Source organism: Thalia democratica, chromosome 5 (assembly GCF_965202585.1).
Source record: "Thalia democratica chromosome 5, ktThaDemo2.hap1.1, whole genome shotgun sequence".
NCBI lineage: Eukaryota > Metazoa > Chordata > Thaliacea > Salpida > Salpidae > Thalia > Thalia democratica.
Genome location: NC_139169.1, coordinates 81117291 through 81173169, shown reverse-complemented (window position 1 = coordinate 81173169; position 55879 = coordinate 81117291). Strand labels below are relative to the sequence as shown.

Sequence of the window (55879 nt, the reverse complement as noted above, 5' to 3'; positions counted from 1 at the left end):
TTTATTATTTGATTTTTTTTTCCAAAAATTAGATGCAATAGACAAATTATTTTTTCTTATATCCTACTTTTATCAAATTATTTGAATTTTTAAACTTAAAAATAAAGTTTGATTATTATAATTTTTTAAGATTCATTATAAATTATTTTATTAAGACATAGATTTCACTTAAAAGTAATTTGAATATAATTTATTATTTTTGTTTACAAACTTGAAACTACTATTTGCTTAGATTATATCTATTTAAAATTTTTAATGTGACAAATTTATTGAGTCTTTTTTTATTATAATTAGGTAGTTTATCTAAAAAAAATATTATACTTGAAAGTTTTAGTGTACAACTCAAGGTTTTTAAAACTAGTTTTGTAAATTAAGCAGAGTTGAAACAAGGTCAGGAAAAGTCAAAAAACTCAGGAAAAGCAGAAAAAAAAGATAAATAACAAGAATAGTAAGGTTTTTTTTTAAACAGTCAGGAAGTTTGACTAAATATTAAAAAATACCAGATTTTGTCAGTTTAAATTCACTGAATTCCTTATATTCAAAAACAAGTCTTTGAATGGTAAAAAATTAATTTAAATTCTTCAAAGTAAGATTAAAATTGAAAAAATTTCCAAGAATTTTACAAAATTACTTAATGCCTTCACCTGGTAAAATTAAATGAATATCCTTTATAAAACTGCAAAATGTTTCTATTAAAATTTTTTTAAACTATTCTACTAGAACAAACAGTTTTTGTAAGCAGTTTGATAATCTGTAGCATTTTTTAGTAAAACAATGATAATACACATAAGTTTGTTTATCTAGCATATGTTAGAATTGAATTGTTTTTTGTTTAAGTAAATAAATAATTTCATTCTAATTAAACACTAGGTTTAGTGTTTTGGGTAATAAGTTTATGTTTATAATTTACCTCATTATAATTTTTTCAAAATTGTTTAAATTTTTAAAATAAATTATAAAAGAGGTGAAATTCATGGTTAAGTTTAATTATTTATAGTTTATTGTAGAATAGTTGTTTTTTAATATTTTTTACATAAATAAGGGTAAAATATTTACTACTAATTTTATAAATATTGATAAACTGAAATATAAAATTGAAGGCTTTATTAATTCCAAGTGTTTGAATATGTATTATATTATTTGTTTAAATTGATAATTTGATTTAGAAAAGTCAGGAAAATTGTAATAAAAAGTCAGGAAATTGTTTAAAGAGTGGATAATAACTATAGGGTTGCTATTTTACCTTGAAATTAAAAATTCTGTACTTTGACAATTAAGGCAATTAAAACCTTAGCAAAGCTGAAATTAGATATAATTTAAAAAAAACCTACATTTTTTAACAGTAAACCTAAAAAACCTGAAATTCTTAACAAGTTTACATAGTTCGGTAATAAAATTTAACTTGATTCAAAAATATTTCATATAAATAAGTTTTTTTTTATCAACAAAAAAAACTTTTTTTCATAAAACGCATTTCAATAAACTTAAGTATTTTTCAATGGCTTATGCTATCAGGGTTGCCACTTTACCTGGAAATCTGTTTTTACCTGGAAACCTGATACTTAACAACTAAGGCAAAAAAAACCTGGAATTTGAGATATTTTTAACCAAAGACTTAGAAAAACATTTAGTTTTTAACAATTTCAGCATGTTAAGTAGTACAATTTTAACTTGACACAAAAAAACTATCATATAAATAAGATTTCAATTAAAATTTTTTAGTTATAATACACTTTTTAATTAACTTTATAGTACATATACAATGTTTTTTTATTATTTAACACAGTTTTTAATATTAGACATAACTTTAAACTGAAAATAAACCAAAATACATGTAATTTTAAAAGCCTTGTAGAGATTTGAAAAACCAGGAAAAATTTATAAACATGAGTGGCAACCTTGTACTATTCCAAACAGTTTATTACAATAAATTTAACTTTAAACTAAAGCTAGACTCTAAAATGTGTATTTTTGAAGATTTTTTGAAATCATGTAAAAAATTTAAATAAAAATCAGGTGGCTATTCTCTGGGTTGCCACATAGTCAGGAAAATTCAGGAAATCAGGAAAAACTAAGAAAAATGACAAAAGTCATGAAAATTCAGGTCAAAATGGGGGGTTTTTGAAAAAATTCAGGAAAAATTCAGGAAAAAAATTTATAAAAACCTCAGATATTGTCAGTTCAAATTTATTTATTTCCTTTTATTTCAAAGCCTTCGATTAGTGAAAAATTAATTAAAAATTCTTTAAAGTCAGACTAAAATTGCAAAATGTTCCTTAAATTTTACAAAATTACTTAATTTTCAATGCCTTTTTTAGTAAAATTATAGTAAAAAGTCAGAAAAATCTTGAAAAAAGTCAGGAAAACTTTAGTAAAATGTCAGGAATAAGTCAGGAAAAGTCAGGAAAAATTTCTCAGCTTGACTTGTGGCAACCATGCTATTCTGTAGTAGTTAAGGTAAGTCTCTAATGGTTTTTTTTTTCTTGGATTTACAAATAGTTATTAAGTTACACACTAAACACATTACTTTAGCAGTTACATTTTCGTAGGTAACAACCGTTGATATTATTTTAGATGAAATTCCAGACCAAGAAGATTTACCAACTTTAGATTTTCCACCACCTAAAAAGATGAGGTACCAGAAATCTTGGGAATCTGTTTATGAGTTAAAAGGTTTTTTTATCTCTAACAATTTGTAGTATTTAAGAATACACATTTGAGTATTTCAATTTTGAATTCAACAACAATTTTTTTTTAATACTGAGCTTTTTTATTAAATATTATAAAGGAAAGTTCTCATGTTTTTATTGAATTTAATTAATTTTTCCATTGTAATTTTTGAAAAAAAAATAATTTTTAAATAGTTTTTAAAGTATTTTTTGTAATTTTATTTCAATAATACACAAAAAATTTTATCATCTAAAGTCAAAAATTCCAATTCACTTTTTACCTAAAAATTAACATTTTGTTTTAATAATTTAATAATTAACAATACTTTAGCATGACATTTTTTTTACTTTAGTACTAACCTTTGACTACTTTATTTAAATAAATATACTTAAAATACATTTTATAATAACAACACACAAATTAAACTGTTAATTTTATTATAAAATTAAAACCAAAATTTGTTAGTATAAAACAAAGTTCGCTTCATAGACAAAAATTGAATTTCTAATTTTATTATTTAAGTAAAATGGTTCATAGAGGCCATAAGGCGGTGAGATGGGCAAATTATTTATTTACAACAATTTTTTGGTTTTACACCTTACAAATTATCATGATTTTTGTTTGTTAAACAAAAAAAAAATTTTAATTTTTGTCATAAAATACATTTATTTGAATATTAAAAACATTTTTCTGACAAATGGTTTGTGGTAATATCAAGAATTCTTTATAAAATTTTTTAGTATATTGCTTTCAATTACAAAAAGAAAATTTTTATTTACTATTTTATAAATGCTAAGAAGATTAGCTTTGACTGATTTAATTACTAGACAGATCTACTTAGTTTTTTTATTTCAAAAAAGAATTATTTCACTGCATTGATTAAATTTATATATAAATTTTTGATAAAAGTTGTGATATAAATAACAATTTTATTATAAGCAAATTTATTATCCCATTTGTAAGCTTAGATTTATAAGATAGATTTAACTAAAGCTTTTATTAATTGAGAATAAATAAATTAAAAAAAAATTGTTATTTATTGATCTTGTAGTGAAACAAAACTTTAAAAAGCATTTTCATTTTTCTTTTTTCATTTTTGTATTCTAGTTATGTATTTATTAAATATGTACTACTAACGTGTTTTTAATTTTAAATTCAGATATTAATAGTAAGTTAATTTTTGTTTATTTCAGCTATTCTCTGTGTATTCTTGCTAACTTTTATAAACTAGTTTTAATATCTTACAATGATCTATCTTTATTAATAGACTTAATTTGATTTTATTCAATTGTTTAAGAAAAGTATAAATTTAAGCACAAACTGGTCTTATAATTTAAGAAAAATATTTTTTTTTTTTTAACTTAGTAAATATATTTTTAGGTACAGACGGAGCTGCTTCCATGACAGGAGTTAAGAATGGAGTAGGACAAATTCTGAAAAAAGATAATCCCAGGCTTATAACAATATCCTGTACAAATCTTGCTTTGCAAAATGCATGTTTAAATGCAACCAAAGCTACAATACCTAATGAAGTAAGTATTAAAAATATTTTATATAAATTATTAATTCAATTGTTGAATGAGAATTTTAGTAAGCTGCATTTATTCAAGTTACAAAGTTGTTTTTTTATATTTATTTATGATATTTTATTATATTTTAATATGTTGTATTAAAAAAAACCATTGTTGTTGAATAAAAGTGTGTATACTTTTAAATTAAATAAGGTTGAGGAGCTTATTAAGAAAACGTTCAACTACTTCAAGTTATCTAACACAAGAAGAAGTGACTTTGAAAATTTAGGTGTGTGTATGACGGGTGAAATTCCGTTAAAATTTAAAGCCTTAAGCAAAACTAGATGGATATCACACTTTCCATGCATTGAAAGAATTTTATTGAATTGGGAAGTACTCAAAGCTTTTTTTAATGAAGTAGGTATTAAACTATTACTATAAACTTCAAGACGCTTTAATAATTAGAAAAATTATTAGTATAAAACTTAAAACAATCCTGTTTTAAATTATTTAGCATTTTTACAATTATATTTTTACAAATATCTATAAATTTAAAATTCAATCTGCCCTGAAACTTAGTAATCATATGTTTACTAAGGTAACATTTTATTAAATCAAATATATAATCAGAAGATATATAATAAATGTTTAAAAGCACAAATTAATTAACATAGATTTAATAAGAATATATATCTTTTTAAACAAAACTTTCTTTGTTAATGAGCCTTGTTTTATAAGTATTAGTGTTTATTAACTATAATGATGTTTGTTATCGAAATTTTTATTCTTACCTATAACATTTGTTTGTATATTAGCCAGAAAGAAGAAGAAACGATTTACATGCTGAAAGTATTCGAAAAATGCTAAATAGCAATAGATTAAATTTTGTTTTTAAATTTATGGGCAAAATTTTAGAGAAAGTTAGTTTCTAAGACCTATTATCTGCTTAATAATGAATTAACACCCTAAGCACTATAACATAACTAATTTCAATCATTCTAATTTGATTTTAAATGTTTATTTTTAATTACTTATTTTGTAGTCATGCCAAGTTTAGCTGTAAGTATTAAATGTAAAGCAAGACTAAATTTTTACAGTGTAATAATTAATTATTTTTATTCATCAGGTAAATTCTGTTAATATTCTTCTACAAAAAAGTAAAGTAGAACCTTTTAAGTTTGGATTAGCAATAACAAAACTTATACAGCATCTAAAAGACCTCATTTACCAACCAAATTCAAGTAAGCTTAATTTAGATCACAAGGCAACTAAGAATAATTTTTAATTTTAGGCTATTAATAATAAAGTTTCGTTTGATTTTATATCTACAACATTTTGGCGTAAATAAACATTATTTTTTAATTAGTAACGCAAACAAACGTACAATAACGTTCTTATAACAAAACATTACTAACATTTTGTTAAAGGTTTAGTAGATTCAAATTTAGATTGGATTTTATACAGAGTAAACGATATAAGTAATTATTATCAATATTTTATTTTTTTATAAAATTAATTGTTAAATTATTATTTTACTATATAAATTAAGTTGTAGTTACTAAAATTTACATTTTTTTTGTAGCTAACCTTTTGGAAGAACCTATCTTTCATGTAGAAGTAAACGAAGTTTATGCAAATTTATCCATTAGTAAGAAGGCAGAGGTTAACTAATTAAAATTCACGTTGTTTAGTCAATTGGGTTTATTAACAACTAAACTTAATTGATTTTTTTTAAATAGGATTTGTTTAATGAGAATAATTTCTGAAGTTGTTTTTACTTTACTTGAAAATATTTTAAGTCAAAATACAAGTTATTATAATAACTGTGTTTTTTTTTTACATAATCGTTTTTTTTTTTCAGTAAATTCTCATACTTTACTTAAGTAATTTACTTAATGTTGTGTATTACACGTGAAAAAATTTCTGTTAATGACACGCTACGGTTCTAATCTGTAACTAATTTTCCTATAATTCCAACATTTTTATAATTAATTGTTTTAATACAGGTAAAAAATATTTTTCAAAGTTTTGTTGTAGTGTTTATAATTGAATTGGAAAAAAGAATGCTGCAAAATCTTGAATTTATGGCTCAGTATGAAGTTGTAAACGATGTTAGTTGGTATTAAATATATCTTCAAAAAATGAAATAACTTATTTAAATATCATTAAAACTTATAATTTTTTAAAGGCCTTAAATAGACGGATGCCGGATATTGAGAAGTTTTTAGAACATCCAAAAATTAAAAAGTTGTTTGAAGGAAACCACAGAGATACTATCTCACTTCAATACAAAAGTTTGCATGGACGTCATCAAACAAGTATCGGTTAGCTAAAGGAAAATAACAATAGTAACCTACTACTTAAATATAAATTAAAATTTTCATTGTTAATGTTAAACAAGTTTTGTAATTTAGTAAACATTGTAAATCTACCGAAAACTAAGTTCTGATAAAATAAAAACATGATTTATTATTGTAAGAGTACACTTACAATTGATTATGTACATAAAAAGTTATCAGTTTATTCTTAACAGATAAATCAACAAACGTTAACTTTTGGAGCAGTGTTCGCGTTGAATACCAAGAACTTAAGGAGTTAATGATGAAACTACAAACGATACCTTTTAGTAACGCGCAAATCGAGCGAGACTTTTCCTTAATGAATATCTCGAAAAACAATAGACCATCTAATATGGGCCATATTTTGTTAAACTCCTTAATGATTATTAGGTAAGTAAAAATTTAATGTATTTGGATTTATGTCATTTTATTTTAACCTATTTATTTCATAGAAATGAAATTTTAATGTGTAATTTAAACTGTAAAGTTTTTAATCATTATTTAGATTATTTAATTTTAGTTAAAGTTGGGTATGCAACTCGATGACCGAGAGGTTTTTTTGTGTACCCGGATCCTTGAAACAAGAAATTTTTGAATTTTGTTTTGTTATTATTCAACAAACCTTATCATTTTGATTTTTACTTTTAAAAAACATATTTTATTATAGGAGACATAAAGGCCCTATTAATAACTTGTTTTTTTAATGTAATCCAATTAAATTAATATTTTGTATTACAACGATTTGTTTTATATAATTTTTTTTCTTTTATTTTAAATATAAGGGAAGAATAAATGCATAATAAGAATTAAAACATTTTTTTGCTAAATTTATCGGTATATTATCAGTAAAATTCAATAATATATATCACTAGTAAAAGTTACTAGAACTTTTTTAACAAATTTTAGTTTAGGTAGTTTTTTAAATTTTTTATTCTAATTAAAACTATTTGTACAAGGTTAAAAAGCTTGGCGTTTGCTTATTATTTAAATATTATATAGGTTGTTGTCTTTTTAGATCAAGTTAAGTATAGTGTTAATCTGTTTGTTGAATATTTTTATCATAAATATAATATTGGTAAAGTACAAAATTATAACTCAATGTATGGTTTATAAATTACTCTTTTTCATTCAAAGGTTCAATTCAAACATTAGTAATAAAAAATTCCTACAATTACTTTTTACATTCTTAAGCCAATTATTACCCAAAATTATAATAAATTCTATTTTTCTCAGATCAACCTGCAAAAGAATGGAGTTATGCTGTGACAAATTTCCACTTTCAGATACATTGATAGAAGAAGTTGATAAGTCTAGTTTGTACAAACCAAGAAGCCAAGATGTCAATGAAATCTTGACAAACGAAGAGTACAGCAAATTTAAACCTTCAAATTTGACAATGTTTGCAGCAAACAATGTAATATAAAATTTCAACAAAATTTTTGCGTGTTAAAAAGCAGTTAAGTTAAAAAAAAAAAATGCTTTTCATTTAAAGTAAATTCACTATTTTAAAAACACTTTTACTTGAGTGACTGTTAAAGCATTCTACTGTTTAAATTTGTTGTGACTGTATTTTATTCAAAAATTGCAAATTTGTTTATTTACAAAGTTTTGTACATTAATTGCTAAAATTTCTTAGACTATTTGTACTTTTTTACATATTTTGTAGTAAAATAATAAGTTCAATAATAATCCAACCGTTAATCGCGCTAATTTTTTATCATATGAGTATTATGCTAAATTTTTTTTGCCTAACAAACTTTAAAATTTCTCATTTTCTTAGTTTTTATTAAGTATTTTTTAATACTTAAAATTGTTATTTTAAATTTCCGTATTAACTTTTGTATTTTTTAAAATTTTAATATAAAATTTTAGGTTTTTAAACAAAACATTTTTACTTCAATTCAGCTTTTTTTTAAACAATTTTCTTTATTTACCAATATAGATTTTTTTTTAATTGCCATAACTGCTAGTTATTGCAATACAAATTAGTTTAAGTCATAGTGCTGTAAACTGCCCTTATGTTATGCACTTGTTCTTTTATTAATAAACACATAAAATTAATCCAAGCTCTTTATATATATATCAAAAAAGTATGTAGAGTATATAGCTTGTATTAGTATAATATTTTGTAGTGTCGAAGGTTTGTATAATTTTTTAATTACAATATATCCTAGTTTTTATTTTTTCACAAACTTTGAAACTTGAATTAAATGAATAAACCTAGAAGTACATAAGCAACTTACAAAAATAAATTACTTTTTAGTTAACTATACTTACAAATTAAACATTGAAAATGGTTTAAAACTTAAAGATAAATGAAATAAGTAATACTAGTAACCTTTTAGATTTTTTTTCTCTTAAATAAAGTTTTATTTTATGAAACAAATTAAAGTAGTTTAACATGAATTCCTTTAAATGTACAATTTCAGTCTTTGCTTTATATCATAGTCATTATTATCTAATAAAATATCTTTTCACTAAGTTAACATTTTTAGCTGCGAATATTCTTACTGCAAAAGCTTTAGTATAATTAGATTGTTATAAAACTTATAGCAGAATATATTTTTAATTTAGTTTAAAAAAGTAAATTAAGCTTATATCTTTAACAAACCAGTTAAACTGACCTTATTTTTTTTCATTTAATAAAAATTTAAGGTATATAAACAAATAAATTTTTGATAAAAATTTTCATAAGAAAAAAAAATGTTAAAATAAGTAAGTAAATTGTAAATTAAACACTTATGTAGTTTTTCACTTTAATAAAATTTTTGCAGGAACAAAAAAAAATTTTGACTTTAAGAAATATAAGACAAGACGTGAAAGTTAGTTAAAACTTAAAAAATTAACATGCATTATTAAAGTTTTAAAATTAAGTGAATTACTCAAGCGTACGATTTTGGCTTATAAATTTCTTTTTTCTTCTAGCTCTCTCACTTTTGCGCTAAAACTTTGCGTCTATTTGTAAAGTTCTTAAATGAAGAGAATAACTCGAGCGCGCTCCAGCGTACCACTCACTTTTCACTTTACTTTCTTTTATTTCTCCAAATTTCTCTCAATTTACTATAGAGCTTTAAAGCGCGTGTTTACAATTAAAACAGCTGTATTTAACTGCCATCTTGATTATACCATGTCTGGTCTACAGCATAAACAAAACCAAACGCTTTATTAAATGATAGGTATTTAAAATAAAAAACTATTAAAAAATTTAAATTTATAATTATTACATATAACAACAACATTATTATTTCAACCATTATTTTTAATACATAGTAAGTTACAACTTCTCAAACTATAAATCACGGCCTGGACAAGACGCTAAAAGGTATCTAAGTGACATACGACTCGATAACCGAAATATTTGTTGTACACCACGTCTAACGACCAAGTTTTTTGAGCTTTTTTATCGTTTAATAAACAATTTATACAACAGTGATTGTACTTTCAAAATCTTAAAAAATTTAAACTAAAAAAAGAACTAAAAAGTTTAATTTAGCTAACAACTAATAACTAAACTGAAACTAATCTATAAAACATAATTAAAGTTTTTTTTGTAAAAAATTAAACAAACAACTAATAGTTAACAAGGAATTTAAAATAGAAATACATGTTACAAAATCTTTTTAACTACAAGTTCTAACTGAAAAGCCTTCCTAATATCAGTATCTTAGAAAAAATCCCAGAATAAAATATTTTCTATACGTATTTGACACATAAAAAAAAATTTAAAACTGTAGATTAACTAAATTTTAAACTGAAGCCAAGGATCTGTTAAGTTTAAATTTATTGTTTTTTTAATAATAAAACGATTAAAAGTTCTAAACGACTAAAAGTACTTTTTTAAGTACATAGGTTTGTATTTTGCTAGTAAAATAAAATCTCAAAAAAAAAAACAAATAGTTAATTAGTGTTAGTTTTATTGTCACTTTTAAATCTATATATTAAGATATAAAGTCAAATTTTTCAAACCGGGTGAAATGGGCCCTTAGAGGCAATTTCGGCGACTAGGTGGCAAAAAAAATTAAAATAGTTATAGGACAAGATGTGAATGTTTATTTAACCACTAAAGAAGCTTTATTTTTCTACTGTCAAGTGACCAACTGTGAAAATATTAAACAAAAAAACTAACAAAAAAATGTTGAGTTTTGGTTTTAAAACACTGAATTTTAATGAAATGAAATAAATATTTTAACAAAATTTTCATCAGTTCTATCATTTATGTAATTTCTAATGTGGTCCGGTAATTTAAAACTAGATACTTAAACTGCAAACAAAATTGTGCTGTTATTTCAGCATATGCATACCAAACTATTTTTACATTTGTTAGTTCAAATGCCTTAAAATGTTAATAAAAGAATACTATGAAGTAGATTATACAAATTTAACGTAATCTTTAAAGTAATTTCTAAAATCTTAGTTGTGTTTTGTTACTTATTTTTATATACAAAAAAAACCTACCTGTACATAGATGCGTGTTTTGTGCACAAAAAAACAATTTAAAAAACTTGTGCACTTAAAATATATTTGTTGAGTAAAAATATAGTTTTCAATATGTATTTATTTATAAGATATAGCCTTTAATTTTTCAAATTAATATTTAAATAATAATAATAGAACTTGTTAAAAACTAAATGCAAACGATTTTCATTTTCCTTTTTTTTGTAAAGGTTCATACTTTTTGTACCAATAAATTTAAATTTATTCGGTATAATTTTTGATTATTCTTTATAACACTTTTATTTATAAGAATATTTACCTTTTTTTAATCACACCTGTTTCGTTTGATGCAAACAGTTTTATTAATGTTTAAAAGATAAAAAAATATCAGAAACTTGAAATAAATTAAAAAATTTTAGTTAAAACGAAATCGACTTGTATTAAAAACTTAAGGTTACTATACTTTTTGTCTCTTTTACTTTGACAGCTTAAAAATTAATTTTTCGAGTTTAAAAAATGAAATTAGTAAAGCAATTGAACAGTACATCAAGTTAACATTTGTTTTTTCTTTCAGTTTTCTAATAAATTCAAATTGCTATATTTTTTTGTAAAAAAACAACTAAAAACATACTATTTCTTATTATTAATTTATAAAAATAAACAATAAGAGCGTATGAACGTTTACTACTACGCTGTTTAAAATTATATATCAAAATCTGTAAAATATTATTCAATAGTTTATTACTAGTTTTTAGTAAAAGTAGCAAAATAAATATAAGTAGCAAATAAAAAGTAGTAAAATAATAGTTGTAAATTTAAATTTCAATATTTTAAAATTATTAAACAGCAACAGTTTTCATTTTAAAACATTCTGCCACATTTTTACACATTCTAATTTAAGTATTACAAATTTATTTAAAAGCAATGCTCTACTTTCACATTCAACAAAGAACATTTTTGAAAAAAGTCATTGAAAAATTTATTTTTAATACAAATTGTAAATTTAAGGAATCAATTGTAGTTTTTAACATGTAAGATTTCTTAATTCTTTCTCTACTAAATAACTTTGAACTCAATCGTATGTAATAAAATACTTTAAAAAAATACAATTTTGCACATTAACATATTTTCCGGATATAACACGTTATCTTTTTAATACCATAATTCTTGATTCTTAGTGTTTTAATCTTCATTTTATTCCGTTAAAACTTGTTATCATCGACAATTTATGACTCACTGATAACTTTTCCCATAGCATAATTAGTCAGCTACTTCATAAAAAATTTCCCCTATAATAAAAATAGTGTGTCTCTAGGGAAGTATTCTGCTAGTTTTGCAGAATTGCTGCATTGCAAACCGAAGAAGGGTTTAAATATTTACACGATTTTAAAAATAAAGTTTGTATAAGTGAACAATGAATTGTATTCCAATATAGATTTGTAAATTGTTGGTTGTAAAGTATATTGATGTTAACTGGTTAAAGCGAATATTTTTAATGTTATTTTTTGTAGTTCTGTTAAAAGTAATTTTTTTATTTAGCTTGTTTTTCATTATTAAGAAGAACAAAACTGTTTGTAATGTTTGTAAACAACTATTTGTATTTCAACTTGTAAAATTGATAGTTTTTACATATATTGTTCCTACGTATTTACGCAAACTTTTATAAAATAAGCTTAATTAATTTAAAATGTTTTCTTAATCTATCTGAGTGAGCAAGAATAAAAATAAATTTCACTATAGAAAGTAGTAAGCTCATTTTTCATTGATATTGTTTTTTAAACTATTATATTAACAGTATTTTTTGTTATTAATATTTTGTAAATATTTATATATCATGACAGACTGCACATTTTTACCTATTACAGTTTTTGTTGTCTTTTTAGTGCTTTGATTTTAGAATTACTTAAAAAAAATTTCTGCAGTTTTTATTTCCAGTTTCCCAGAAAAATGTGTTTTTTTAACTTTCTTCCACTAACTTAATTCTTCCTTATCTTAATTGGGATTCAGTTTAAGTATAACTGCATTATAGTGTTATGTTTGACTTTTACTAAAACAAATGAATATTGCAAATTGCAGCTTCTTGAAAAATTTTAGAGTTTTAGATCTGATCAGAACTTTTAATATGTTTAAAATCTGCATCATTTTTTATAATACAAAATATTAAATATAAAAACATTAATTTATTTTATAAAATTACAAAAAAAAACGTTCTATAAAGTTTAAAGAATATCTGTAAATAAAATAATTGAATTGATTTATTGTAGAACATGTTCCATTAAATTTATAGTTTTTTTTAACTTATGAATAGCATTAGGTATTTCAAAATAAAACTAAAATTTAAAAACTTTTTGTTTAAACAAGCTTAAATTACATTGAATACTTTTATACTTGTATTTAGTACGTTAGAGTTAGACTACAAAAAAAATATACATCAATTATATATTTTGAGGTCTTGGGTATAATATTGGTTTTACAAATTAAAAAAACATATATAAAAGTAAACCACTTAATAAATTTTCGAAACAGAAACTTTAATCATTTTGAGTATAAAATACAAATGTAAAATAATTTAAAATAAGCTTAAATGTGCTTATCAATAACTTTGGTTATTATAGCGTTTTTATTTTTCGGTAAAAACTTTTTTTTACTGTATTTATTTAAATAAGAAAAATATTTGAAGTTTTAATAATAAACTTAATGTCTTGTACATTATTCTCTTATGTTTAAACTAAAATACTTTTGTATACCAAAAACACTTTAAACACTTTTTATGATGTTGTCATAATGTTAATAAATAATAAACAGCTGAACTAAGTTGTTTTATAAACTTGATTGTTTTGTAAACTTCAAACATTTATGTTTACACTACAAAATTGACTTGAAGTGCTCAAAGTAGTTGTGTAACATTGTTCTTACAATTATAAATAAACATTAACTTAGTTTTTAAACTGATTAGTCAACTTTTACTTAATACGTTTTAGCTTTGTTGCTAAGGCCAAACCGTAGTTAAATCTTTCAATACACCATGAATAAGCGAAAAACTTTTTGAAGTAATCTATCATAAAAACAAAGCTAGATTTCTAATGCGTAAAGTTTATACACTAACTTTAGTTTAAACTTGAATTCGTGTTAGAAATGTTCTAGTAGAATTATTTACAAAAAAATATCTTAGGTACTTATTTCAATTAAATAAAAAAATATAACACTATATTTATCTTTGGCTAAAATTATTAAGTATAGTAAAGCATACAGGTTTATCAAGAAATGTTATATAAAACTTTTCAATTGGTTGATATATTAACAGTATTCGAAAAAAATGTGCAAAAAAATAGCTTCTAGCTATGTAGTTTATGTACAATTATTAGATTTTTTTTTAGTTATTAAGTCATGTTAAAAAGTATTCTTGCGTTTTTTGTAAACATTTTGTGCAATGTGGTCTTAATGAATGACTTTGTATATTAGACAGTTGGTAGTAGTCAAGAATGTTAAACTACATAAGAAGTATTAACAAAAAGTTTAGGTAAATAACTTAGATTTAATTTAAAACTCGAATAAAATTAAAATTAAGAGTAGCCAATAAAAGATAAACTTAAAAGCTTAATTTGAAGAAGTTTAATAAACCTAGTTAGATTTATTCAGTTGTTTGTGAAAGAAAATGCAAAATATGCTCCAATGATAAATATAGCTTACTTTGTTGCAAATAAGCAGAATATAATTGCTGATACAAATTTTGTGCGAAATAGCGTTGCTACGGTAACGCTTTTTATCGGGTTTATAAACAAAAACTCCCCCAGGCTATCTTGAAAAGCTGTTTTATCTGTTTTGATTCAAAATATTACTTTTCAGCTGAAATTATGCATAAAGTTTTTACAAGTTGCAAAAAACAAGACGTTTTTGTATTAATCTTCTTACAGTTAAATAGTCTTTGTTTTATGGATAAGAAGATATAACATTAATACTTTGTATTATACTTGTTCTTTGTTTAAGTTTTAATTGCTTCCTTGATAAAACGGTTTTAAAAATAAAACCAAAATGTATTTTATGAATGCATTTGGTTTAAACGGAGTATAATGAAACTAGTTTAACAAGTGTTTTATGAATAAAATTCCAGTGTTTAGCTTTTGTTATCCAATACAGTTTTATACTTAATCCATTAAGGTAATAAGTATATTAGAAAACCAACTCATGAAATTTTTACTAAAAAAATGTATTTTCACCAAATCATAGTTATTACAGTGTGCAGATACTACTTTTGTATTAATTTTTTTGTAAATTTTAAATCTGAAAGTCGATAAGATTTTTATGTATTCTGTATTTGTTTGTCTACTAGTATTTTTTTGTTTAAAATTTAGTTTACAAAAAAAGTTCTTTAAATTATCTGAATACGTCAGTAAACATTCTTCTTTTAATAACAAAGTGATGATAAAGTCCTATTTTTTAAAACTTATACCAACAGATTATTTAAAAAAAGTGTATGCTTAGTTCATTCAAATGACAGTTTTTTTTCTAAACATTGCAAAAATTACCATTATCAGTTTATTGTTTAAGGTAAGTTAGTTAATACAAATTAGTATAAAATAAAAAAACAGATTAGAGTTTTAAAACCACTTATACTGAATATTTCAATTTATAAAAATAAACTTAAAATTTACCTCGATTTAGCAAAAAGAAAAGATTCTAAGTAAAAATATTAAGATAACAACATAGATACAGAATTTTCTGCTTTGAAAATGAGAGAGATTAACAAATTGAGAGAAGCTTGGGAGAAAAAGTAATCCGTAACGCTCCAGTGATTACGCGCTACTGAAATTTCAATTCATTTCTGCAAACTTCATTTTTGTTCAGAATATTTTAATAAATCTCTGTTTTCTCATAAAGTAAACAAATGTCGGCTTTGTGACGTGTAAAAACGTGAAATTGTGACGTCAGAAAGTTAAGAAATGACGTTTTGTTTGAAGTGAGAAGCATTTCGAGAGTCGAAAGCTGTCAGTTTTATTAAATCTATATTTCTGCGTTAAAATAAATGTAAAAAGTTGAAGATAAGAGTTTTTCCTTCAGATATTTTTTTGTTGGTTTGTTTATGACCAGTTGTATATTTGAAGTTAACTTTTCTTTCACTGGTATACAAAAGTTTGTAGGATATTTAGAAGCTTTTAAGTGTGTTTTGGTTTTTTAGTAAAATTTACCTCTGTAATTATGACAGTGTTAAACTTGTTCAGTATTAATAAGTTTTCATGATTTGTTATTTTAGAAATTTTATGTTAAAAAAACACAAAGTATATAGTAGAACGAGATTTTTTAATAAATAGCGTTTTTATTTAACTGCAATATAGAAAATGCTTTAGGGCATAGTACAATTAAAAAAGTTTAAACGCTTTTTGTCTCATTGAAATATTCTTTGATGTCAAAACAAAAATTAAGTTTGCCAGTTATAATGTTAAGCATTTGTCCATTCTAAATATTTGAGTTGGTCTTAGCACCATATATTATACTTTTCATATATAAATTGTTACAAAAAAGAACATTTATTTGGTACAAGTATCGATTATTTAAAATTTAAATAAGAAAAAGTATTTAGATAATTTATTTTTTACGGATGAGCAAATATCTGGTAAGCACTTCACTGGTTTCAAGTGTCATCCAAACCGAAACTTTTTGAAACAAAGATAGCTTTTAAAGCCATTTCTAATTGATGTTTCTCAAACTATTTTAAAACCAGTAAAATTTCTTAGCTTTATAAGATTTATAAATATTTTTCTAAAGTGCATTTGAATAAACAAAGTATGGAAATGATTTTTTGATAATAATCTAAAATACTTCTTATAATCGTAAAAGTTTATTTATTCAATTTAATTAATAATTGTAAAGACTTAACATAAAGCCATACAAATAAAAAACTACTTTCCCTACTTTTAAGACACAAAAGTATAAAATTGAAAGCTTTGACTTAATAAAATATTTATTTGAATAACCACATTCAACATTTTTTTCATTTTTTTTTGTTTTAAGTTTTAAAGTACTCTGTATAATGCATGAATGCAGACTTAAAAAGCATAACTTTTCTTAAAGAAAAATAATTTTAAGTTTGTTTAGATTTTATAAATAAAATCAAAACAAATTAAGCACAAAACAAATGCTTTGTGAACTACTGTAGGTTTACATGTATTAGCTTAAGAGGGCCTTTTGTAACAACAATATATGTATTATGCTCATTTAAAATAAGGATTTAAATAGTATTTGGACAGCTAGAGTTCAGTAAACTTTACATTTGTATTAGTATTTCATGTTTATACTTGCACAACCTTGTCAAGCTTTCAATTCGTAGTAGTTGTGCATAAGATTATTTATTTTAACTTACACAAAGAAATCCGGTTACATTAATGTTTAATATTGTGTTTTTTAATTTTTTTTTGAAAAATCAGATTTTAAAATTGTTATATTTAATTGATTTATATATTTGTTTGTCAGACAACATAGAAAAGTTTTCAAAAAAAAATTTGTTTAAAAAACTAAAAGAAATTTTTTAATAAAATTAGTTAAGCAGATTTTATTATTTTACTTTCAAAAAGTAGTTGAAGTTATTTGTTAATAATTAATTTTGCAGAACTTAATGCAGTTTATACAACTTACTGCTTTGAAAAGGGAAGTGTCTTTACCATATGTCATAAACGGATTAGTTGTAAATTAAATAAAAAATTCTGGTCATTGCGTTTTTATTTCAAGAGTTAACTTTTAAGATTATGTCAATGTAGTGAAAATTGCCAAAACTCTATGTTTTTTATTTTGAAATAGTTTTTAAACTAATAACCCTAACAACACAAGCGACAAAGATTTACTAAATTCTACTGTTTCGTTGGTCATTTTATTAAAATTTTAATACGTTTGACTCTTGAGACTATAGAGATTACATTTCACTAAAAAAAATGGTTTTACTAAACAAATGCAACGTAAAATTTAAATTAAATTCAGATATAAAGCGAATTAACACATTCTTTTTAATAAAGAAAACAAAATTTAATAAATTTGTTTTACTTAATGAATGATCGACAATTATTTAGTAAAATGTTATATACGAAATATTAATGAATATTTAATTAGCTTCAGCTGTTTTGTAATAAAATGCAGCATTCAAATATTTTAACCACATAAATATCTTCGTGACTTTATGAATGCAAAATATTATTTTCAACATGTTTTTCAGAAATCAATTATTTTGAATTGTTTGAATGTTTAAAAGTAAATTGAGAAAAAAATTGATAAATCTAGTTCAATTAGTGAATGAGGTAATATATTTTTAATTTGTTTTGTGTTTAGAGTTTTAAAGAGAAGCAGTTTTAGCTTTAGTTAAGCAAATTTTAGTTTAATGTTTTCTATTTTCAGTTAATATAAAAACAGTTTACATTTTACACTTTTAATTGATTGTTTATCGATTTGTTTTTACTGTAAAACTTTATAACTAAAAAAAATATCGTATTAAGGTACTAGTAAGCAAAAACATTTGATTTTTTTATATTTAAATAAAAACTTTTCAACTTGTTTTGGGTTATATAAAGTATGTAATTCGATTGGTAACTTTTTATTCCGAATGTTGTAAATATATTTAAGTTTAACAATAAAAGTTTACTTTTATTTACTGTAACAATATTTTTGAAACAAAACTTTAGTTATTTATCCAGATTTTGTTAGCTTTTGCGAAAAATTATAAAATGGTTTTCAATCTAAAAAAAAAAAAAAACTTTTTTAAAAGCTAAAACTGTATATTTTCAAACAAATAGTTAAAGATCTAGTACATGTTTATGATTTACAAAAAAAAAAAAACTTGTTTCTGAAAGATGTGTTTTAATTTCTGACACTAAAACAAAAAACAAAAATATAAATAAGCTTTTAGACTAAATTTTTACTTTTACATTTCAAGTTTACAATAAAATGCTTTTTAAATAATTCATAACGCTTAAATTTATGCACGTAATAAATTTACTGCTTTTTGAAAAAAAAAGATTTCTTAAACCTGGGCATATGCCATAAAGCGATTAAGTATAAATAAATTTACATTTGCTGAGTCTTAAATTTAAAGTTTAAGTTAAACTTAGAAACTTTACTAGCTCACTAAAAAAATGGTTACGTTGAAAAGGGTTTCCGTATGAAATTAAATAAACTGTTAATTAAAAGTTAATTAATTCAGAGTTGCTTCTAAAGCTAATCAGAATTTATTGATAGAAAATTTTAAAAAACAAAACTTAAAAGTACTTGAATTAATCCTAGCTGTTACTTTTTTTGAAAGTTATTATTAATTTATCTATTTATTTATTATTTATTATTTATTTATTATAATTTATTTTTTAATAACAATTAAAACGTTACTTAAAAGAATCCAAAACAAATCTTTTATGCTTTTTAAAAACCGTTTGATTTAATAAACTAGATTCAAAAAAATAAATTTAGAAAGTAAGTTCAGTGAGCTACTAAGACTTGAATAGACTTTAATGTGTTTAATTATTTTTTATTTACTCAGAAACAGCTGCTATTCACAATATGGTTTCTTTAAAATTTAGTTTGAACTTGAAATAAAAAGATAGTTGAAATTGCAAAACAAAACGCTTTTACTAACATTTTTTAATAACAATTAAAACGTTACTTAAAAGAATGCAAAACAAATCTTTTATGCTTTTTAAAAACCGTTTGATTTAATAACCTAGATTCAAAAAAATAAATTTAAAAAGTAAGTTCAGTGAGCTACTAAGAAAGTTATTTTCAAACTTAATTTATTATATTGAGATATAAAACACAAACTTCATTATAATTACTTTAATTAAGTGCAAAAACTTTTTGATGTGCTTTTATTTGCAATATAAAAAATTTAAAAAAACCTTTGAAGTTTAGTTAAAACAACATTGGAATGATTAAAACCTACTGGTTATTTTCAATCATACAAAAACTGAAACGTGTCAATATTTTTCACTTATTGAAATGTTAATATTCTCCCAATACAATGTTTATTCAACAAATGAAAACACAATATGCTTAAAACGCAAATAACAGTTGCCATTCACAATATGACTGGTTTGTTATCATAATATTGTTTCAGTTTGAACTTGAAAATAGAATACAGTTGAAGTAAAAGACAAAGTTTTCCTGTTTTAACTATTTAAGTCTTTTTTATTTGGTCACAAGATGCTATTCACAATTTTGTTATCATAACATTATTTCAGTTTGAACTTGAAAATAAATAAGACTTGAATAGACTTTAATGTGTTTAATTGTTTTTTATTTAGTCAGAAACAGCTGCTATTCACAATTTAAATGGTTTCTCCAAAATTTAGTTTGAACTTGAAATAAAAAGACCGTTGAAATTGCAAAACAAAACGGTTTTAACTGAGTTTTAATTATTCAAAAGTTGAAGTTTGTTGCAGTTTTCCTGAAAAATATGTCTGTGTCAATAAGCTTAGTTTGTTTTTAAGTTTTACTTTTTAGTAAAATAAATACTTGTGTTAGACATTATCAAAATATCTTTTATAAAATTAAAAATAAGTTAAAACTTGAAGTATACTTGTTAAGTATGCAAGACATGCTTAACAACTATACTTAGTTGTAATACTTTAAATTATTAAACTATTTATATTACATATATTTATAAATTTTATTGTGAGTTATAGCTATTAGATCATAATTTTTTTTTGATAAAAAACTTAGTTTAAGATACATATTTTACTTTAAAAAGAACAATGCTTAAGTAGAAAAACAACATTTAAAGTTAAGTTACATAAAAAGCTAACTTTGATTTTTAATGTGGTTCATTCGATTTTTTATTCTTTTCAAACAGTTTAACCTTAAACTACTTAAGTACTATTAAAACGCTTATTGTCAACACCTAATTTCATTAAGTACTTCCTAAACTAAGTTCAGCAAACCTAATCACCTTTTTTCAATACCCTTAATCAAAAAATACTTGAAAAGATTAGTTCTGTTTAACTTGTACTTATTTTCTTGAGATTTATTGATTTTTTAAGAAAATGTTTGATAGTTTGATGAATTAACTTTATAGGCATATCAGAACTTTATTTTTTTTTAGCTTTTGCTAGAGCAAAAAAGTATTAAAAATTACTTCACTTGATTAATTGTCTTACAAGAATTTTAATTTTTGAAAAAAACTTAGTTGAACTTATAAAAAACTAGAAAGTTTAAACTTGTTATTGGCTTCATTATACTTCAAAGAAAAATAAATCACTGTCGCATCAAAAGACCCGAAAAAGATTTAATGAAAAGTTTTTCACCATTTTAGCTGCGCAAACATTAAAACAAACCCATCTTTGTTAAAGCTTCCTGTCAAATTTCTGATCCGGATGCGATAACATAATATATTACGTGAACCTTATTTTCTCTCAAATATGATATTTTGTAGCTTCGGTGCCAAAAACTTGACACAGAAAGTTTTCTGCTGAAATCTCAAACTTCGAAGCTTATCTACAAGTGCACATATTTGACTCATTTGAATTGTTTAACTCAAAATTTAAATTTCAAAACGTATGTAATTTTTATTATGAGACCCAAAATCATGATTAACAATTTTAAAATTTTTTGGCTGAGCAAACATTTCAACATAAACTTAAAAAAATTTCTGTTTTTTTTTTATTCGGACGTATTATTTGATTTCTTCGATTTTATGATGTATTGCCATGAACAAAACTTTTTTTTTCAAATCAATTTTCAGTGACAAAAAGATTCAACAAAATCCTAAAACATTTTCAAGTTATGGTGTTTCCTATTTAAATGGGATCTATTTAAACAAAGTAAAATTTTTGACTCAGTCTAAGCATTTGAAAAATAAAAATTTTTGCTATTAAAAGTTTTATTTTTGTCTAGTTTGAAAAAGTCATAAAGTTTTATAGATATTATTCACAGGCAAAGACAAGTTACAGATTATAAAAATACCTTTGATGGTTAAGTTAAGAAATATATCAAATAGCTAAAATATTTCAATTATTTAACATATGTTCAACATCAGTACAATCAGTGTGAAAATCAATGTTATGTCAACTTAAAAATTCACAACAAAAATCGAAAATTTACCAAGTAGCGCGATAATAACTAACATATGTTTGAGTCAAACTGAAGGCTATTATCTTCAATTTTATGCTCACTGCGAAAGTGTGACTCACTTATTAGCGGCAGGATTGTTTGAAGTTATTCTGTGAAGAACAATATGTTTTGGTATTTTTTCTGTAACTCATTTAACTAGAACTAAATTGTTTTTTACAATAAGTTGCAGTTATTGTTTTAAACCTTTCTAGTTTATAACTTAAAATAAAACTAACACAAAACAATACCTTTCTTCTTACGGCCCTACTAGTTTTGCATTACTTTAGCTTTGAAGTTTTTGTGCCAGTTTTTTAAATTGCTTGTTTTGAAACTTTTTACCATATGCTTGGTATTCTTGTTTATTAAATTGGAAAAACTTAACTTAATTATTAAATTGACTTAAAATCTACATTTAAATGACAAGTTAGCTAAAATGATAAATTTGTTTGAAATACTAAACTCATGTATATTTTGAAACTATTTATAGCAATTAACGTTTCTTTAAAGTTTGTCTAAACTTAAAAAAGTAGTCTATATCAACAATAGTTGAACAAAATTTGTAAAAAAACTAACTTCATTAGACCAGCGATTTTTAACCAGGGGTAAATTTTCCTTTTTACAAGTTATGCATATATGTTTATTATATTGGGTGAAAATTAATATATTTTGCATATTTGGGGTAAATTTGGTAACAATCATCCAAAAAGGGGTAAAAAACGAAAAAAGGGTTAAAACCGCTTAGACGGCTAGATTCGCAACTTAAAACGATTGAGACGTTTATAAACGATTTAAATTATAAGTTTGTAAAATAGTTTAATGAAAAATAAAAAAATATTTCTTTACAGTTTAAAAACAATTAGTTACAAAATTAGAAAAAAAAACTTACTTTTCATCAATTACAATTTCAGCTAAAATAAATAATGTACCAAGTGAAATCGGGGTTTTCCCAAAACCAAAACTACAAAGACCCAGATGGAGAACTCGAGGAGGAGTTGTTAGGAGGTTGCCATGGAAACGAGGTGACGTCATACGCGTGGTTCCACGGTGCGTTGCCAGGCGACCAAGCTGAAAAGTTACTGAAGCGGAACGGACAGTTTGTCGTCAGATCTGTGACGTCACAATTAATCGGAGAGTGCTTCTTGTCTGTCAGGTTAGGATTTGTTTTTTTTTAAACTTGATTTACTATAAGTTTTGTTATTTTGTTTTTCGTTTTGTCTATCATGTTTTTATTCAAAGTATGGCTATTCAGGGGCTTTAATTAGGAAGGCAGTGAAAGTTATAATAAGAAATTAGCTAGTAAAGGGGCTAATAAGTGAGAGCGATTATTTTTTAAACTACCCATTTACTTTTTTGCCCCTTGATACCCAAAATCGTTTTTTAGGAAATCCTGCTGCAAACTTTAAAATCTATAAAGTGGTCTCTGGAATTCCACAAAAGTTAGTAAGTAAAAAAAGTTAGTAGTTTTATACAGGTATAGAGTAGGGATAAGCAGCTTTGTTATTAGGTGGGCCAAACTCTCCGGATCTGTTACATAAAAGCTGTTGCGGGTCGCTTTACTTTTCTAAACTTGTACTAAAATAAGAATTTTTAGGTTGTCTATGCTCCAACTTATAAGAACAGTGGTACCATGAAATTCGCACCGCAGTTAATTCACAAGTTAATTTATTTTTAATTTTTAACTTTTTACATTTTGTTTGTTTTGTCCAAAGTTTTTATACTAAAACCTTAGTCGCCTATACAGAGACTTTTTAGTTTTGTCATTAAGCTTTGAACAAAGGTTCTCTGTATAAAAATTTTTCTTACTTTTTATTGATCACTTTCACAACTTTTGCAATAACGTAGGTTTTGAAAGCTTTTATAAAAATATAAAAACAATTTGTAAATGTAGTAGTTAATACAGTTGTTCGAAATACAAAACTTGATGTGGTTTATTTTCGAAATAATTCGAACAAGCAACATTAATCACTTTGAAAAGCTTTATTAACTATTCATAAAAAATTTGTTAAAAATGCCTTTTAAACTGTAAGAAAACAATTCGTTATGCTTTTGTAATACTTGATTGATTAGTACTTAACGAAAAGGTCCCTTTGTGAAATAATCCTTAAGCAAATTATAATTTTGTTTACTATTAGTGTCAATTTGATTTATTAAAGCTATTATTCATTTGTTTCTGACATTAGCTAAATACATTACAAATTAGTTTTTGTTATAAATTTTTGTCCACATAAAACAAAAGTGGTTTTAATAAGTTTACCTGATGTTTTAAGTCTAGTTTTTCAAAAAAAAATTTTAGTTTTTCACTTAAATTTAAACCTTGTTAAATTTAGCTTTAAAACCAGAGGTCAGCAGAAACTTTAACAAAAACTGGAAATAACTATAAACCTCTAAATTTGTTTTATATAAGTCCCAAAATAAAATTACCTGTTTTTAAATTTAATAACCAGCTTAAAATAAAATTACCATAGTAGTATCAACTTAAAACAAAACTGAAAAATTATTTCTTAATTCTAGTTATCCTAGCTTAATCTGTTAAAGTTTTTTAAATTCTTTTAAAAACTTACAGTAAGTTAATGAGGCAAAAAAAAAACTTGAATTTAAATCAAAATAAGATACTTAACCTAACTCTAAACAAACTATTTAACACTATTTATAATAAAAATAGTTATTGACAAACGTTTTAAAACTTGTTCAGTTTCAAGACTAATTGTACATACAAATCATACTCAATTCTTTTAGAACTCGAGTCTAAAGTCTCATTGGGGATATTTTAAAATTATCTGTGAACCAATAAGCTTTTAAAAGTTGCGCTTTTCTCAAGAAATATATTATGTTGGTAAAGCATCAAATATATTTAAAACTAAAATTAAAAGCTATGGTAAAACAAATTTAACAGCCTTTTAAACTTGCTTCATAAATATGGCATAAATTTTTGAGATACGACAAAACAAACAGTTTTTTAAAATATTTTGTCTTAAGTTAAAACAAATTACTTGATTACCAAAAAATTATTAATAAAAAATCTCAGATACGACGACAAATTTCACCATTTAAAAATTCACCGCTACGTGGAGCAATTGAGCGCCAACTACTCCTCGATAAAGTTCAAAATCGGGAAAAAACCCCAAAAAGAAAACGTCGCCATGGAAACGTTCGACAACATTCCCTCATTGGTCACTTTCTACAACAGGAAAAAAATCCCCTCCCACGACGTCATCATAAGCGAGCCGGTGCCGCGCAAAAATTCAATCGTGACGTCACACAATAGTGATTATGGCGTCACAAAATGCAACTCGGTTTCTTCCTCAGTGACGTCATCAAACTCGTCTCCCGATTCGTCGAAATCTTCCGGGTCGTCGTGGAAACTCAACCACGTGACGTCGCCTTTCAGTGACGTCATAGATGTTACGTCACAAGTCGTTGCCAAGCAACCGCCGAAGCCGACCAGAAAGTCCCAGTTGAGAAGGGAACCTCAAAATCAGGAGTTTCCTAAAATTCCTGAGAAGCAAAATAAAAAGTTAGTTTTTCGGTAAATTAAATGTTAGACGTATTCAAGTTTATAGAAGTAACTTAAGTTTTTTTGTTACATTTTACTACAAATTCCACAATAAAAAGTTATTTTTTCATACCGCTTTCTCTTTGCACTCACATAATACTATTTTTAATTTAAAATTAAAAGCCAATGAAATTTTTTTTTGTTACTTCTATTAAAAGTTTCAACTATATTTAAAATATTTATTTTTCTTTTAAAAAGTCGGTCATTGCAAGCATTTTTTGTCTATTTTGAAAACTACTGTAATTAGCATCTTCAAACTATACTTAGTGTTAACTTGTTTGCAATTTCCGATCAGGAAATTTACTGGTTTTAATTGAACTTTCACATAAGCTTAATATGAGTAACAATTTATCTTATAATAATATAAATAATAATAATATGACAGTAATATAGTACAACGTAGTGTCTAGTTGATCGAACTATATTATTTTCCAATTCCTGTTTATAATTTTATTAAGTTAGTGTTTGAGATTAAAATAAATAAAACATTTAACTTAAATGAAAAATTACAAAATATTTGAATTTATTTTTCAGTTATCTTTGCTATTTTACTTAATGGTTTTTAACTTAATTTTTGATACAATTCAGAATTTATTGTAATACTTCTAAAAACACCAAAAACTCTTTATTTTTATCTTCAAATAAAAACTGGACGTATAGTGTTAATAGTTTTTATTGAAGTTTTCTTGAAATGTTAAAACGTATTGCTATAAGTTTAAACAAGTTATAAAAGATAAAATAAATAAAAAAATGAATATCTTAGCTAAAACATAATCAAACGGTTTGAACCAGCATGTAAAGTATTGACATTTATAAGTACATTTGAAGCATCTTTTCAATTATTTGACATTGATATGATAGCTCCATCAAATGGACGTTTTTATAAATACTTTGTTTGCTTAGTTCCAGTTGTAAAAATTATTTGTGTGTTTAATAAAAACCTCTCATACATTTATCATTTGTAGTTATGTAGACAGTTGCTGTTTTCAACTCAGCTCTAGGCTGCTGTTTTATCTTTGCAAGTTAGAGTGTTTTTTGTTGGTAATTTTTAAAGAAGTTTTAGTGCTTTTGTTTGTAACATAATTAAAAGAAATTTTTAATTATTATCTGCTTTTTACAATAAAAAAGAAGCAAATATCGGCAAAAACAGATAAGTAAAAGAAATATGATGACTGCATAAAATAATTAGAGTTTACGGCAAACTAGTTGATTTTAAAAACATTACGAAAATATTATTATTAAACCATAGAATAAATTAAAAAGTCTCAAACAAGCAGTTAAAAATTCAACATCAAAAGATATATATTTTTTTTTGGTTAGAATTAACTGAAATAAAACCTTTGAAACCAAAAGGCAACAATTTACTTAAAAATTCAAACTATTTTTCTACAAATTTTTTTTGAACTAAATCTTATTAGGACTCTTAAACAGACAATTTCAACAAAATCCAATTAAGTTTTTAAAATTCCTTAAAACTTACTCATAGAAAGGATGATTAGCCAAACGTGAAGATTAATTTTTCGTCAAGCTATCAGAAGTCGCTAACATGGTGAATACCCCACCCGGTAACTTTGTAAGGAATGTTTGAAATTATTTTGCTCATTCATTTCAGATGCTACAAGTTCAGACCGATTTATCAGACAGTTGAATTTTTTTATACTTTTTTTTGTACAGATTGATGAATTGTTTTTATAGCTGAACTTTTTTACACTTGTGTTTATATTTTCATACAGTTTAACAATTGTTTTTTATAGCTGCATATTTTTTATTATTGTTTACAATTTTCAAACAGTTTGATAAAATCTTTATCAATTTTACAATTTTGTTTAATCATCTTTTTTGCGGTTTTGTTTTCTTTGAACAGTTCGTTTCAACTCTTTGTTAGACAAAAAATTTTTGCTGCTACTAGTTAAAGTTTAGAAAATTAGTAAACATCTCTTTTTAGTTGTTACAAAGTCTTGCCTTGTCTTGAAATTATTTTTTAATTTTGTTGCTTTCTGTTTTATACCTGTTTTAGTTTTAGCTAATAATCTTTATTTTGTTATGAATTTACTTAGTTTTATTTGATTAATCTTTTTAATATGAAGAATGTTGATTTTTTTTATTATGATTCTCGTTATATTTTATTAAACTTTTTTGTTGATTTGCTATTACTTATTCTTTTGTTCATTTTTAAAACTATTATTTTTGTAATTTGTTTTGTAGTACTTATACGTCTATTTAATTAAGTTTAAGAAAAATTACTTGAACTTTATTATTTTTGTCTGATTGTTTTTTTTTTACTTAGAAAATTACTATATTTGTGTATATGAAATTTATAATAAAGTCTTTTTCTTAAACAACTTATGTACTTTTTCAGCATAAAAAGAGCAAAAAAGTGTTTTTGTAGAAGATAAAAATATTAAAACATGCTTATTTTACTTTACATAAAAAATAATTTAAATAATATTTTAGAAAAATGTTTGCTTATTTATAGTAACAAAAACTTTTTATAACATTTATATACAAAAAGGACTAAATAATGACTATTTTTTTTGTTTTTTTTCAGCATAAAAAGTGCAAATTCTTTTACAAGTCAAACAACCAACACAAATTTGAACAACAACACAAAACCTGTTTCGTTGCCTCCCAAAACTAGAAGGAAAAATAAATCTGAAACAAATCGTCAAAAAAGAAGGTCCCAGTTTGATGTTAGTTTTTTTCGGCATACTTATTTTGTTTGTTTATTAGTAGTGTGCTTAAACTTTGCTGATTTTACATCGAATCTAATTGAAGTACAAAAGTAATTTAATCGTTTTGCATTAAAGTATGTACTTGAGTACTATATACTTCAAATTTAATACATTTTTTTTGGCTAAAGCTTTATAAAACAAATCAGATTTTATTATAAAAAATGACTGTTGATAGTTTATTGCTATTACAACTATGAACTTTATTTGAGAATAAATTAAGTTTAATTGAAGCTAATAGTGTTTTGTAAAACAGCTTTTTATTGACTCAAATTAATTTAGAGGAAACCAGTGTTTAATGATTTAATTAAAAGAAAAATTTTGCTTTGAGATCTGTAAAAAAGTTTTTTTGCTTTGAATTTACGTTGATTGTCATGAAAAAGTCAAATTTTGTATGTTCTGTGTGTTGTTATAGCAAGTGTTTTATGCTTTCATCTAAAAATAGTTCACTTTTTTTATCACTTAATAATCATCAATCTAGTTTATGTTTTATTTTCAAACATCATTAAGTCTAATTGTTATTAAAAAAATTGCTTAAGGCTTACTTTTTTATTTGGTATCTACATTTTGAATCATCGTATGTTTTAGTTACAGTTCAATACTAAACTTTAAAATTTATAATACACAAACTTGAAGTTTTTATTCTACAAATCGTAGCGTTCAAACTCTATTAATGATAAATAAATAGTACTGCATAATTGCTTTTAGATAAATAAAAATTAACTGATAGTATAAGATACCTTAGGTTTTCAAAATAAGCAAAACTACAATAATTACAATAGGTTTTTCCAAAATAAATCTTAAAGTTCGTGTATGGTTAAATTAAAATGTTATTTATTTGCAACAAAAAATAAAAATAAAACATTAATTCCTGCCGTAAAAAATAGTTTTATCAAGGCTACGATTAGAAAATGTATATAATCAAATTAAAGGTTAATTAAACCTATTTATGTTTCGTAGAACGATCTTTTATTGAATCAATTCAAATAAAAGCAGTTATATATTTGCTATGTAAAATGAGTAACAATAATTATATTTAATTTTGAAACGAGAACAGTTATAATTTTTAAAACTTTACTCTTTATATGGATTGTTAAATACTTCTGTATAATTAAGCATTTATGTAAGTATTTCTTATCAAAAAACTTAAAAAAAAATATGTTATTATAACGTTTCAAACGTTCAATTTATATTTTTATGTGAGTTTATTCGTGGTATGAAAACGTTTTTTTAAAGTTTACTGCAAATATATAGGAAATATGTATCTGTTATTAAACTTACTTACAGGCATAAATAACAACGTTAATTTTACTTTTTCTTTTGTTACTGTCACAATATACTAGTATGAAACTACCTTTTTAAATCTTAAAATATTTCTTTAGCTAATAAGTTAAAAAAAAACTTGTTCACTAAGATTTATTACTAGATTGTATACAAGTTTTAATTAACTAAAATTAATCAATATTTGAAATCGTAAATGATTTTCGTAAATGTAATGTATTTATCAACAATATAAAGTACTAAACAGTAATATTTTCTTATATATTGCAATTATAGATATCTTATCTTTATATATTTGTTTTTTGCTATTTTTATAACGCACTAGTTTTTGTTATATGTTATGTAAAGTAACTTTTCCAACAGTTTTTTACTCTTTTTTAAAAGATTAAACTTATTTTAGTATTTTTATTTCTGAGATTAAAATCTTTATTGAATTAACAGAAAAAAATAACTTATGGTTTATCTAATTCTAATACAAACTATTTTCAAACTTAAAGAACTTTTTTTGTCGCATAACTATAAAACTACTCTTAATTGAATTTTTAAGTAGCCTCATGCTGTAAAGTTTTTAAAACTAAAACTTTTTCTTCAGCCATTATCGTATCAAAGCCAGATATTATCACAAGACAATAAACCGATGGACGAGGTAGCAATGAAAAAAACAATAAAAATATTACTTGAAACTGATACATACCAACTAGCAAGACATCTTACTTATATGGACTGTAAGGTAATCATATTTATTAATATTTATTACATAATGAAAAAACAATAAAAATATTACTTGAAACTGGTACATACCAACTTGCAAGACACCTTACTTATATGGACTGTAAGGTAATTATATTTATTAATATTTATTACATAATGAAAAAACAATAAAAATATTACTTGAAACTGATACATACCAACTAGCAAGACACCTTACTTATATGGACTGTAAGGTAATCATATTTATTAGTATTTGTTATATAATGAAAAAAAACAATAAAAATATTACTTGAAACTGATACATACCAACTTGCAAGACATCTTACTTATATGGACTGTAAGGTGATTACATTTATTAATATTTGTTTTTAAAATGAAAAAAACAATAAAAATATTACTTGAAACTGATACATACCAACTTGCAAGACATCTTACTTATATGGACTGTAAGGTGATTACATTTATTAATATTTGTTTAAAAAAAAAAAAAAATATTACTTGAAACTAACACATACCAACTTGCAAGACATCTTACTTATATGGACTGTAAGGTTTTATATGTATACTGATATTTATTTGTATTATTAAACAAGAAATAAAAATATTACTTAAAACTGATAAATTTTTACTTAATAGATATCTTTGTACTTTCTTTATTTGCTTTGAAGTATAAAATAATTTTTACAAAGATAAAAAAGAAAAATTTCAAGGTAAAGGTTATCTTTTAAAAACTTTTAAACTATTTTTCTTTTGCTACATAAGTAATTTTTCTCGTTAACAACAAAAAAAAACATTAACTCTAAAAATAATAAACTTTTAAAGTATATTTAAGTCTTTTATGTTGAGGATTTTGAAATTACCCTACTAAAGCTGTTGCATACTCAGAAGATAAAGGTATATTCAATGTTTTACTTTATAATACTGTTTAAATACTGTTTGAGAATACATTCAGTTTGCTCAATAAAAGCTTACATGATGTACTATTGTTACAACTCAATAAAATTTACACTAAATAACAGTGTAATACAATCGTTACAATGTAACAATAGTGGATACCTCTTGAGTCATTTGACTTTTTATAGCGTTTTTTTGATAACTTTCACAATATAAGCTTAAATTTTCAAATTTATGGTTTTATTTTACTATTAATAGTGTTTAAAAAACTTTTAGATTTAAATTTTAGGAAAATATAAAATTTTCTTTTGACATAAATGCACTGATCACCAGGCTTAAAAAAGTATTAAAAATAAATATAGAAAAAAAGCTTAGTGTATTTTTTATATATTTTTGACTCACAAAGCACTTGAAACCTAAAAAAAATTTATTGCTTAAAAATATAATAGCAATGAATACAATGCTATTAAATATATTTTTTGAGTCATATGACCTCAACTTAACATTTTTAAGAGTTGATACGGTAAGATCAATTATCAATTGTGCGTTATATTATTAACATGTACCAAGTAGTAAATTTTACAATACTCTTTTTTAAAAGTTTTGATCTAATTTTTCATAAACTTAAAAAATTAGATTTATTAAAAATTCTTGAATAGTATTAATATAGTGTGATGAAATATTTCAGAGAATAAAATTAAATATAAAGCTAACGTAGTTTACTACTTATTAAAGTAAGAAATAAGAACCACTTAGTTAATCTCATAATAAATTTTTAAAAAGTCTATGTATAGTCTAAAAACAAAGATGAGTAGATGTCTAATAGAAAGGGAACTAAACAAACAAAGCTTTTATAAGCTTTTTAAATATAATCAAATTTTTTAAACTGGTTGTGGTATAACGTTGTTTTTATTAAAATTTTTACAACTAATAAATAAAATTTTCGAGCAAAAAAAGAAGTTTACAAGATCGTTTGTTTAAAAAAAAAAAAGATTTTAATTTAGACAAATTACATTGCCATAACAAGTCAATTAAGCTAATGAGGCTTTTCAAGCATTTTGCTAATAAACATTTACTTTACATCTATTGATTATTTTTTGAAATCATTCAACCGTTACTGATATGTTCGCGTGTGACTAATGATCCGTGACAAAATTGTCTGCTTCTACAAGTTGTCAAATAAATTCTGTCAATGTGATGAAATTTTCTACCCGCGCTATTTTGGTTTCCTCTCGAAAAAAAACATTTTTAAACTTCCGACCGTTTTTAATAAATATTTTATAGTGCGCTTTATAATGGATTGATGTCTTTACAGTACACTGTTTTGTTCTAGTTTTATTAAAGTCGTAAATGATCATAATTTAATTCAACGTGTTTTGAAGCATTTTGATTCATTTAATTAAATCTTTTTAAGTTTTTATTTGTATCTTAAATGCCTTTTTATTAATTATTTACATTATAATTATATTATAATTTATTATTCTCTCTCTTTTCTTGAAAACATTTTTTAACAAACTGTTGAATTTACATAACTTTTAATATTAAATTAATTCTACAATAAAGACTTGCTAGAAATATCTTTACTGAACATGCAATTGTTTTAGATTTTTTTCAGAATTTTAAAGTAAAAATTGAAAATTTTTTTTTTACATAATACAGCTTTCTTTGAAAGAAATTTCAGAAAATAAAAAAACGTTGTAAAAAAATATGAAATTTTAAATTATTTTAGATATGCAAAATAATGGAGGACGGTTTGGAAGAAATATTTTTACAAAAAGGAAAAGATTTCAGGCAAGATTTGCTGGAGAGGTCAGTTATTTCACAATATTATATTAAAATTTTTGTTTAGTAATACTTAATTGTTATAGCTTTTCACCTTTTAAACTGATATTAATTATTATTACTTTTAAGATAAATTGTTACTTAAAATTACTTTATTCCAGATATGAGTATAAAGAACTTTTATATCTGTAATTACTATTTAGTTTTACTAAATAAAAAATAACAGCTTTTAGATATTGTTTAACTTAATTATTTCATTTTTATATTTTATTTAATACTTTTAATTTCAGATACCAGTCTACAGCTTTTTGGGTGATCATATGTATTGTAAGAGGGGGGATTAATTTAGAGCACAGAACTAAAATACTCAACATTTTTATTCAAGTATGTTTTTTGTATTAATATAAAGTAAATCTCAGAAATTGTTATAGTTGTTTTAAATTGCTGATTAATTATACAGCTAAGTTCTATGTCAAAATAATAAGATTAACGTTTTTATTCTAGTATGTATTTTGTATCAGTTTTACTTAAATTACAAAATGTGATACAGGTTTGTTCCTTAATAACATTGAATTATACAAACTGTTTATGTAAAACAAAACTGATATTGATGTTTTTTATCTATTTACTATATGAGTAGTAGGATACATGTTTGTACTTGTTTTTGAATTTTTTTTTTTAAACTACAGAATTTATATTAAAATAAAGCTTACATTGCTGCTTTTATTATATCATAGTTTCACATTCAAAACAACAATATTCAAAAGACCTTTTATATTATGCTCCAATTGTGAAAACAAATCTTTTAAACATCAAAGCTTCCACATTTTACGTAACAATAAATACAACAATGCGTTTTTATTACAGTATCTTTATCAAACTAGCTCAACAGATTTGAAAAAATGCTTTATAAATTATCGTTCAATTGTTTGTACAGTTTTTTTAATCCTTTAGCCTAAAATAAAAAAATATACATAAGTGAAACTGGCGTTGTCTTACAAGTAAGATTTAAATACTAACTTTAAAAAACATTGCAAAACTTTTTAAAACCTTTTATGTTGTCCTGGAAAAGACTAACCCAAGTGGTTTTTTGGGCAACTCGATAGGTTTTTGTGCATTAGGTCCTAGGACTGAATGTTTTGAGCAGTTTTATTTTTGTTACTTAATATTATTAAAAAAACGGTTACTATTTTTATGCTACAATCAATGTTTTACACGAGTATTTTATAACGAACGGATTTTTAGATTTGGGAATTTATTTATTAATATTTTTAAAGGTAGCAAACGAATTAGTTGTTAGACTGGGGAATTTATTTATTAATATTTTTACAGGTAGCAAACGAATTAGTTGTTAGATTGGGGAATTTATTTGGATTTACAGCCGTCATGCATGGATTAACAAGTAGTCACGTGAGTGAAATTTAACAATGTTGATTTTATAATTATACTTTCAAAATAAATACTACTCTCAAAGTATTGTTTTCAAATTTTTCTTTAAAAATAATAAAAATAAATTTCTTTATAAGGAGCAATTTTGTGGAGCAATTAAAATTAAGTAGCTCCATATTTTGATTAAGTTTGTTTTGTAATTTTGTGTGTTTTGTAATTTCATTTTCAACGAAAAATTTGTTTACTAAATCTTACCATGAGTGTTAGCAAACAGTATTGTAAATATTTATCATGTTTAATTGTTTTCCAAACAATGAATGTTTCAATACTGCGCTATTTTTAGAAAATAAAACAGTTTTAAAATTTGAACTTTGTTTACTTTTTAATTTGTTTGAAACTATAAACTTTTCTTAAATGTTATAATGAATCTTTTAAAATATTAAAATTAAACCACTTTTCAACGGCCAATTCTAATAGCTGCTCAATAGTTTTAATATTAAATTAATAAGTTTTATATATATTTTTAAAAACTCTTGATCTCTCATAATTTCATATAAGAATTTTGTGAAACTTGTTTTGAAAGTACTTTATAACAATAGATCCCTTCAATATTACGTTTCGTTCAAAAAGAAATTTAAAAAACATTGACTTCGCTAACTTTTATTGATAAAATTTAAAGAAAAAAAAAAGTGTTTTAAGACATTTTATGTGAATTTAAAGAATCGTTAATGTCAGTATGTAGAATACATTGTTTGTTTAATTGAAATTTTCACATAGATATATTAGCTACGTTTATGTAAATATTTAGTTTGTAAATCTCATACACAAGTTTTGTAGCTGGCACCAGTTTTTTTTCATATCTTTTGACCATGTTCATTGTCATAAAAAATTCTAAAAAACGAATGACCAAAATCTAAACAATCGTTTAATATCTAATTTTATTAGAAACTTAATTTCAATAAGCAAAATGTAAAAAACTTAAGCATAATTTAATGAATATACATATAAGTATATTATTCACAAAAAACATCTATCCTTACAGGTAGTTGGAATGAAGGATTTATGGGATAAATTGAGGTTTGATCACACAAACAATTGGGTTACATTCGAGAAGAAGCTCCAACCCCTGCTTTCCATGCTCAATGAGGGAAAAGGCCATATTGGTATATTTAAATTAATAAAAAAAAATATTATAACTGAGATATAAGTTATGAATTTCTTTTTTACTTATTAAGTGGTTTTCTTTGAAACGCGATAGACAGTTGTTTTTAATTTTCATGTTTTGCGTATTAAAATCTGTGACAAGTTCAAGTTGCTTAGAGTAGGAGTTAAAACTTTGTGTGGAAGATAAGTTTAATATTTTTGTCGGTAATGTCCAAAAAGATAATATTTATGTTTATGGTATTTCTGCTTGGTAGGTAGGCATTGAACAGTTTTTACGCAAAGATGTAGAATAGGTAGTAGAGGTTTTAACATCTTGTCCTGGACAAGACGTTAAGTGGTATCCGTGGTGTGCGAATCGATAACTGAAAGGTTTTTATTTGAAACTACCAGGTCCTAAGATCAAGTAGTTTGAGTTTTTTTTTGTCTTTTTGTTAGTTTTTGAATAACGTTTATCTTAGTAAAAAAGGTGGTAATTACATAAAAATTCTACTTTTGTGGAAATTTGTTATCAAAATAAAAACGCTTAAGGCTATTTAAACGGTTTGATTGTTAGTCTTCAAATAAATAAAACGAAAAAATGGTGCATACTATAGCAAATTATATTAATTATTCACTAACATGCAAAAAAAGAAATACTGTTAAATTTTCCACATTTCTTAAAGTTTGAGAAACAGTAATTTAGAAGGATCTAATTATATTCAATAGTTTGATTATATGTAGCTGTAAAAACTTGCTATAAGTTTTATGCATTTAGATAAAAACAATTTAGTTAAAAACAAACACTTGAAAATTTTTAGCCTGGTTTTACTATCATATTGCTTTTCTAACTGAAACGTATTTTACATTACTGATACTTGTACAGATTAATGGTTTCCTTTAAAGCATTTGAAACAATGAAAACGCAATAGACTAAATAAAACTAATATACTGTAACTAAATTAATTGATTTTAGTAATTTAAATAGCTTAATTAACAGCGTTCAAATCAACATCGATTCCCAATATAATTCCATTTCTACGATATTTTGAAAATCCACTCGATCATATTCCTCACATTCCACAAGAAGAAAATTCGTTAAATAATAACTCTAACAACAACATAAACGAGTCGCAACAAGAAAATGATGTGAGTAGTTTTAAACTAATTAACAAAACCTTTTCATTTATCATTATTAAAGTATATTTTAAGGAAGCTAAATTTGATACTTTAAAATTGATGTATTCAGATGTTTGTTTGTTTTAAAGTACTTAAGAATATTTAAACAAGTATACGTAACCAGTAAAACATGTTTAATTTCACAGAATTACTGGTTTGAGAACTTGCCTAACGACAGTTTTGACGGTATTCAATCAAATATGACGACTGCAACAAATATAATTTGTCAACAGGACATTATTTGTCACAATTATGCAAATAAACTAAAAGGTAAAGTTTATTTCTAAGCTAAAGATTTGGTTATCAATTGTAAAAGTTTAAAAATATCAACTTACAACCTAATCCAAGTTGTATTTTAAAGCTAACAATTACATCATTATAGTTAAAGTCGTATTTTTAAAATAAAAAGTTATAAACTACACAAAAAATTAGTACCACTATTGAAACCAAGAACTTTTAAACTATTTTAGGATTTATTGTTTTTATTAAAAAGTGCTTCATCCGAATTATAAAACTAGTATTTACAATAGCATTAGTTACAACTAAGTTATGAATACAAACTTTATCAAATTTAATCTTCTAAACCTTTCAAAATTTCTACTATTATTTTTCAAATCAAATATTAAAATTAGAAAACAAGTCTATTATTTTGTTACAGATTTCAAAGTGAAGGAAAATATATTAGAAGTATTCACAACAGATTTTCACTTGCGTTTATTGTACGGTACAAACACTAATGACAATCAAATCATGGAAAGATACAAAAAATTAGACAAAATTATTGGACTGTTAATTAAAAAACGATTACAAAACACTGTAACGTGAATTTTTTTTTTGATACATTTAGTTTTAATTTAGCCATATTTTTATCTGTTAGGATAAATTGTTTGTAATTTTTATTCCATTTTATGGTGTTTAAAACACAAACTTTGATGAAAAAATTGTATTGTTCATATATTGTTTATTAATTTTCAAGGTACTTTTATTTCTTTCCAACAAACTTAATATTCCTAGATTATAAAATGTTTTATTTTGGTTATAGCTTTAAATTTCAATTGTTAACAAACTGTTTCTTTTAATTTTAATTAATTTCAGTTTATAGTTAAAGATTTTGAAACTTTTTTTCATGTAATAAAAACCTTCTAGCCAAGTCTCTAAGAATTCTTTTAAATGTGCCTTTTATTGTGCATTCAGTTCGTTTCATTTAATAAAACTTAAACGTTTTGAACAACTCGTTTATTAAAACACTAATCACTAAAAACTTAAAAGTTTTCAAGTTTAAATATAGTCTAAACTTGATTTAGCTAAATAGTTTATCAAAAATACAAAAAAAAACTTATTACAAACCAAGGTTTTAAGGCTTCTATACGACAATAATAAACTTTAAATACATTTTTTGAAACCTAGTTGTAGGATATATGTTATTGTAATATTTTTGTTAAGTGTACAGTTATTTCATTTATACACTTTATAATACAGATAATGAAAAGCTAATAATTTCTACAGATGAAAAGAAGCTTTTTATTTCAGAGTTATAATTAAATCAATTGTTTAGAATGAACTTTAATTATAATTTAACGCAATTGTCATGGGAAAGAAACTAAATTGATAAATAAACGTAAACAATAAACAATTTAAATTACAATTTTACGTTTGATCTTTGAGACTGTGTTTAAATTTTATTTATTCTTTATAGTTTTAGCAAGGAAAACTTAAAATAGTTGTTTATTAAAACTAATTTTTTAGTGCAATTTTTATAAATTATGGGTAAAAAAAGAATTACTTTCTATTCGTAACCTAAATAAATTCTACTTTTTTCATGCACAAAATTTTTCAACAAAACAAAAAAACAATTCACATCAACTTATAACTAAAGTTTTCAATTTATTATAAAACTCTCTTATGTTTTAATTATTTCATAATAATGGCGATTTGTTTGATAACTGAAAATAGGAATGCTTACTATGGTCTAAATTTTATTTTCAGTTGTCTTAAAAAGGTTGTTTTTAATAATTGGTAAACATATTTTTGTTTTTTACGATGAGAAACTAGTTTAAACCAAATGTTACCAAATCATTTGGCAAACATTTAATTGTTTAGAATAAAATAAAAAAGCTACTATTAAGTGATTAGGATACTAACAACAACTCTGTAATTAAAAAACACCTAAAGTTCTTTTCTTCTTTATTAAATATAAGGAGTTTGCTGCCTACAGTATACGCAAATTGAAAATCCCTAAAATGCACGATGGGAGGTTCTTGCACGACGTCAATTTAGCACGAGGGGTCACTTTAGCACGAAGGGTCACTATTGTATGAAGGGATATTTTTCTACGAAGGTACTTTTTCACGGCGTCAAATTTGCATGAGGGGTCATTTTGGCATGAAAACGCATTTGCTCGGATTTAAATTTTTTTACTATAATTGTTTACTAATTTCTCTTTACTATCACTATTACCCCTAACTCTTCCTTCGATTTGTTTTTTTAATAAGTGACTTATTTTTTTGAATTTTTTTCATTGTATTTCTTTTATTAATGATTTTTATTAGGTTTTATTTTTACTATCACTGTCATTCTTAACCCTTACCCTCGACAGATAACATTTTTTCTTTTTGTTTTGCTTATTTATTTATCCTTTTTTTTTGTTTTTTTACTTTTTATTTCTTCTTTTTATTTTTTTTACTCTCGTGCAAGATGACCCTCCGTACAAAAGTGACCCTTCGTGCAAAATGTCTTTGTGCAAAATTGTCTTCGTGCATATTTGACTCGTTTTCACAGTAAACAGCTGCAGAAAGGTTAACCTACTCGTTAGAAGTTTTATTATTTCAAGAAAACTTAGTAATTAATCTTGAAAAATTTATAATCTTATAGTTTGACTGGTATCAAATTTTATAAAATCAAAAGGTGAAACTGTAAAAATTATTCTAAATAGTACCTTGTTCATCTATGTACAGTTAAATTAGTTTACACTAAAGTTCAGACAGGGTCAATAAAAATATTAAAAATTGTGTTCAATGCCATTATTTTGTGTACACAAAAAGTTATAAGAGATTAAACAAATTCAATATTTTGAGTGTACAATTGATTCCAACTGCATAAAAATTGAAACAATTATAAAACACAGAATTGTAAGATACTTTTTAAGCGTTATATAACTTCAAATTAAATAATTTGACTAAGTTCATTCTCTATAATTAAATTATCATACTCAATTTATACTTTTATTATACTTAGTTTTATTTATTTTTCTTAAGTTTTCTATACCTGTACTACTTGGTCAGATATTGATACAAGTTACTTTGAAATAGCTTATTTAATTTAATTACATTAATTAACATTTACAAACTATAATTAATAATGTTTACTCAAATAGATGCGGTAAAAAAGTTTATTTTAACTTGATTGATAAAAAATACGTACAATGATGATTGAGATATTGTTTAACTAAAAGTACAACAAAGTGAAAAAAATTAAAAATAAACTTTTTTTAGAGTTCACTTCTAATGATAAAAAAACTGCAAAATATTCCAAAAAAAAAAAAGTAACTAAAAGTAGAAAAAATAAAAGTATTTTAAATAAAAAATAGTTAAAACTGACCTTAAAATTACTTTAAGTCATATAAGTAAGATATAATTGTCTCTTAGTTTTTTAATAAATATGAGTAAAAATTTATTTAAAAATTTCACGATACAGTGTTTTGTAATCGTTTTCTAATTAACAGTCCGATAATTTTGTCCAATTTTTTGTATCTTTCCATAATTTGATTGTCATTAGTGTTTGTACCGTACAATAAACGCAAGTGAAAATCTGTTGTGAACACTTCTAATATATTTTCCTTCACTTTGAAATCTAAAACAAATAATAAATTTATTTTGAAAAATAGAAGTTGAAGATTTTGAACTTTTAAGATATATACTTAATAAAGCATTAAGAACTTAATTGTAACTCAAGTTATTGTAGATACTTGCTTTATATTTCAGATGAAGCAAAAACGATAAATACCTAAATGATTTAAAAATTCTTTGTTTCAATAGTGGTACTAATTCTTTGTTTAGTTTATAACTTTTTATTTTAAAAATACAACTTAAGCTATAATAATATAGCTTCGTGACTATTAGCTCTAATTAAAAATTGATATTTTAAACTTTTACTATTGATAAATAAATCTTTAGCTTAGGAATAGACTTTACCGTTTAGTTTATTTGCATAATTGTGACAAATAATGTCCTGTTGACAAATTATGTTTGTTGCAGTCGTCATATTTGATTGAATACCGTCAAAACTGTCGTTAGGCAAGTTCTCAAACCAGAAATTCTGTAACAATTAATATTTATTGTAAGGACAGGTAAGTACAGGGTAAAATCTGCATTTTAAACTTTTTGTAAACTTTGAGAAAGATTCAAAATTTCTTAATTATTAAAAGAATAGAATATGTTTTGAATATTAATTTTACACTAATAAATAAAATAAATACAAATAGATTCACATTAACCTTCAGTCTGGTAATACATTTATTGCACATTACAATTTGCAAATTAAAACGCTTATAAGATTTAACTAAAAACTACAAGTGTACTTTAAAACCTTTACTCGTTAGGTAATTATTAATACTAAACTAATTTAAATGTTTACGATCATAATTATTATTATAATCGATCATAATCCTTTATAACTTCAAGTTAAAGTTTAAAATAGTTTTCTGGATTAAAAAACGAATTTTTTAAAATCAATTGATTAAAGTAAAAAAGTGCTAACAATATTTTCTTGTTGAGATTCATTTATGTTATTGTTAGAGCTTTTATTTAACAGATTCTCTTCTTGTGAATTATGAGGAATGTAATCAAGTGGATTTTCAAAATATCGTAAAAATGGAATTATATTGGGAATAGATGTTGACTTGTATGCTGTTAATCAAGTTATTTAAATTATTGACTTTAACTTATTTAGTTATATTTTATTGAATACATTTTTAGTTGTTGTTTTAACAGAATTAAGTAGCATTTATACTATAACATAAATAAAGCATCATAGTAAATTAGCAAAATATAACTAAAAGGTACTAATTTTGATCTGTAAAACTTAGTTATCTTAGTAATAATTTTTTTATTAATTTAAATTTCATTAATTCTAGTTTACCAATATGTCCTTTTCCCTCATTGAGCATGCAAAGAAGGGGTTGTAGCTTCTTCTCAAAAGTAACCCAATTGTTTGTGTGATCAAACCTCAATTTATCCCATAAATCTTTCATTCCAACTACCTAATGAAGAACATTTTGTTAATGCAATAATCTTGATTATGCAGTTGCATAAAGATGTACTTATTTTTGCATAAACTGCATTAGAGTTTTTTTTTGAAAAACTTTTATATGTCATAAACAGTTTTGTCTTTTAAAGTTTTATAGCAAAATTTAAAACCCAAAGTTTGTTTAAACAGTAATATACCATCAAGCAAGCCTCTGTCTTTTATTAAGTAAAAATTCACAAAAGTTTAGCTATACACTCATGAGAAAAAAAATCAAGCAAGCAATTTATTAAATAACCTAATATTAAAGATTTTTCTATCTAAAATAAAATTTCTTTATTTGCAACTTTTATATTATTTTCAACTTTTTATTAAGAAAAACTGGCTGCATTAAACTATTAAAGGTTAAAAATCCAATATGTTTTGATTATAAAGTAAACTTTTACTTGAATGAGTAGGTAAACAAAAAGTATTTAGTAAAAAAAAAGTATATGTAAAAATGACAAAATTAGATAAAATTATCAAGCTGTTGAGGTTTAATTTACAACACTGTTGGTCAGTAATAAAACTGGTTTATTTTCAAACTTTTAATTTTACAAAAATATAAAAATAGTTGTTGAAGGTATTTTGCTTCGAGTTTAATTAATTATTTTACTCACGTGACTACTTGTTAATCCATGCATGACGGCCGTAAACCCAAATAAATTCCCCAATCTAACAACTAGTTCGTTTGCTACCTGTAGAAATATTAATAAATAAATTCCCAAATCTAACAACTAATTCATTTGCTACCTGTAGAAATATTAATAAATAAATTCCCCATTTTAACAACTGGTTTGTTTGCTACCAACAACAATAATCCAAATAATATAATTACTAGTTTTGTACCAAATAAATTTCTTAAACTTAAAATTAATTCGATGGCTGTCTTTTAATTAGTTAACATTATTATTTTCTATTTTGATAAATATTGATGACAGATAAAAAACAAACAACCGAAAATACAACTAACTCGATTGTTATTTGAAAAAATAAGTTCACACAAGTTTGTCATATTTACGCGAAAACTATGCGATTTAGCGAACAATAGAATAGAACTCGGCAAAAAGGTTTATACACGAATTTATCATGAATTCGTGAGAAAAAGAATATTTTTATTTTTTTCTATAAAAGACATTGAGCTTTGAGTTCAAAACGATTTTATCATAGAAAATAGTATTTAACGTTGAGAAGTTTTTTAGATTAAAATAAATTTCTTATCTTAACAATGGGTACAACTCAATTATTTTCTTCTTAAATATGTAATCTGTTGAATTGAAAAAAAAAGTACGTTATTTTTTCATTTCTTTGTACGTAAGCATTAATTAAAAGCAAAGGTTAATCGTTTTTTTATAACACAATTTTAGGCGGTAAAATTTAACACTTTAAAATTATTAATTATTTAAATTTAAATTACAATGTATTAAACTTTCTTAGATTTTTATTAAATCAATACATACTTGAATAAAAATGTTGAGTATTTTAGTTCTGTGCTCTAAATTAATCCCCCCTCTTACAATACATATTATCACCCAGAAAGCTGTAGACTGGTATCTGAAATTAAAAGTGTTAAATAAAATATAAAAAGGGGTATGATTACTTAAATAGTATTAAAAAGTGTTATCTGTAATTCAATAAAATTATATAGTAATTACAAAAATTAAAATTCTATAGACTGATATCTGAAATTAAGTAATTTTAATTAACAATTTATCTTAAAAGTAATAATAATGAATATCAGTTTATAAGGTGAAAAGGTATAACTACTAAATATTACTAAACAATAATTTAAATATAACAATGTGAAATAACTAACCTTTCGAGCAGATCTTGCCTGAAATCTTTTCCTTTTTGTAAAAATATTTCTTCCAAACCGTCCTCCATGATTCTGCATATCTGACAAAAATTTACATGTTTTTTTAAATAATTAAGTTTTATGTTTTTTCATTCAGTGATACGGCGTATGTTTATTTCAAATAGTTTTTTTTCAGCAATACTTTTATGTTTCAGTATAAAAATTCAGTCAAAATTTAGAAAAACGAAAATATTTTTTTTTCACAGGCTTCTATAAAGGATGGTCACCGTCCAACAGAAATATCCGGCCCGAAAGGTATTTTTTGGCTTGAAACAACTTTAGCTTTTTTTTTTATAATCTCGACCGATTAGAATAGTTGCCCGTCCCTAGATAATTATAAAGTTAGACTAAAAGTCTATTATGCATTAAAAGTTTTAAATTCAGTCGAAAAAAGGTCACGAAAGCTTAAAAAAAGAACCAAGAACTTTTAAATTTTAGAACAACTCTAAATTATACAAACTGAAAAAATAAATATGTTCAATTAAGTTTATCATAACATTTTAAAGGGCTTTAAATTTAATTATGAACACTTTAATAGTTTTCAGAACAGAAAATAAAGAGTTTACTATAAATATATTATAATAACAGTAAATTATACTGCTACATAGAAATTTGTAAAAAAGCTTGAATATTTTTTTGCAGTATTTTTCGAGAGGAAACCAAAACTGTTAGCGCGGGTAAAAAATTTCATCACATTGACAGAATTTACTTGATAACTTGTAGAAGCAGACAGTTTCGTTACGGCTCATTAGTCACACGCGAACATATCAGTAACGCTTGAATGATTTCAAAAAATAATCAATAGATGTAAAGTAAATGTTTATTAACAATACATATTTCTTGAAAAGGTTCATTGCTTTTTGTAGTTTGTTTTAATTATATCGTGTATACGAGGTTTTATGATTTTTATTGTATACCTCTAAACTCTCTAAAAAATCTTCTTTATAACACCGTACATAAAAAAACATTACAATGCAATCAGTCTCCTTTGCTTTAAAATGTTTTTTTTTAGGTTTTGACTTTCAATAAAACTATAGGAATAAAATTTATACTTATAGTTCATATCTGTTTACACTACTAAAGTTTTAAAGACACAAGAATTAGTTATTTTTACAAAACTATCTTAAAATCTAATAAAAATAAACCAAAGTGATGCATTTTGAAAACATATTTATAGTTTAAAATAATATCATTTACTTTAAAGTTTATATCTTTAAACAAAGCGCTTATAACTTTTTAACCTTATGGTACAAACTCTTATAAATTTTAAACTTAGTTTAAATGAGTCAGGTAGTTATTAAATATGCCCTTTGATTTTTTATCACAATACTTGTTTTCGTTTTAAGTTGGTAAACCTTCGAGTGAAATGATAAAATAATTTACAAAATCTCAATACGTTTAGAAATTACTTCACCTAACTTAACAAATAAGTAGTTGTGGTTAAGTTAGAATAGAAAAGCGTAAACGTTTTAGTATAGATGTACCTAAATTTTTTAAATGTACTAATAACACTAGTAAAAATTTCATTTAAAATCCAAAAATAAAAATATTAAATAGCTGATTTTTGGGGAGTTTATATGTAATAAACAATCTAAATAAATGTAATTACCTTACAATCCATATAAGTAAGATGCCTTGCTAATTGGTATGTATCAGTTTCAAGCAATATTTTTATTGTTTTTTTTCATTATGTAATAAATATCAATAAATATAATCACCTTTCAATCCATATAAGTAAGGTGTCTTGCAAGTTGGTATGTATCAGTTTCAGATAATATTTTTATTGTTTTATTAATTATATAATAAACATTAATAAGTATAATTACCTTACAGTCCATATAAGTAAGGTGTCTTGCTAATTGATATGTATTAGTTTCTAGTAATATTTTTTTTTGGTTTTTTCATTATGTAATAAACATTAATAATATAATTACCTTACAGTCCATATAAGTAAGGTGTCTTGCTAATGGTTACATGACAATTCAAATTCGGACAACTCAAATTCCGACAATTCAAATTCTTAAAAAAATATTTAAATGACTATATCTCAATAATTATTATAAATTTGAGAAAAATAAAAATTACATATGTAGATCTTACTAATATCTACAAACCACTTTTTTATTTTTTTCAAAATCTAAAATAATTTTGAAAATATTTTAAAATTAATAAAAATAACTATGTTTTTTACTTTATTCAAGCCATATCTCTAAAAATATTTAATGTTTTGCAAAAAAAATTAAATGGCTTGTAGATATTAATATGAAATACATATGTGTTTTTCATATTTAACAAATATACATTACTTTTTTATTTGTTGCTGTTTTAATTTCATGTCAAGAATTTGAATTGTCGGAATTTGAATTGTCCGAATTTGAATAGTCGTGCACCCCTTGCTAATTGGTATGTATCAGTTTCAAGTAATATTTTTATTGTTTTTTTCATTATAAAATAAATATTAACAAATATAATTACCTTACAGTCCATATAAGTAAGATGTCTTGCTAGTTGGTATGTATCAGTTTCAAGTAATATTTTTATTGTTTTTTTCATTGCTACCTCGTCCATCGGTTTATTGTATTGTGATAATATCTGGCTTTGATATGATAATGGCTGAAAAAAAAAGGAGTTAAATTTTAATTTTAAGTATTTTATCTTTCCACAACCTACAAAACCTTCAGAAATACAAAAATATAAGTTCTATGTCAAGGCGTTAAAGTTTTAAATCTCCAAAAAATAGTTTAGTATTTTTACTCCTTAAATTAAACAAAAAATTTTATAATTTCCATTAAAAAGTAATTATATCTACTATTACTTTAAAAATACTTAATTACAAAAATTCATAATAGTATATGGCTTGTAACAGATTTGACAGTTGGTAATTGATAATATTATTCTTATTACTTTATATTCATTTTAGTTATTGTTTGTGCTTATTTTTTTTTTACAAAAGTTCAGCAATTATTAAAACACAATACTAAGTATTCCATCTATATAAATACTACTTTTGACGTTAATAAAAAAGCTGGTAACATTTTTGTTTTAAAAATAAATTAAGAAAACTTTAAGAAGCATTGTAAATAGTTTGTAAACTTAGTATTACAAATTTTGAATATAAATTTAATTTTTGAGTACAAAAGTTAATTTACATGTAATCAATTATTTTAAGGGATTTAAAAAAAATCTTTAACTCTAACAAGTTTTAAATTTAGTTTACATAAAAACTAAATTTTCAATTTTAAAACTACAACACAAACTTATTTTTTACCTAATTTTCAGTTATCTCAAAAACGAGGTTAATACTTTTTTTCAATTAAGAAAACATGAAAATAAGTCGAAACTCTCAAAAAACCACTTGAGTTCTTAAAGCTAAAAATACACAAACAAGTTTTAAGTTTATCGAACTTTGATAAGGTGCATAAAGATAAGAAAACTTTTGAAGCTTGTTTTGATAAGGTGTACAGAAAAGTTATTCTTGCATCTTTATTAGATTATTATAGGGTTATTAGTACAAAATTACTGTGTAAAATATGATTTCACAAATATCGTAAGTGTTGTTGTTTATTATTTAATATTTTTAATTATGGTATTATCATTTAGTAATATCATTAACAACCATTTAAGAAATTATATAATTTATTAAGTATTTTTAAATAAAGGTACCATTTTAACGAAAGCGATTTTTATCGGTAATGACTTTAAAATAGTTTAAAAATTAGTTAAGATATCGAGCATATATTTTGAGCCATCTTTTAATTCATATTTGTTACCTTAAGTTGTTAAATTAAAAGCTATTGGGTCTAAATTGAAAACTGTTTAAACTAAACTATCAGTGATTAATAATAAAAAAATATATATATGCTAAACAAATATAAGGAAAATAGTAAATCGTATAACAAAAGTAAAATACAGAGACAAAGATTAAAAAAATATTTCAAAAGACAATTGAGTTCATAAATATTTAAAACGTTAATAGGATTAGACTTGTTTGAAATATAAAAACAATAACAAACCACTTAAAGATAAGAAAAATTCCAAGATTGTTTAATCTTGGTTGTTATCATAACCTTGAAATTAATTATAAACAGAAGTTCTTATACCGATGTGTTACATGCTTTTCAAAACAAGAAAAACAATTTTATTAAGAAAAACTTACAAACAAAACTGAATTTTCTTTGACAACTTAAATTCGTTTAATATGAACTTTTAGTTAAAAAATAATATTTTTAAAACAACACTTTAGTTACTATAAATTTCTAATTATTTTTTTTACACCTTCATTTAAAACCTTAAAACTATCATTATCAAAAACGACTAACTTTAAACGGTAGTAAAATATCATTAAAGTTCATAAATGTCTAAAAATACACTTTAAAAAGTTCAAAGTAAGAAGAAAGCATAAATATCAAAGTTAAGTTTCTAAAGATACCATTAAAAAAAAAACTTTGTCAGTTATCTTTGCTATTATTTTAATTCTTCAATATCCTAATTTAGTTTAAATAGTATTAAAAAAAAAGGTTTTAAAAGTTTTGAAATCTGAGATGTTTTGCAAAAAAAAAAAAAAGAACAATGATTAAATACGTACAATAAAAGAATAATACACAATACTTGGCTGAATTAAGTTCATCTGATAAACGACTATAAACTTTAGTTAAGCACTTGAGCTCGTAAAGTTGTAAAAACATAAACACTGTACACCTTTATCGAACTATGAAAACAAAAATACAGCACTTAAAGATAAGAAAACATTCTTAGCTTGTTAAATAAAATACACTACATACAAGCACTCTTGCTCAAGAAAACATAAAATAAAAAAAAACATGTTTTTACAGTAGAATATTTTCAAAACATCCATCAAAGCTGTTTGTTTGTACATTTTAATCAACACTATCAGTTTATAAGTTACAAGTGAACTTAAAATTTATTTCAAACTAATTTATAAATATCAAATTTTCACACTTTGATTAACAATATCAGATTAGTAGTTGTAAGTAAACTTAGAATTTATTTTCAACTAATTTATAAGGCTCAATACAATATTGATATTTTATACAAACCTCCAATGAACTTTTAACATTATGTGTCACTTTTAACCTTTTCAAAAACAAGTAAAAAGTTGAACGACTATATCTTTAAAAAAATTATGAAATAAAAACAACTTAAGTTTTAAAATTTGAGTTTAAAAGACGCTAAAACCACCAAATAATTTACGAAAAGAAAAGTTTTAAGCTTTAAGTTATGAACTTTCATTTAGATGTTACTACAATTAAGTAAACAAAAGAACACTAACATCAAATTGGGACCTTCTTTTTTGACGATTTGTTTCAGTTTTATTTTTCCTTCTAGTTTTGGGAGGTAACGAAACAGGTTTTGTGTTGTTATTCAAGTTTGTATTACTCGTTTGATTTGTAAAAGACTTTGCGCTTTTTATGCTGGAAAAATAAAAAATATATTCAAAACTTAAATAACAATGATTTTGAAAACTATCTGTGCTTAAAAGTAATCTTAAGCACTAAAAACAGTTTTATGCTGTTAGCTAGAGAAAACATTACATAACTTTTAGTATTACTTTTTTAAACTTATTGAAATAAAATTGTAAAAGTATAATAAGTAAAAAAAATTTTGTAATTGTTAACTATAACATTTTTAAAATATTATGAAAAACAAAATAAAAATGCATTTTAAACATATTTAGTTCGATCAAACGAAACTTGTTTACAAAAAAAAGTTTTATTTGTTTTTAAAATGTACTGGTCTACAAACAACTTACATAAGAAAATAAACAACAACTGTTCTTGTAACTTGATAGTAAAACAACAAAGCTTATTGAACTATAACAACAAAAGTAATAGCTTTTAACTAAATTAACTAAAACTTCAATTAAATAAAAAAAATCAATAAAAATAAGGTTTTTGAATAAAAAATAATTCAACCTACAAAACAGAAGGAAATCAAACGAAAATGTTTAAGAAACAGTTAGTTTAGGTAAAGTTCTTTAGTTAAAACTGAAGCTTAAAAATGTTCTTATGATCAAACATATAAAAGAGAGTGAAATAAAACAAAACTATGCAAATATAATACAAAAACTGCATGAAAAGACAAATACAAAAAAGTTGAGCTTTCAATGCAGTTGATCAAGCTGCACAAAAACACAAACAAAACTGTATGAAAAAAACATAAACACAAGTATAAAAAAGTTCAGCTATAAAAACAATTCATCAGTCTGTGCAAAAAGTATAAAAAATTCAACTATCTGATAAATCAGTCTGAACTTGTAGCATCTGCAAATGAATGAGCAAAATAATTTCAAACATTCCTTACAAAGTTACAGGGTGGGGTATTCACCATGTTAGCGACTTATGATTATTTGAAGAGAAATTAATCTTCACGCTTGGTTGATCATCCTTTCAATGATTAAGTTTTAAGGAATTTTAAAAACTTAATTGGATTTTTCTTAAATTGTTTATTTGAAAATCAACTTAATGCTAGTCTAAAAGATTTTTAAGCAAACTTTAAATTTTTAATCTGCACTTTTGCTGTTTTCTTTAAGGATTAAACTTTATTTAAATCTAGCTAGACTAAAAAAAACAGAATAGTTTCTTTTAATTTTAAAATTCTTTTAGCTTGTACTATGAACAAATTTGTAGAGTAAACTTTTGTTCGACTTTTTTTTGTTAAAATTTATTTTTGTTTTAATGCTAATAAATAGATGCTATATAAATCTACTTTACTAAAACATATTTAGTGTTACAACTAAGTTCTGAAAAACGTGGATTCAAATTACTAAGAGAAATTTAGTACATAAAAAAAAAACTTAGTTTTAAAACTTAAATTCCAACTATCTTGGCAACATCAGATCAATAAAATTTTGAGAGGCTTTTATTAAACACACAAATAATTTTTTACAACTGGAACTAAGCAAACAAAGTATTTATAAAAACGTCCATTTGATGGAGCTATCATATCAGTGTCATATATTCTTATTAAGCAAAAATGTTATCAAATACTTATATTGATCTGAAAGTGGTGTTTATAGATAACAACCTTTTAAATGGTATTAGTATTGGTTTATCATTTCTTAGCCAGTATTGTTAGTAGCTTACTTACAAAACAAAATCCATAAAATTCAGATAAGTTTAAAAAAGACTAAGCTAATCAAAAAAATTTAATAAGCCACTGTTTATACTTAAAAAATACATTTATGTGGGAATCATTATTAAGAATTTTTAAATACTTCTAAAGTACAAATCAAAAGTAATGTTAAAATTTATAAAATATCGTGTACAAGTTTTAGATATTACAACACTCTTGCCGTAGAAGTTCATAGCTAGTGTTGAAATATTGAATATCGAAAAAATTCAGTTTTATTTACACCAAAATCGCAGATTAATCCAAGAAGCAATAACAAATTAAGATGTATAGAAGAAAACCAAATTTTTTGTTATTCAACAATTGACCATCAAAAATGTTAGAAAGGAACTACTTTTGGTGGTCGTGCAAAAATAAAGTTGAAGTTACTTTTTAATAAAACTTTTTAGTTTTATAAGGTATACTTATTAAATTAAAATGTTTAATTATAACAATAACTAACTTCTTAGTTTGCTTCTCAGGGATTTTCGGAAACCTCAGGTTTGAGTCTTTTTTTACCAAGGTAGGTTTTCTAGTCGGCTTCGGCGGTTGCTTGGCAACGACTCGTGACGTAACGTCTATGACGTCACTGAAGGGCGACGTCATGTGGTTGAGTTTCCATGAAGACCCGGAAGATTTCGACGAGTCGGGAAACGAGTTTGATGACGTCACTGAGGAAGAAACCGAGTTGCATTTTGTGACGTCATAATCATTAATGTGTGACGTCACAATTGAATTTTTGCGCGGCACCGGCTCGCTTATGATGACGTCGTGGGAGGGGATTTTTCTCCTGTTGTAGAAAGTGACCAATGAGGGAATGTTGTCGAACGTTTCCATGGTGACGTTTTCTTTTTGGGGGTTTTTCCCGATTTTGAACTTTATCGAGGAGTAGTTGGCGCTCACTTGCTCCACGTAGCGGTGAATTTTTAAATGGTGAAATTTGTCTTCGTATCTGAATATTTTTATTAATAATTTTTTGGTAATCAAATAATTTGTTTTAACTTAAGACAGAATTGTTTTACAAAAACTGTTTGTTTTGTCATATCTCAAAAATTTATGCTATATTTATGAAGCAAGTTAAAAAGCTTTTACATTTGTTTTAATATAGCTTTTAATATAGTTTTTAATGTTAATCATACTAACAATTCAGGATTAAAGTATAAGTAAAAGTATTTACTTTTGAAAGCTAAATTTAACTTATTATGAATACTTAGAATTATACTTACTTCGAATTTATATAAGCGAAAAAAAAAATCACAACAGAAAACAATTTGTAACGTAACTAGCTGATGTTAAAATTGCTTTAAAAGAGCTTTAATAAATCAAATTGACACTAATAGTAAACAAAATTAAAATTTGCTTAAGGATTATATCACAAAGGAACCTTTTCGTTAAGTACCAATCAATCAAATATTACAAAAGCATAACGAATTGTTTTCTTTTCAGTTTAAAACGCATTATGAGCAATTTTTTATGAATAGTTAATAATGCTTTTCAAAACGATTAATTTAATGCACTTTTTAAAATTCCTGCACTTAACCGATAAAACAACATTTTCACTTGAAGTAAACCGTGATTGTTGCAGCTATTTATATCAACCAAAACTTGTACATTTTACAATTGGGGGTTTTTATGAGTTCTTATACATATTTTCTTGATTTGGTGGAAATTTGCACTCAACTTGTAACACATGTTAAACTTATACGTTTTATAATCTTATATTGTTTAAGTATATAGCTGCTTTGTGTAGTCAAAAAAAAACAATTAAAAATTATGCTGATCAAATTTTTTTACTACTAAACATCTTACTCTTTGTGATAACTAAAAAAACAGTGTTTACAGAACTGAACTGCTTAAAAATTCATAACTAATTTTTTTTGATTAGAAGCATCTTGAAAACTAAGCACCAGAGCTTCTTAATGGGAAATTAATAGTAAAGACATGAAAAAGTATATGGGTAGTGGACCAGTGAAGGGGAATTACCTTACATATCAGAGGGCCGTTATTTTTCAAAATCCTGTCAATTGGGAGATCATAAAAACCTAATTACAAACAGTATTAACTGAACACATTTTACAACACAAAAAGAATAGTTGATATTAAAATTTAAATTTTACTTCAAAAGACATTTGAATTATAAAATAATATAATGTTTAAAATAATATAAAAATGAGTAGTAGCTATTACCTGACAGACAAGAAGCACTCTCCGATTAATTGTGACGTCACACATCTGACGACAAACTGTCCGTTTCGCTTCAGTAACTTTTCAGCTTGGTCGCCTGGCAACGCGCCGTGGAACCACGCGTATGACGTCACCTCGTTTCCATGGCAACCTCCTACAAACTCCTCCTCAAGTTCCTCATGAGAATCATTTTCTTTGTAGTTTTGATTTTGGGAAAATCCCAGTTTTGTTTGGTACATTATTTAATTTAGCTGAAATTTAACTTGATGTAGTAATTTTTTGCTATTTAAATTAATATTTTTATAAGAAAAATAAGCTTCATCAGTTTTTTTGTTAATTAGTAATGTAATGAGTTTTAAATTTGTTGTTTAATCTGCTTAATTTAAAAAAAATTTAAACGTTATACATTGTCTAGTAGTTTACAATTAAAGATTTATAAAAACGGTATGGAAATTCAATTGAAAAGCAACTGAAAATTCAAGCACAAACATTTTGTTTTATGGGAAACTAGAAAAAAAAGCCAGTTTTTTATGGTGTTAAATAAAATAAAAAGACAGAAACTCTTCAACATAAAGTGATTTAAAACAATAAAGCATTAAAGATAAATAAATGAACTTCAAGTGAGTCACACTTTACTTGTTAGTACTAAAAGAGCTCTCAAGTTTGACACTAACATATGTTTATTGTGCGGTGGTGATGTTAGAAATTTGCGCTGCTGGATGTTATGAAACACTTTGTTGTAAAATGAAAATCCAGAAGTTGACATAACACTGGTTTTCACACTAATTATACAGATGTTGTTTATTTGAAAATATTTCAGTTATCTTGTAGTTAAAAGACTTTTAATTACCTTTAAGTAAAAAAAAACAGTTGTCTAGCGATGTATATTTAAGAATATATTGCTTTAAATCGTTGTACACTTTTTATCTTGTAACAAAACGCAATGTTTGTGATCTTCAAATGACTTTTAAGCAATTCAAAGTAAGTCGATAGACTAAAGTTTGCAGTCAACGCAAAAAGTATTCTGTGTCAATTTTTCGGCAGCGGAGCTTCATACAGATCAAGTCATGTTTCTTGTTATCGTATCCGGATCACAAAAGTTGGCAGGAAGGATAAAAAAGGGGAGTTTATTCTAATGTTTGCCCAGCCAAAACAGACAAAAAATGCTCAATAAATCTTTTTTTTTCGGTCTTTTGATGTGGCAGTTTTTTAAATTTTCTGTAGTTTTGCTTCGAACTACAAAAAATTGTGATAACAAGGAAAATATCAAAAATCAAGTATTGTAAAGAGTTGTTCAAGAACAAACTAAAAAATGTCGTTTTCATTTTAGAAACTTCTTTATTCTTTATGTTAAACCTTAAACTATTGGATTTAAGTAAATATGTATACTCAATTTTATAGAATGTCATTCGAAAACTTTAAATATTGGCTTCATTTAGAGCAGGGGTCGGCAAGCAGTTGGTGGTCGCGGGCCAAATTTCAAGTTTACAAAGTCTTCGCGGGCCGCAGTTTTAGTTTTAGTGAAATTTGAATAATCTTTTGATTTTAGTTTTAGTCACACTAGAGAAAAATTTTATTTTTATTCACCTTATCATTCTAAATAATTTTTAGCTATACATAGAATGACTATTTAAATTAAATAAAATTAGAATCGAATTTACATTGACTAATATACTTAAGTGTTAATAAACTATGTACTTTCATAAGCACTTACTAAGTTAAATTTAATACTTTTGTAATTTTACATACAATTTAACTCTCTATAAAAACCAAACTTGAAAGACAATATACTAGTTACTTTTATATATTTGTTTTATTATCAACCTCATTTTTCATATTTCTAAGAATATTAACTTCAAAAAAAAGTTTTTGCGTGTTAAATAGTATACATTCATTAAAAAAATTAGTAATTAGTTAATTTAATAAAATCAATACCTGTTTGTATTGTAGAAAGCTAGAACAAATTCTTTAACATAATTAATTCTCGAATACTTGAATAAAAATATCTTATTAGTAACTAGTCTTTTACATGGTTGTCACTTAAAAAGCAAAAATGTCTGAGTTGTATCAAACCAACCTAAGTTCATTAAAAGTTTAAAAAGCTAGTAAATCGTTGTAAATCAAGCTTAAGTACCTAGTAAAAATATCATTAAAAAGTACACAAAGTGTAAAAAAACAAGAAAAAACTACAATTAGTAAACTACACTACAGTCATAAAAACTATTCTGGGAATTCTAAGATTTATTTAAAGTGATTGAAATAAAAGTTTCACCCACATCTGAATTTTCAAGCTTTTAAAACAGCCTGTTTGTGTAGCAACCCAGTTAAAACAAATTTCACAACATAAAGAAATAACGAAACTTATTAACAGAAAACAAATTACATGCCAAAAAAATATAAGTCAGCTGGAATGGACAATTAACTTTCTTAAACACTTTTAACAAAAGTATAAAACTTAGTTGAGTCATTAGCGAAGAGAAAAACCTCTTTTTTATTAAGCATTACAGCAATTCTTTATCTGCAATAAGAATTTAAAAATATTAGTTGTAAAATAAAAGACGAGCAACAAAAACAAAAACATTAGTTAGGAGTTATTGCGAGAAACGATAAAAAAACAAATCACCAAAGTCAGTTCCAACAAAGCACATGATTATCTTCAGTAACTACATAATTATCAGAAAAAAGTTGTAAAGGCAAGTTATAAAGTAGCAAATTTATTATTAATAATGAGATACCGTTGATAA

At 24.0% G+C, this 55879-nt stretch overlaps 3 protein-coding genes across 3 annotated transcripts; 2 read left to right on the top strand and 1 right to left on the bottom strand.

Annotated features, from left to right (window-relative positions):
• Positions 1–3367: 3367 nt before the first annotated feature.
• Positions 3368–7943, top strand: LOC145836957 (uncharacterized). The gene is made up of 10 exons (XM_082944725.1): positions 3368–3377; positions 4051–4202; positions 4395–4598; positions 4997–5101; positions 5308–5422; positions 5764–5843; positions 6188–6292; positions 6370–6505; positions 6715–6910; positions 7754–7943. The coding sequence occupies exons 1-10, from the start codon at positions 3368–3370 to the stop codon at positions 7941–7943; spliced, it is 1293 nt and encodes a 430-aa protein (XP_082800851.1).
• Positions 7944–22947: 15004 nt separating this feature from the next.
• Positions 22948–37821, top strand: LOC145835969 (SH2 domain-containing protein 3C-like). The gene is made up of 11 exons (XM_082943742.1): positions 22948–23180; positions 25056–25544; positions 28132–28273; positions 30186–30323; positions 32928–33007; positions 33271–33364; positions 34313–34390; positions 35412–35532; positions 36510–36658; positions 36835–36958; positions 37347–37821. The coding sequence occupies exons 1-11, from the start codon at positions 22951–22953 to the stop codon at positions 37511–37513; spliced, it is 1812 nt and encodes a 603-aa protein (XP_082799868.1). The 5' UTR covers positions 22948–22950; the 3' UTR covers positions 37514–37821.
• Positions 37822–40115: 2294 nt separating this feature from the next.
• LOC145835998 (SH2 domain-containing protein 3C-like) lies at positions 40116–53380 on the bottom strand. Its single transcript, XM_082943774.1, has 11 exons — positions 53139–53380; positions 51415–51903; positions 49114–49255; positions 46299–46436; positions 43785–43864; positions 43429–43522; positions 42589–42666; positions 41825–41945; positions 41444–41592; positions 40879–41002; positions 40116–40537 (listed from the first exon to the last, which is right to left on the bottom strand). Exons 1-11 carry the CDS (start codon positions 53372–53374, stop codon positions 40371–40373), a joined length of 1818 nt encoding a protein of 605 aa, XP_082799900.1. The 5' UTR covers positions 53375–53380; the 3' UTR covers positions 40116–40370.
• Between the last annotated feature and the right edge of the window lie 2499 nt (positions 53381–55879).

Excerpts from the sequence above, each read along its gene's own strand:
- LOC145836957 (XM_082944725.1), top strand. Across the intron at positions 4,203-4,394 it reads AAGCTACAATACCTAATGAA|GTTGAGGAGCTTATTAAGAA; the intron begins GTAAGTATTAAA and ends AAATTAAATAAG. Across the intron at positions 5,102-5,307 it reads TGGGCAAAATTTTAGAGAAA|GTAAATTCTGTTAATATTCT; the intron begins GTTAGTTTCTAA and ends TTTATTCATCAG.
- LOC145835969 (XM_082943742.1), top strand. The coding sequence starts at position 22,951 with ATGTACCAAGTGAAATCGGGGTTTTCCCAAAACCAAAACTACAAAGAC. Across the intron at positions 34,391-35,411 it reads ATGGATTAACAAGTAGTCAC|GTAGTTGGAATGAAGGATTT; the intron begins GTGAGTGAAATT and ends CTATCCTTACAG. Across the intron at positions 36,959-37,346 it reads TTATGCAAATAAACTAAAAG|ATTTCAAAGTGAAGGAAAAT; the intron begins GTAAAGTTTATT and ends ATTTTGTTACAG.
- LOC145835998 (XM_082943774.1), bottom strand. The coding sequence starts at position 53,374 with ATGTACCAAACAAAACTGGGATTTTCCCAAAATCAAAACTACAAAGAA. Across the intron at positions 49,256-51,414 it reads CCTGAGAAGCAAACTAAGAA|CATAAAAAGCGCAAAGTCTT; the intron begins GTTAGTTATTGT and ends TTATTTTTCCAG. Across the intron at positions 41,593-41,824 it reads TGAGGGAAAAGGACATATTG|CATACAAGTCAACATCTATT; the intron begins GTAAACTAGAAT and ends CTTGATTAACAG.